The sequence below is a fragment of the Euleptes europaea genome, chromosome 10 (assembly GCF_029931775.1).
Source record: "Euleptes europaea isolate rEulEur1 chromosome 10, rEulEur1.hap1, whole genome shotgun sequence".
Taxonomy (NCBI): Eukaryota; Metazoa; Chordata; class Lepidosauria; order Squamata; family Sphaerodactylidae; genus Euleptes; species Euleptes europaea.
The window spans coordinates 63,245,525-63,303,671 of NC_079321.1; the positions used below are offsets into that span (position 1 = coordinate 63,245,525).

The following is a 58,147-nucleotide window of genomic DNA, read 5'->3' on the forward strand; positions in this document are numbered from 1 at the left end:
AGATTGGATAGTCTAAGTAGAATTCATATCAGCTAGGACCAACATTCATGGCTAGATAGAATGTCTCTTTATTCAGGTAACTAACTTACTGCCTGCTTTCCTAGAAGTATTCTATTAGGGTAAAGGTTTTTTTGGAATACAGTTAAGTGGAGATTTTTGGCTGCATAGGTTGTTGACCACAGTTGGTCTTTGTATAGGGATTTTTGCATGTTGGGACTTATTATATTTTCAGTGTTTTGTTACTGCTTCTATTGCTCCTTATTTCATCAATGTACTTTGTGTTTTGAATTGACATAAGCTGTTTCAAGCAGATTTCTGGGTCTGGGCAGAAGGCCACAAAATGGTTTAAAAAAGAGAGAGATAACTTTTATATAACTATCTCAAAATCAGCTTTCTGTTAGTAACGTTTAGAATTTGGGCAAAATTTCTTCACTGGGATTTTTTTTCATATGCAAAACATCCATCCGTAGAATCCTGCACCATAATTGTTAGCATCATGGTCACTGTTGTGCTCCAAATGTTTATGACTGTAAAGATGCCTTCACGGAGGAAGAGGAAAATGAAAGGATCATTGGTGCCATTGATGTGGTCAGTCCATCTCTGGCCTTGTTTGTGTTAGGAGGGGGAAATGGCTGTACTTTAATCTGTCGTGCACTTTAACGCCCCCTCAAAAGAAAGCTAGCCTCTCCTTTCCTCTGTCCTCCTCCCCTTTGTAAATGACACACATGCACAGAAGGCAGCTGCTGCTGGGGTAGAATTAACTTTCTGTTGAGCTCAAGTGGCGATAGCATCAAAGGAAGTGGAACGTGTGTGCGGGGAGGGGGGGGAGAGTTTCTGACATCAGGGCTGTTAAGAGCCATTCATGATTTGCTGCTGAGGGCTATGGTATGCTGCTGCACTGAGACGTGTTTGAGAAATGCTGACTAATAAGGTAATTGAGGTTTTCTGTGAGCAGAGGAAAAATAAAAACATGATTAAAAAGGACTTTTTCTGAAATGAATAACACTGAGACTGCAAATTCCAGAATCCTATGCAAAAACAATAAACTGCCACTCGAGATAGGTAAGCTAGAGAGATATTGGCATAGGGCAGAGGACATGCACATGTTTAAGTAATAAAACTTCTAAAACATTTAGAAAGTCAATTACTATGTCAGTATTTCCATGGCAGAATTCATTCGTGCATGCTGCTTTAGTGCAACATGCTTTTAATGAGTCTATATCCATCTTTACTCTATTTAGTTCTGTTTATACCAGTTGTAAAACTACTTTTGGTGTAGTGGTTAAGAACGGTGGTTTGGAGCAGTGGAGTCTGATCTGGAGAACCAGGTTTGATTCCCCCACTCCTCCACATGAGCAGTGGAGGCTAATCTGGTGAACTGGATTTGTTTCCCGCTCTTACACGCGAAGCCAGCTGGGTGACTTTGGGCAAGTCACAGCTCTCTCAGCCTCACCTACCTCACAGGGTGTCTGTTGTGGGGAGATGAGGGGAAGGGAAGGTGACTGTAAGCCGGTTTGATTCTCCCTTAAGTGGCAGAGAAAGTCAGCATATAAAAACCAACTCTTCTTCTACTTTTGGGATACAGAACAGCAAAACAGCATGTCTTAACGAAATGCCATTAGGAGAACTGGGTGCCTTACAGATAGCCACAGTATTTCATGCAGTTCTTGCAGCTGCTGTGGCCCACTGAAGGCTCCGAATTCGAACGCAGAATACAAGACCAGGGTGGGAGAAGGGTGATTCAGACATCCTGACAGATCTGTTTGTTCATGATGGGCACAAATACAACTTTTTATTGTATTTGTGTGCATTCTCCCTCTCCCCTCACCAATTTTTGCACGTGGAACATTACTGAAGCCTCCTAGTTTGGGAACATAGGGTTGCTAGCCCCAGCTGGCGAAACTCCTGGAGATTTGTGGGTAGAACCTGGGAGGGTGGGGTTTGGGGAGGGGAGGGAGCTCAGCAGGGTCCAGTTACATAGCGTGCTCCCTACAAAGTTGCCATTTTCCCGAGGGGAACTCATCTCTCTAGTCTGGACGTCTATTGTAATTTGGGAACATCTCCAGGTCCTACCTGGAGGTTGGCAGCCTTATTGCAAGTCCTTCAGTCAAACTCCATTTCACTGTGACTCCAAATGCAGGGATGCAGTTGGGACTTAAGAGTCCTGGTTCGTGAGGATGAAACAGGATCTAATTTTCCTAGGTGTTTGCATTCAGTCATCATAGAAAAAATAGGGTTTTGATTGAGGCTTCCCGAACAAGAACACTTTCAGTTGTGTGTACATAAAGGGGAGAGAAAAGTGGGTAGGAGTACATGAGAACAAGCTGGGGTTTTCCTTGTCACAGACAGGCAGGAATTTGTAGTGATGTCTAAATGTGGCTTAAGACCTGCATGTCCCATTGACATTATTATCACAACTTTATATATAAGGTTGTGTTTTTTTAATGGCAATACCACTAGCAGTCTTTTTTATTCTTGTCACGTATATATATGACCAAGAACTGCAACTGTACTAAGAAATTGAAATTCATACAGTCCTACCAACAGGTTTATACCACCCATTAGGACTTGGTTTCCATGAGTGGAGAACCAACAGTACTTACACTTTTAACAGTGTTCATGCCTGTAGTTAATTCCATCTCCGGAAACAAAATCACTACGTGTATGATGGACAAAAAATACTATTAATGCTATTCCCCTACACTTGTGATATTTGGTTGAGTAAACATTGAGAAATTGTTTATAATACTTCGAATTACATTGTTATCATTATGATATGTATTTCTAAATGAACAAGGAACTAGAAAGCTCTGATGGCTCAACTAGGCATTATAGCATCCATGGGCCCCACCCTTGGGCACAGCTGCCATTTTACAGCTGAACCTTGCAGCATTTTTACATGGCCCGAATTCAGCTGCAAAACAGCAGCAGTCTGCATAGGTCAGAACCGTGGACACAGCAACATCTAGTGATGCCATGCATCATCTTTATGTCAAAGGGAAACTTACATTTTGGGTTGTGAGTATGTCTATGATTCTGTCTGTAGGGCAAAAGAGCCAGCTTCAGCATGACTGCATTGTTTTTCACCTCACATGAGATGACTCAGGGCCAGTTCATGTTTACTGCTTCCATATGGCAGCTTCCCATGGCACAACAGCAACATTACTAGGAAGTAATCACATAGGTTGAGCAACTGATATGGTTACTTGCCATACCAAGTTCACCCCTTCCCTGCATATCCAGTGTTGTCTTGCCACTGGGGAACAAGTAACTATGTCAGTCACATGTCCAACATGTTGAAACTATATGCAAAATGGTGGTGGAGGAAAGACCCGTCAAGTCACAGCTGACTTATGGCGACCCTGTGGGGTTTTCCAGGCAAGAGACATTCAGAGGTGGTCTGCCATTGCCTGCCCCTGTATAGCAACAGTGGACTTCCTTGGTGGTCTCCCATCCAAGTACTAATCAGGGCCAACCCTGCTTAACTTCCAAGAGCTTACGAGATCGGGCTAGCCTGGGCCATCCAGGGCAGGGCATATGGAAAACAGCCACTCAGAAGAGGTTCCCAAGCTTGCTGGGTAATATATTACCTGGACTTTCAGAAGGAATCAGACAATCTCTGTCCACATTGTGCCTCTTAAGCTTATGCCAATGACACAGAAAGGTGGTCATCTGTAGTTTCCAGCTATGTGATTATACTTTAATTATGATTTATGATTTGATCTCCAGGCAGAGCTATCGAAGCAGTGTAAACATAAAAATACCTAATAACCCTCATAAAAGCAATCAAAGTCACTAATAAGAAAAATGAATGAAACCAACACGAAGAAAAATGAATGAAACCAACACGAACAACTTTACTAAAGTTTCCCGCTTCTGCGTGATTGCAAGAACATGACAGTGCTTGGATTACCACATATCCAAGTGACTATGCCAACACAGAGTACATTTTTAAGCAACCCCTGTGCTGTTAGAAGTCATCGGTTTCTACTCTCAGCATCACTTAATTGCCCTAGTCAAGGTGGCCGGATTTCTTTCCTTTAAATGAATATTTCTTCCAACTGCATATCCAATTACCTTTATACCCATCAGCATGATGCCCTTGTCACCTTTCTTGTGGAATTACGTACAAGTAACAGTTAAGCCAGGACATTTGTTTGGCGCTGTTGTCCTACTTATGTCCAGCGGCATGAGTACTTCTTCATTAGAAGATGCCAAAGGTCTTTACACAGATATGTGCTATTCTCAGTACTGTGTCACCTAGAATGACAAATAATCCCTTTCACCTTCTTCCATAAGAACTTCAAGAGGATGACAGTATAACGTGTATGTCAAAGAGAATGATTTTTAACTTTTAATGTGGGGGGGGGAAAGTGATCATTTATCTAAATAATATAACCCCTCCCCCCACAGGAGGAAGTTCTAGCGTTCGTGTTTTCATACAACGTCAAAACAAGTTTCTGCCTGCGTAAGAGGAAAGGCATGATAAAAACATGTCTGCAGATGTGATGTAAAAAGGAAAAGTAGGAGACTTGTCCTTCGGTGAACTGACTCGACTGGCGTTTGTAACATTGTGGGTGACTATAAATGGAGCTATGCATCATCTTAGCTGTTGCTGGCAGAAGGATTCCTCAATGAAGGGCCAGGACCACTGAAGGAAGTTAGGCATCTGATTTGTTTGGTAATAAGAAGTAGGAATGTGAGGTCTGTGTGCTTAATAATAAACAAACAGGACATGGTATGCCATCATCACAGGATGTCCTTCCTTCAAGGCAGCACACGAACTTGGAAGGAGGAAAAATAAATGGCAAGAGTGCATGTCCCACTAATTACTACTTGCTCTAATACTTCTTTCATTAGCAATATGCTCTTTAAGTGATCGTGTCTAATAAAAGCTTTAATTATGTCGCTTTTCTCTCCGTACTAAGTAGCATGCGAGCCATTCTTTGAAAAAGCACAAGCAGGGGAAAGCGTCACTTATGTAATTTTTTTAAATTATATTTTTTTAAAGTACCCCAAACAAAATAAGAAGTCAGTCCTTGCGATTATTGTGAGAAATAGTGCATACAAACTAACACATGGATAAAATTACAACAGTGTTGATGTTCGTTTTGGGAAATAATAAACAGACTTGTGGGCTTTTAAAAATACCTAATTAAAGATAGACCTTAGGATCAGATAGAAGCATTATATTATTGTATCTTAAGTCTTATAGTTGGGTGATAGATTTTTAGAAGGCAAAGATCGTGTCATGTTTTAAACCAAACATGTTTCTCTTCCATGGAATTTAAGTTGTGTTCTAACAGAATCCTTACAGCTGTATGTGCTGGCAGGAAAGTCTGCATTGGTGTGACTTAGGTAGAAAGGAGAAATTCCTTCTGACTAGGTCAGAGTTTCATTGGATAATCTGTGAGACAGGTAAAACTCCACCCCCTGCTGTTGAGTGAATCAGATGAGTGGCTATAGGAAACCTGTTTGGTTAACACAGACTGTAACATTCAGCCCTCAAGTGTTTCACAGAGGTTAAAGGAGTAAGTGCAGCAGCAGCACCTGTCTGACAGAAAGAGAGAGCGAGAGAAGCAAATACGCACGGATCTGTATTAACCCTGCAAGTGGAAGGTAGAAGAAATGTTTGCTCAGTAGCTATGTGTGAGACTTACCTGAAACGCCGAGCTGCCAGCTGGAAATATTTGTGGACGGTACCTTGGTAAGCAGCTTCCTTCCTTCTTTTGAATCCAGAAGAGAAAAACATTCTAGCAATTTTCTGAATGAATATGGCATTCTGAGCACGTTGACAACGGCAGAAGTTCTTGTTGGAGGCTCTCTCTTCAGTTCAAGGAACCTTTTGTGTGTTTTTTTTAATGATGATTAATTCTTTTGCTGATAGTGGCAACTGCCAGTTCACTGAGTTTCAGTATTAGTCCTCTCTTCTCGAGGATTAGTGTGCTTGTTCAGATTGTAGTCGAGTGGGAAATTTAATTTTAACAAGCTCATAAGGATTGTAAGAGGAACTAACTTTTAAAGAAGGGGGGGGGATCAAAAGATCTGAGGAACCCTGGAGTTAAAGTAACACTTTTTTGTAGTCCTTTGCTGTGTACAAAATATTTATTTGAATTGGTTGTTCCAGTCCAGATAAAAATCGCTAGTGGGATTAGCAGTACAATGCTAGAGCCACAGACCTTTGTTTTGGGGAAGCTGATGTTTATCCAGTAATTCTACACCAGGGAAAACAGCCCGATGTTTGGGCTTTTTAATGGGCTGGTTTCTGACACTGGAATAAGAGGGTAGTTGCAGTGACTGAAGGCTGTCAAGTCTGTGTTCTTTAGACTTGTATTTTTCACAAAAATATGAACACTCCTCTCCATTTTAAACTTTAATACCAATGTTTCAAATGGAAACAGAATACTAATAATGCTGATAATAACAAGCATTTACATCAAACCTGTAGGGTAGGTCAGTATTATGGCTCCCTAGTACAGATGGAGCACTGAGATGACACAGTGACTTGCCTGAGGATGCCTGGTGAGTGCATAAAACTAAGGTTTGAATAAGGAACTTCCTGGCTCATACTAGTTAGCTGCTGCCCTACAGCCGTTCCAGTGTAGTCGTAGTCCAGCTTCCTCTGATGGATGGTCAGTTTTGCTTGAGTGGTTTGTCGTTCATCTGTAAGGAGCCGTAGAAAACTTCAGCTTTTTGTACTGTCATTATTTCTAGTAATCTGAGGCAGGCTGTTTGTGAAGCAGTGCTGGCAGGATACAGCCTCCCTGGGCTTTCCATGCCAAAGGATGTCAATTCAGGGAGGGGGGGTTGTTTTTGAAAGTTGTTTGTGTGTTAGAAGCTGGTGGGAAAGTTCAGCCTTCCCCATTTGGAAAAGACAAGGCTGGATTCCGGTCTCCCAACATGCACTTTCCATTTTTAGCTCATTCAGACGGAGACTGCAGTTCCTTCCTTTTCCTTTTGTTGTTTATGACACTTTTGTGAAAGCAGCTTTTCCACAGGCAATAAGTGGTCTTGTAGCCATGACCCTAGGCTTTCTTATATATACACCCTGAGCTTGTTGTTTGTATCTCTTACCCCACCAGGTATTGAGAAAAGGTCTAAGGACTCCTTCCTATAGAACATGTAGTTTCCCATTTTTCTGGTGACTTTTCTCCCCAAAGTCCAGCCTTCGAAACAGTGCTTTGGTAAAAACAGCGCAGTTCATTCTGCAACTCTGACAGTTCCCAGCTAGCCCAACACTTCTATCAACAGTGCCACTAGACTGCCATTTCAATCGTATTGCCTTAATGTTAGAATAAGAATTAAATGAGATTTTCTTTTCCAGGCTGTCCCATTGTGTACCTCATATTTTGTAAACCACGGAGCCCTGGGGAAAGGGACTACGTTGATAATGAAAATGGACATGGAGGATGCTGACATGACTCTATGGACAGAGGCTGAATTTGAAGAGAAGTGTACATATATTGTAAATGATCATCCTGCGGACTCCAGCGCTGAAAGTGGCACCATAACCCAAGCTGAGTCATCCTTGCCAAGGAACTTGATTTTCAAATATGCTGGAAATAGCAAAGAGGTAAGACGATGTGTGCCAAGGATCGTTACAAGCGTGGCTGTCAAATCTCATTGCTGTTAAAAGTGTGGGTGTCCTTTTTAGTTCAATTTAATATACTTAAGCATTATTATTATTTTTTGTTGAAGCCAGTATTGTGGAAATATTCCAGGTATTAATATGCTCATTACTCGTATCTTGCATGGGAAAACACAGACTGTTTCTAAGTAATTTTCACTGCGATCCAAAGCAGAGTTATACCCTTTCAAGCTCATTAAATTCAGTGGGATTAGCTGAGTGTGACTTTGCTTCAGATCCACAGGGAGTGCAGATAAATTACATTTCCCATATATAAAGCATTCAGGTACACCTGAAGTACTTCAGGTGTTTACAATAGCAAAGTGTTGGGCCCAAAGGTCATTTTTCACTGGCAGAGAGGGGACCAATTTCACTGATTCATTCCTCCCACTGCAGACCTCCATTTTGCCTCCATGCGGTTCCTGAGGCTTTTCTGCCCCACTCCATCATTTTGGGGAGCTTAGAAGGAGGACTGCAGCTAGTGGGGGCAGTTGAGAAAGCCTTGTACCATAAGCTTCCATTGTAGTCAACCCGGAACAATAGTTTTTGCATAAAATGTAAGACCTGTATCTAAAGGACAGGGTGATCCTATCTCTTAATTTCTTAGTAGCGTCTGGGTCAGAAGAATCATGGTTTAAACCAGTGGTTCCCAAAGTGGGCAGTAGCACCCCCTGGGGGCGGTGGGATCACCTAGGGGGGCACTAAGAGGCAAGGGGTCAGCAGGGGGTGCTAGAGATGGGCCCCTTCAACTGTGTTGTTGGATGGGATAGGGAGTGCTGGGTTGAGTTTGTGGAACCAAGGGGGCGATGGCCCCAAAGGTTTGGGAACCACTGGTTTAAACCCTATTGGAAATAGGTGTGTTTGTTTTTTCCATACACTATTAAGCTGGGGGGAGGTAAATGTTCTGAGAAGAAAGGATAACATTATGACAAGTTAACTGAATTAGTACTCTGTGTTTGTGACTTGTTTATTTAGGGTAATATACCTTTATTTGTAGTTGGACACCCAGGCATATTTCAGTCCTTGTCTCTGGAGCGGGTACATTCTTTGTTGTTGTTTCAGAAGGGCTGGGAAAAAATTAGGCTGGGTGAGCAATTGGCTGCCTGTTTATTCCTTCATATAGAGTAGCTATTATAACTAGGCGTGATGTTCAGCTGGCTAATAATGGTAGGGACAGCCCTTCATTTTTGTCCCTGTCCTGCAGCTTGTGGTGGAACAGCCATAACCTGTGCTTCTAGTGTAGCTAATGAACTGACCACAGAGCTAAAGAAGGGTGTAAATCCATTCCTTTCTAGTTATTAAAAGTATCCTCCTAAAAACAAACAGCACGGAAAGGCTTGTGTACAGGAGGGGCGTCAGCATAAACTAGCACCGAATAGCACTGTTGTTAGAATGCCCAGAAAACTGGTAGGAAACATCTTAACTGGGTCCCTTTGCCCCCTCCCCTGTGTGCTATCGTGAAATGATTAGCTGAAAGAAATATAAGCTTAATTTTTTTTCCTGGTTCGTACTGTGCTCCTGACTTGGATGGTAAGCTTGTAATGCCATGTGTGTTAAGTGCCGTCAAGTCGCTTCCGACTCATGGCGACCCTATGAATGAAAGTCCTCCAAAATGTCCTATCTTTTTTCAGCCTTGCTCAGATCTTGCAAATTGAAGGCTGTGGCTTCCTTTATTGAGTCAATCCATCTCTTGTTGGGTCTTCCTCTTTTCCTGCTGCCCTCAACTTTTCCTATCATGCCATACGCTTTACCAATTGGCCGCTGGATTGAGATAAAGCAACCCCTCCAACATCAGTTTACATGAGCTCCACTTTTAATCTCCATTACCATATCACAAACAGACTGGGGGGAAAACACAATATTTTAAAATGTGCTTGCTCTGTGTGTTTATTTAAAATATTGGAATTCCACATCCCATTAACAGCACCCAAGGCAATTCACAACAAATATCCTTAAAATAATATATTAATAAATATAAGATTTTAAAAACACCCTAAAATGAGACTTAACGGCAACAAACAATTTACACAATCCCATGTTAAATGCAGCAGTGGATAGTGAAACACAAGTTAGAATGATAAAGTAGGGCTAAAAGTGTTAAAACATGAACTGTAGGATCACAAGCCAAGGAATAAAAAGTGTTGGTGGAAAGTGCTTTCAAGCCGCAGCCAATTTATGGCAACCCCGTAGGGTTTTCGAGGCAAGAGATGAACAGAATCTGCTTGCCATGGCCTGCCTCTGCATAGAGACCTTGGACTTCCTTGGTGGTCACCCATCCAGGTACTAACCAGGGCTGATGCTTCATAGATTCTGAGATCTGACGAGATCAGGCTAGCCTGGGCCATCCAGGTCAGGGCAGAATAAAAGGCAGCAGCAATCAAACATAAGGGAAAGAAAAATACATAAAAATAAGTTTGTTACATTTTAGCAGGGCTGTAGCAACATGGCTGGGATTATTTTGGTTTAAATTTGAGACAAGGTTTCTCATAAATTGTCTACTTCCTGGACCCTTTACTAGTAATTAATTTGTGTCGATGGTATCCTCCATTTATTTTCCGTTCTGGTCACTGTTGCTGAGTGGAACAAATCAACAAGAGGAAATCTTTTATTCTTCATTCCATATTCCTTGCTTACCCAGTTCTAATCCTACAGTGCTCACTTGGGTTGCATTGCAGACTACCTAGTCACCCTCACTGTGATGAAATAGGTGCAGGTTGAAAGCTCCTCACTATGTGAGACAGCAATATCTATAGTTCATTAGCTCTTTCTACCATCTGATCAAACGTTTTTATTTGCTCCTCTTAGAAGTAAGTTATAGGGAATTCATTGGATATGTACAGTTTGTGTCAGTGTTTCTGTACCTTTGTTCAAGCTACACTGCCTCAGCTATTAACTGTGCTTTTCATTATCATCAGAGCCTTAGGAAGAGGCCAGGCCACGGTGAATTCCCATTTGGTAGGAGTAGGGCTGAAACTGTGATTTGCCAAATGATAGTTCATAACTGAGGCAGTATTTGGATCCAAGGCGTCGGCCCTGTCCAGCACTCAGTTCACTGGTCTAGATTTGAAACTGGTTCTTCCCTGTCATGTGGGGGGGGATCTCCAAAGTTGTGTCTTGAGAACTGAAACTTTAGAGTCTGTGTGGGTCTGAAACTTCTACTGACAGTGACGAGTGAGCCCTGTTTCCTAATACATTTTGGGAAATGACTGAAAGGTCATCACATATAAGCTGTAGGTTGTTTTCATTGCCGAAAAGCATACATGAAATATTAATGTTGTGATTAGCAGTGTAGTTATATTCCAGCTGCCTAGAGAGATTCCTGAATCTTGTTATGTACATTTTTTGTGATGGTGGGTTTTGTTTTTATTTAGCACTCATTGCTTTATTAACCCCTTAGTCCCATCCTTTTTTTTAAAAAAAAAAGGGAAGAGCAAGAGTCCAGTAGCACCTTAAAGACTAACAAAAATATTTTCTGGCAGGGTATGAGCTTTCGTGAGCCACAGCTCACTTCTTCAGAAAAAGGGAGAGAGTCTATGGGATATTCCTTAACAGGCTTGGATAGAGATTATTTTAAGGGCATTTTTGTTATGTATTGGCTTCCTTTTTTAATTACTGACCTTCATTCTTAATATTTTGGGTTTTTTTCCTATATGACAACCATTATATTTTATGTTCAGCTCTTTTATTCAGTTTCAATTAAAAGAAGTGCCAGCTAAGAGTAGACGTCTATATTGTAAATAGGGCTACATGCTTGAGATAGACTGGGATAATTTTCCACGGTAGTGATATATGTTCATTTTGGACAGTATAAACCACCGTTCCAACCAACAGAAAGATGAAGGCATCTTACAGAAAATCAGTACAAACATTTAAACATGGTGTTTTGTATCCAACAGGAACCACAGACTGAGTACACAGAGTAGGGGGTTCTTTTAACACTCTCCTGATATGCCCTTGAGGTTCGAGAGGGGGGACTCAGAAACAGCACTGGGCACAATTTGGGAGTCTGCAGTAGAAAGATGGGAATCTCCCCCTTCCACTGGTAGAAGGGTCCAGCAGCAAATAGCCTTTGGGTATAAAACAGTATTATGCTGACCTATAAGCTATAAACCTCTTTCACTTACATGCCTGTCTTAAATATAAAAGACCGACACTAATTTTGCAGTTGTGTACATGTAAGACGGAAACAATACAAAACATTTCCTCTAACTCCACCTTTTAAAAAAAAAATTATAGGATGCAGGCCTTTCTGCTCAGCTGCGTCATTCTTTCAATTTAGTGTAGAGGGGGAGGAAAAGTTTGCATTGTTCAAAACAGAATGCTAAGCAAACTAGTCATCATGTATTGCTGGGGAAGTGAAGGTTAAATTAGCAAGGAACTAAAATTAAATCATCCCTGCTTGAAGACACCTGGTCATTGATCCAGTTGCTACTTACTTGGTTTGGTTTGGGATTATGATAGTTACACACACACAAAATGGCATGTACATTTAAATAGACCCATTCTGTGTCTAATGAAAGTTATATGTAAAACTAATAATTATACCCCCTGGTATGCATATTCCCATTTTTAAAAAAAGACTCAGTAGAGAACGGAAGAGTGCTGTTTCTTGTCCAGAGGTCCCAACTTGTCAGGATGTGCTCTGTGACAGTCTGCTGACAGAGACAGATGTGGTGAAATGGCAGAAAGGTCGGTGATGTCCATAAAGCATCCAGCGAAACGGCTTCTGTAGGGGCAGATGAAGCATGAGTGTGCTGAATCTTTTCAGCTGCTTGCTGAAGTGTTTATAGAAGGCCTACAGTAGCGTTACTCCAGCAGTAATTCATTAGGACCCTGGTCAGTTCCAGCAGTTACTTTTTTCCTGGGTTTGGTAGGTGTGCTAACTTTTATGTGGCCTTTTAAGCACCACTTGAATTCAAACACAGTAGTAGAAAAAACAACCCTGAAACTTCTGCACCTTAAGTACCAGTCAAAACATGGCAATAGTCTCTTTATGAACAAAAGTGAATGGGGAAGGATACTCCAGATTTTCTTGCTTCTACTTTAGATCCTGTTTGCAAAGGAAAACACTCTCCTTGTTCTCTGCGTCGTAACTGGCTTTCAACAGTTTGTGACAGGATGAAGTCACAGTATTATTGCTGTTATATGCTACGTGTCAATGTAACTTGCTTGACAAGGAATAACAGAATGCAACCTTCTAGTGATATGAAACATACGTATTTGGTGTATGTATTACACCAAAGTATTAAGTATTAAGGAAAGAATTGATAGAAACAACTGTAGGAATATTATTGCCATGGAAAAACAGGTGGAATAGGTATGCTGCTATTATAAGACTTTTCATTACAAACTTGGTGCTCTGCGAAACATCTCCTTGTGCTCCGTGAAGAGATGGGAAAGAAAAATAATACTGTCATTCAGTTTAGTATATAGGTGCTTGGTGAAAATTAGTGCTCCGTGATGAATTTCTCTCCTGAAAAGTGTTCCATGACTCAAAAAGTTTGGGAACCGATGCCTTAGAGAAAATAAAGACTATGTGATGAAGCATTAACGTTTTATAGTTTTTTTTAAAAAAAAAATTCTCTCAACATTTCATTTCTAGCAACCTACTTTTCTTAAAGGATATAATTTCTCCAGGGATTATAATGTTAAAGAGAAAAATGCTCAAGAGAAAATCTTAATTTTCCACTTGCGTTTACAGAGCTGGTGGTGTGTTAGCAATGATGTGTATTTCGGTAGAGCATCTTTACAAAGCAGAAGTGTGTTTAATGACACCTTGTGGACAAGTTTGTAATGTCTCATTCCTGTATTTCATTAGCAAATAAGGCCTAACTAGCTTCCCTTAGCTCTGACCTGGGTAGCCTAGGCTAGCCTGATCGTGTCAGATCATAAAAGTTAAGCGGGGTCAGCCCTGGCTAGTATTTGGATGGGAGACCTCCAAGGAATACCAGGGTCATGAGGCAGAGGCGGGCAATGGCAAACCACCTCTGAATGTCTCTTGCCTTGAAAACCCTACAGGGTCGCCAAAAGTCAGCTGTGACTTGATGGAAAAAATACAACAACAAAACCCTTTCCTTATTGGGCTTTTTTGTTGTAGTAGTATTTATGTAAAACCTAATGCCTGGTTATTGGAAAAACTCAGTATTAAAATGCCACTAATTCACCTTTGAGCTTGTTTGTGAACTCCTACCAATCTCTTTACCTTAGTTTGAGGTGAAAACTTTTGTTTCTGTAATATTCTGAATCTGTATAACACTACTATGTTTACTCAAGTGCAAGACTAGGTTTTTTTACAGGTATGCACTCAAAAAGGAAGGGTCTTGCATTCCCATACAAGTTACAGTTATGTCCAATAATGTATTTTTTTCTATATTTCGTTTTTAAAGCAGTAATCTCTTACATTCAGGAGCATCTTCCTACTTGTTTTTGCCCTGCAGTTCAGTCCCTGGAAACATAATTCAGAGATTAACATTTTAGAATTTTTAAGCATATGCTTAATTACTGATTGCTAAACTACAGTAATTCCTTGCTCATTATGAAATAGTTAAGTGCTGTTTACAGTATCAGAGTAGTATTGTATCATAGAAGCCATTTTCCTAAGGACCTTCCCAGACAAGCAATTTCAGTGCAATAAATGTGCAGTTCTACGGCACATTTCCCCAGTATTGGAGGCATAATACAGAAGGTGGATTACAGTATCATAAACATCCATCCAGTATTGAATATTGAATACGAAATGATTAAAGTAGTACCAATGGACAGTGCCGTATTGGTTATAGTCTCTGTCTCCCTCTTCTTCAGAGAAACTAGATGATGAGGAAGAGCAGGTAGTAGTTACGCCTTGCTTCCTTTCTCCTGCTAAGCTGGATCATGGTTAGCCACCTCTGGAGTCTGAGAGGGGGAAAACCGGATGACAATTAGGCCTGGCAGGCTGATGGAAATAGCCTTGCAAATGCTTGTTCTCGCTCTCCTTTGCTAAGCTGCCTGAGTGGCTGTCCGCCAATGGAGTCCCCATTGCTATTGTGATTTCCTTGCCAAATGTTGTGCAACTGCTGTTGGTTGTTGGCTATGAGGAGAATGCCAACAAATCTTTTTCTCTACTCCCCTACGTCTGTGCTCTTTGGAGACTTCATTTTAGAAATTGCCATTATTTTCATTATTTTTTTTAAGTCTCTGCTCTCCCACTATGCAAGACCAGTCAGTGTAGGAACATTAATCTGACTCATCGGTTCTTGTAGGTTATCCGGGCTTTGTGACCGTGGTCTTGGTATTTTCTTTCCTGACGTTTCGCCAGCAGCTGTGGCAGGCATCTTCAGAGGAGTAACACTGAAGGACAGTGTCTCTCAGTGTCAAGTGTGTAGGAAGAGTAATATATAGTCAGAAGGGGGTTGGGTTTGAGCTGAGTCATTGTCCTGCAAAGCATTAAATGTCTCAGGACAATGACTCAGCTCAAACCCAACCCCCTTCTGACTATATATTACTCTTCCTACACACTTGACACTGAGAGACACTGTCCTTCAGTGTTACTCCTCTGAAGATGCCTGCCACAGCTGCTGGCGAAACGTCAGGAAAGAAAATACCAAGACCACGGTCACACAGCCCGGATAACCTACAAGAAACGATGAACTCTGACCGTGAAAGCCTTCGACAATATTAATCTGACTGTCTTTTAAAAACATGTAGACTGCCAGTAATGTCATCCCCGTCTCCATCTCCTTTCAACCCTCCCTCAAACCTATAATCCTTCCTCCAATAACATTTTTATGTAGAAGTATTTTTAAAAAAAATCTTGGAGGGCTATGCATTTTACTTTCAACCAAGCAAAAATATGGTTGAAACTGGTAAGCATACTGAGACTCATGGTAGAATATTGCAAATATTATTTTCTATCCTATCTCCCCAGGTAAGCATATCCCCCCAGTTTTCATATCTCCATAGTACATCACAGGACAGGATATCACACTATAGTATCTGCAAAGGGCCTTGAGAGATACTTAGGGCCTTGATAAAATACTGTTGGGGCATGCTTTGAATGATTGTGCTAAAAAAAAAAACCCTAAGTGTTTCTGTTTGACATATTCCGAGTAATACTGATTCCTAGATGTTCTGAGAACTTCACCATAAGTTTGAATTAAAACTAAAATACCTCTCTGAGTGTGTTTTAAGTACATAAAAGCCTAACCTACCTTATGGTCAAACTGGAAGCACATTTCACGTACGAACTGTGAACTTTTCCTAAAAGTTTAGAAGAATGTAAATTAAGGTGGACGGGGAAAGCTAGAAGAACATCTGCCTCTTTCACCTCTCTATGAAAAATGTGCAAGAGTTACAAAAATAAACACAGTCAATGGGCATGTTTGTACTGGTTTAGGTTTTTGAAAGTCCCTGTTCATTTTGCTATCATTGCAGATGCACAGTTCATTTGATTTTTGTTAAGCTTTCAGACACATATGAAACAGTTCCCTTGAGGCAGAGCTACATGTTACTTTTCATTCTGTGATTTTAAGACTTTTCCAAAAGCAGCTACTTTTTGTAGGGAGAAGGGAGGGCATTTACATTATTTTGGGTGCTGTTTTCTGATTTTAAAATGTTCCTATCTGCTTTTAAACAAGGGGGAAATGGCTCAGAGTTGTTGTTTCTTAAATCAGGAAATTGGCAGGGGAGGAAAAAGACAAAGAACCCCCTTTTCCTAGCACCATTCTTTATCCTCCAAAGAACCCCAGAGGCTGAAATTGGGAAAAATGTTTAGATTGTTAACAGAACAAAAGACAGGACCTTAGATTTCAATTCTTGGTCCTTTAAAAATATTTGCTCTCTAAGGCCTAAAAAGGTCTGTATGGCTAAGCAGTGTGCTGCAGAATTTGTTAATGTTATGATATATACTAACTATATTACACTCACTCATAATCAAGCTGCTGTACTATAAAACTGTGAACTGGGAGAAGTGTGATGTCCTCTTGTTAGTATTTTAGTTAATATGCTTATGATCAGAGTTGAGAATAACGAATCTATAATTCATTTATAGTCATTATTTTGGCAGGCATAATGAAACTAGTCAGTAGTGTGAGAAGGAACATGACTCATTAGCTTTGCCTTGAATGCTTAGTAATTCTGAGGAACAAATGTCTTGTCATTACCCCCTACTTTCCATTTGAGCTGCAGACACCAGTCTTTTTAAAGTGTTTATTCATGTTTCCTGGTTAGCCGAGTTGCTCTGTTTATCATATATTATTTAGAGCAACTTAAAATGTAGCAGACTTAGTGGAAGTGGGGGTGAGGAGAGAGGGCAAACCCACAATATGTTGTAAGGAGACTTTCACAGGCATGCTCTTCTGACAAACAGTGACTTGATTCCTGATTTGTGGTCAATGATATAATTACTGGAAAAGAGGAAGCTTGGTAACCAATATAGTTTACATTTGGACATACCAGTGTATCTTACACAATCCCTAATTTCCATGATCAGATCCACAAATAAGCAAATTAGAGGTCTAGATTCAATATAAGAAGTGAGCATGTTTTTATGAATTGTCTCTGGGCTCCTATGGTGAAAGAATTGTAGGTACTGGATGATGTTCATCTGTTCATATTTGGTAGTACAAGGACCACATGTGGACTCTGAATATATGTGTATGTTGCTAGTAAAGCAGACTCTATACTTCTTTACAGTATAGAGTTCATGACTCTATACTGGCCATATCCCTGCTCCCACTGGCTTTTATTTCCATAGGTCAAGTTGTGCTTGCTTTTTCAATTATCTTCTCATAATCACATTCCCAGCCCCGTTCTTTCTGAGAGGTTTTCTCCCATGGAGACTTCTATTTACAATTGAACACAATTGGGCTATGATGCTGTTGGTGATCCATACTTCTCTATTTCCCACCATTTGTCTGTACGTCCACTTGTATTACATGTCCACCTATAAGGTCATGTTGACCTTATAGTTGTTCAGGTATGTTTGAACTTATTGTTGTTTGATCATGTTATATGATTTTGTAACTACTGCTGATCCTAGTTATTATCACAAGATCAGAGCAAGTAAAGATGAACACACCTAATTCAACTTTGCACCAGGTTCCAGTTCTGCAATGTTAAATCTTCATGCCAAATTATGTGCCTCTCTGAAGAAAAGGTGTGGGGGAGGGGGTAATCTCCTGCTTTTAATTCTACTTTTTTCCAATAGTACATAGTGTTGTTGTTGTTTTTTGTTTGTTTTTTTGGAACACTAAATATGGTTGCTATTTATATCAAGTTTTTTTCGATATGCTTTAATTATCAACATGTATTTTAGAATATACAATACTGAAATTGGCTGGTCTTGTGCTCTTCTTTCAGGTTATTGGAGTTATTAGCAAAGAATATATCCCCAAAGGAACACGTTTTGGACCTCTGGTTGGAGAGATCTATACCAATGACACTGTTCCTAAAAACGCAAACAGAAAATATTTTTGGCGGGTAAGCAAAAAAATGACAATTTTATGCAAGTAGATCGCTAAATAAGTAGTTAAGAAACACCACCACACTTCCATTTTGAAACTTGCTGGAGTGCTGGGCATGAGTGATAGGCAAATTCTTTACACAGCACTATGGTAACTGAATAAGTCAACCTTAATCAATGGACTAAGAATGACAACTGTACATGAGCTTGATTTTTTTCCACAGAGATGGGTCAGATTTGTTTTTTGGGTGTTTTTTAACTTGTTGATTTATATTTCTGTATAGTGCCAGTCATTCTATGCTCTGTTTTTTATTTTGTTGATGTGACCCTTATTCTACAAAGTTTCCAAAACTAATTAGTTCTATTGCTTAACCTCTCCCTCTGCATTTAATTAAACTACTAATTACATTTGGAAACCCTGAACTATTACAATAGACTATTTAGTTCATGTCCAATGTCAGTTACAGAAATTACTAGAGCAACATTTTAAAAAATGCTGCTAAGCCCCAATGTACAGTAATAGTGGTGGCGAAAGGAATAACATTTGGTGGCTAGAGTGTTGGGTTGGACATTCACTCAGTGGATGGCTTCGTGCAAGTCTCTCAGCCTAACCTACCTTACAGGAAGTGTTGTAAGGCAAAAAATGTTTCTCTGTTTTCTTTGGAGAAATATTACCGAAAAAATAAACTGCATGTGTGCCACTGAATGTTAAGGTCTCATGCAACTTGCCACTGGTTCCTTTCTACAAGTAAAAGCCAACCCATACATTATGAGCTATGAAAGGCTTTGCTGACCTGTCTGTCAAACTGCAAGGTGAACACATGAGGCTGCCTTATACTAAATTAGACCCTCGATCCATCAAAGTCAATATTGTCTACTCAGACCGGCAGTGGCTCTCCAGGGTCTCAGGCAGGGGTCTTTCACATCACCTACTTGCCTAGTCCCTTTAACTAGAGATGCCGGGGATTGAACCTGGGACCTTCTGCATGCCAAGCAGATGCTCTACCACTGAGCCATGGCCCCTCCCTAAATATGAGTATTTGTTAGAATGCTTACCCATACTAAATGAAATTTCATGGCATGGAAAGATATCATGTCAGAAGGAGGGGTTCTAGCATCACTTTCTCAGTTTTTATGTGGAGGATGAATACGTACTTTGGTTGTTATCACTACTAATGCTACAGTTCCCATAACATTTCCACACGGGGTAAGGAACAAGAAGTGAGCCCAAAGCCCACTCCTGTGCTCCACCATGTGCAGAGTTAACATACTGGAGCTATGTGCAAATGAGGCAGAATGACTGGAGTAGCCATTCCAATGTTGTGCAGTTAAAATTAGCATGGGTACTCTGAGCTTATTACCTATTTCATTCACTAAAAGCCATAACTGTCTCAAACAACCATAGATAATACTTGTTTATATTTGCCACAAAAATATAGCTGCTGTTTCCCCACATTAATTTGACTTTAAGACTGATCCTAACATTTCTGACAGCCAGTCTAGTCCCTGGTCTAGAATCTCAGGTGTAGATTCAAGTACTGTATCAGTCATGGAAACTTTAATGTCTTAGGAAATATGGCATCTCTCCCCTTCTGTTCTCCCTCTGGAATAATGGTGTATTTCATTGCGTAAGGGAAAACACAATAAAGATTGTAAAGGATTTTGCAAATTTAAAAAATGCTGCATTAATGAAAAATAGCAGTAGGACACTTCCCTATTCATGTTTTTAAGATACATTTGGAACTACAAGGAGATGGCCAGAGACACCAAGTGTCTACTTAAAAGCAGTCAGAAGCAACCTCACACATGTAACTAGCAAGACTTCTCAAAGCTAGCCTATTAAACATCAGACTTGCATCTGATCATACTGGTATCACATTTCGTTACAAAACCCAGCATCCTCAGTGCTTTTGTCCTTGTTTTTCTTTATTATAATTCATTTTAGGGCATCTCCTTAACCATGTTTTGTTACAGTTAATTACTTACCATGAACCTTTCTACAAAACCTAAATTCTCTTTTCACACTGCTGCTAACATTGAGTCAAGAAAAAGCTTACTTGTTATCCGGTATGAATTAGAGCACTGAAGTACCTTGGAAGATGGTTCTGATTGCCACAGGATTTTATTCCAAACTAATTCAAAGCTAACATCATATATGCATTACTTGTCTTCTGAAAAGTCTTTCTGTCTACTGGTAGTGATTTTTTTCACTCACACAGCATCAAGCAGAATAGATTATTTTCTGAGGGTCTGAAAACAGTCTTGAACATGCAAAGGAAATTGTGGAAGATCATTTCCCACATGTCTTATAAAAGATATCCTGATTTGGCTGGCAGGAACAGGACCATCTGTTGTATGCAGTCATAAATGTTCCATTCAAATTATACCTTCCAAAAGGCAAAGGCATGAACATGCTTTGCAAACTAGGGTGATGTCATTTCTTGTAATTGCTGCAGTGTGACTTGGCATTTTTTTTTTAATCTTTGTGTTACATGGAAATCTGGTGTGCTAAAATAAGACTGTTTGAGGGTTTGTGATCTCACTGTAGTAGAGTGCATGCCTGTTTTGAAGAAAGCCTATAGTAAATTGTGTTAAGAGAAGGAAAGGTAACTGGAAGTCACTCAATCAAGCTTCTGTCAATAACAGAAGTGCAGAGTAATGGAACTCCAAGTTCCTGGATGTTCGCAAATCGGAGTTAACAAACTTAAAAACTCATGTTGAGAGCATAATTTTTTAGAGTTTGTTCCATCGTTCTCATAACAAAAACACCGCAAAATCTCTTAAGCTTCTTTGATGAAGCCACATGTATTTCCTCCTCCTCAAATGGCAGGAAGTAAGAAAGTGATGCCTGTGTTAAAAGGCAAGTTTGCTATTGCTACTTTTTTTTCTCTATTAAAAAAGGCTCTTCAGTTAATTCTTATTTCAATCATTATTGTGAAAATGAAGATACATGTGAAGAAGCACACCGCAAAATTCTCCAGTGCGGTATGGAGAAAGGGGAAAGCGAAGTTCAAATCCCTTCTTAGCTTTGAAGTTTAGGAGGTGACCTTATGGAAATCTCTCACCCAGCTTATTTCACATGGCAATGAGCTTTAACACTAAGCTGAAACAAGGATCTATATTGCCACTTGCCTAGAACATTTGGATAAAGCCTTATTTCACCATAATGTTTTCAGAAAATATTTTTTAAAGTGTCTAACAGTTAAACTATGAAATTTTGTGGTTATCTGAAAGCTGTTCTGTCAGAGAAAAAGAAATGTCCATTTTACATTTCACTCTATATATAATCTTTCAGGTTAATTGAGTTTTTTCATATTCTTACTAACATTTTGGAAACCAAAGATATCTTGAATCATTATACTGTTTGCCTTTGTGTAATCAGCTGCTGGAAAGTCCTATTTGCTTGAATGTATCAGCTTAGAAAGAAGTATGCATCTTTCACACTGTCAAGACCCAGCCCCTTTTCAAATCTCCAATTAGCTATAATTTATATTTGTTCACATTACCTCACCCAGTATTTCAACAAAAGGGCTGGATTCCAAGTATAAACAAGTGTTACTTTAGGATTTGGGAAGGGGGATGTTTGCATAACCTTAACATTTAGATAGGTGTGGAGGGATTTGGAAACTACAAGTATAGAGTCTATAGAAGAAAAGACAAGAAAGAGACTTGGTTGTGACATAACAGAACTAATCAGTCTTGCAAAAGTGACTCATGGCATTCTTGTGAGCACAATTAGATATTAAATTGAAAATTGCACCCCTTGTTGGCCAGCAGCCCTGAATTAGATTCTGAGAAGCACTGTTTAACTTCAAACCCCACAATTTTATTAATATGCAATGGTAAAGCTTAGCATTAAATAAAAAAAATCAAAAGGTTATGGAGCAGATTTTATTGCGCTTCTCATCCTTGCAATTGTAAGAGTCTCCTACTTCAAAAGGAAATGGTGATGATCTTTTTATTCATTGGTGTATTTCATTTTATTTCCTTAAAAGGCTCTTGCCTTTGTTTTACATTGTACCATTAATGATGTCCTCCCTTTCCACAGATCTATTCTGAAGGTGAGCTTCACCACTTCATTGATGGATTTAATGAAGAAAAGAGTAATTGGATGCGCTACGTAAACCCAGCTCATTCTGTTCAGGAGCAGAATCTGGCTGCTTGTCAGAATGGAATGAACATTTACTTCTACACCATCAAACCCATCCCCGCCAACCAGGAATTACTGGTGTGGTATTGCCGGGACTTTGCAGATAGGTTGCACTATCCTTCTACTGGAGACCTGGTGATGATGAATATCAGTAAGTGGATTACAACAAACACACACACACAAAAAAAGCATCCACAGAATGTGGGGGTCTAATAATATGGTATATAATTATGAGTGACTCATCCTTAATAGTAAAGCAATTTTGCCGTGGAAGGAAAGTTTTTAAAAGAGTCCTATTCCTGATTAAAAACAACACAATTTGGCACCATAAGCTTTGGTACGTGTACCAACACATCTGCTTCTAATGCCAGCCAAACACTGGAACAGAGCCAGCTAAACATCCTGTTTGTGACTTGGCATTGTTGTGGCTGTTTTGGAGCTCATCCTGAGCATCCTGATTGGTGAGACATCAGGCTATAAGAATTCAAATGGTTATTAGCCTGTAAGCTTTAAAATGTTTGGTAAAAATCAGATACAAATATTTTTAGTGCAGTAGAACACAGCCCATGCCAACATATTTGCCACAGGGATTTGCTTAGGAATCATGAATATATCATTTCAAGACTGATGGTTTATGGACCTCTCTGGGATCTTGAATATTATTTTATAATAGCCTATGATTTGGAAATCTGCATAATGATTAGTGATATGTGAACTCGTCTCTGCTTGAAATGCAATTGGATTGCCAGTGGCATCTGAATGCAGAAAAATTTGCTTGTTGAAAGTTACTTTCAATTCAGCTTGTATAGTTTGCATACGCTTCCACATTGCCCCTTGGGAATTCTAATATAAGGGGAAACACCATATTGACTAGGAAACCATGATCCTATCCCTTTTCCTTCATTGAATGTTTTGCATAATGATTCCTTATCCTCTAATTGGCTGATATTACTATTATTTACCTAAGTTGATCCCTTTATGAAGGATGATGAGGCAGCACCTTTAGTGGCAGCAAAGTTGCCACTTGGTACCTGGCAACTAAGATACACTTTTTACACCTAGAGGCGCCTAGGTAGTTTTAGGATAATTGTTTTTTTTTATAACTTTAGGGCTATTTTAAATACTGTTTTAATGGTTGTATTGATTAGATGGGTTATTACTCTTCTGTAAGCTGCTCTGATCCCGGTCTCGGCTAGGGAGAGCAGGATATTAAATTGAAAGAATAAATAAATAAATTACCATGGCTTGGATGCCGCAGTTTCCACAAGTTGTTCTGCTTGGTAGAAGAGTAGCCCATTTCTAGTGACTATATGAGCTACATTCACAAAGCATCTCATTTTTAATTGTGATCCAAGGAGAAAAGGGGACTGGCTCATAATAAAAAAAGAGTATGAACCAAGGACATTTGTATTGCGAGCATGCTGTTTTTTAAAATTTCATTATTTCACTAAGAAGGATGCCTCCGAATGTTCTGAATATAATTATTTTATGCAAAGGAGACATTTTCAGGATAGGCATGATGATTTTTTGTTCACATCCATTATGCTCTTTGATTAAGATGGCCCAGTTAGTCACAAAATATGAAAGGTAATTTATATGTTTTACGATGCTAGTCTGTCACTAGCAGTAAAAAAGAGCAAGAGTCCAGTAGCACCTTAAAGACTAACAAAATTTCTGGCAGGGTATGATCTTTCATGAGCCACAGCTCACTTCTTCAGATATAGCTCCTACCCTGCCAGATGTTTTTTAGTCGTTAAGGTGCTATTAGACTCTTGCTCTTTTCTACTGTTATGTGTGTTGTATGCTGTAACCTTCATCACTGAAAGTTAGTTTTCTTACTACTTTATTTTTAATAGCACAGAGCCAGAATATTATTCCAAAACAGGCATGATCTAAGGAAGGAAGCCACATTTATATCAGTGATTTTTTGCCCATCTAAGATATTATTTCCAGATACTGTTTGTTGTATAGAGTAGATTATTCTTGTCATGACTTCTAATACCTACGGTAGACTTTCCAATGCAAAGTATTGAAAAATAAATAGTGTTAATTAGTTTTGTGTACAAACAGGACAGAAGTAAACCAGTTAGTGCAGAAGCTATTTTGGATGGGATATAGCAAATACCCTTAGAGATAAATGCAAGCACCCTTAGGTTGAACACTAAGAAAAACATCCTAATTATAAGATTAGCTGAGCATTGGAACAAGTTGCATAGGGAGATGGAAGAATATCCTTTCTTGGAAGCTTTAGAGAAAAGGCTGGACAGGTATTTATCATGCCTGCTTTAGGTACAGAGTATCTTCACTTGAGGCAAAGGTGTAGGCTGTATGTCCTGACAACTACTACGTTTGGAGTAGATGAGTTGTTGTGTCATTGTGAAGTTATTTCACTCATTTATTGGTATCCAAGTAAATGCTCAACCTTTGGAATCTATTGTTCCTTCTAATGGCGAACCTGATGGTTCCATTCTATCAGTGGGGCAGCATATCAGAACCATCCACAGAGGGCTGGGGTTTCTGCATTCTCAGAGGCTCTCCAGGAATGCAGGCAAATATTAAGGGGAGGGAACTCTACAAAAATGGCTTTACAAATATAGTCATTTCTGTCCAAGATCCATGGAGTGCTGAAAACCATTGAAGACTGATGAAAGGGTGGAAAGAAAAAAAAGGAGAGATGGGAAAATAAAATGGGGAAGGAAGACTCATGTACCACCCAGTCCTTTGAATAAGGGCAAGATAAAAATTTCCTAATTGCTTGTTTCCTCCCTCCACCCCAACACACACAATTCTGTATGGACCCCGTAACCAGATGAGAATGTTAAAATTGTTAGTCTGAATGGATTCGGGATGCATTCCTAAGCAAAGTTACATGCTTCTAAGCCCCATAAAATCAATGGGTTTAGGGGAGATGTAACTCTGTTTAGGATTGCACTGTTAATAGGGGACTCCAAGTGTTTTATTTGGTCATTTCTGTTTTGTTAATTTTAATTAAAAGGCTGAGCTAGTTCTATCTGTTTTCTATCACTTTTATTATTCCTTTTTCATCTTTCTTTTATACAGTTTTTTCCTGTTTTTATTTTTTATCCTTGAGATAATATTATGCTCATAAAATATATTAACATACAAAGTGCATTTTGATGATTGTGTACATAATCTTAGAAAACATGTAGATTCTCATTTTATAGAGAGTATGTTTTATGGAGAGTATGTTTGCTACAAAAGGGCATCCATATGGAGAACAAATGAAGTCACTCTATATTAAAGAGCTATTCACAGTGACAATTTGTTATATGGAATTTGTCCAGTCAGTGAAATGGAAAATTGATGTTAAAAAAAACAACAAAGAAAAATACATAGGAATGGTTAAAAGCTAGTACTGATCAGTCCTGCATTGTATCTTACTATAGTAATACTGCAATGTGGCAAAACACGCCCCATTGCCAGTTTCATTATAGCGCAGTAGCTGAAGAATGCGTTGCTTATGTAGGAAATCCAGGCACAGATCACTGCTTGGCTATGAAGCACTCTACCAGTGCCATCCTAAGCTCAGGACTTAGTTGGGTATATGCTTAGGATGAGGGGGAATTTCTCTCTCAGACTACCTTCGCATGTTGTTGAGACTCAAATGTCAGTGTAAGCTTCTTAGAGGAATGGCAGGTTACTAGTTCATCAACCATTGCAATCAGTAGAAGCTGACCAGTGGCAGTGCTATACAACCAGATATGGAAGCCAATTAAAATTTGAAATATTGTAATTCAAACTTACTTTAGTCATATTAACTTAAGTGGAACTAAACCTTTAGAAGAAGAGTTGGTTTTCTCGACCACTTCTTTACCACTTAAGGAGGAATCAAACTGGCTTACAATCACCTTTCCTTCCCCTCCCCACAACAGACACCCTGTGAGGTAGGTGGGGCTGAGAGAGCTCTAAGAGAGCTGTGACTAGCCCAAGGTCACCCAGCTGGCTTCATGTGTAGGAGTGGGGAAACCAACCCAGTTCACCAGATTAGAGTCTGCCGCTCATGTGGAGGATTGGGGAATCAAACCTGGTTCTCCAAATTAAAGCCCACTGCTCCAAACCACCACTCTTAACCACTACACCACGCTAGCTCCCTCCAAGGTCCACATGCCAGCAAACTTTGGCCACACATAGCAAGCTAGAATTTTTCTTGTGATTAATGTAGTGGCGATTTTGTTGTCCCATATCTAGTAGCATGGTTCAAAATGTATTTGTGGTTCTTCTGGGTCAGGGCCAATGACATCAGCATAATTAGGTTACAAGCTGGACAGGCCACCCATGACCCATTTAGAAAAGAAATTATGAAGTAATGGTAAATCTTAGTCCCCGTTTCTAGTTTATGTGGAAATTTTTTTTGCCTACCTCAGAACTTCTAGGTTCTCTTTCTACTAGCAAAATACATGCCTTATTTAGACCAAATATATGAATCAGCATTATTAATATTCACCACTCAAAATGTTCAGCAGCATTTACTTCTGAAATGACTTTCCACACCCACAGCTATTTTTCAACATCTCAGGGGAAAGAACTAGAATAAAATCTCTCAGGCTTCTAGTAGACAATCAACAAAGGAGACAGTTCTTCAAAATACAGCTAGGAAAATAAGATTGTCTCTACTGGAACAGACCAGTGTGGTCCATCAAGTCTAGCATCCTTTTTCAAATATCAGCTAACCAGTTGCCCTGAAGGGACAGCAAACAGGGCATAGAGCCTGTTTCCTATCACTGCTATTCAGTAGTTCCTTAACATGGCTAGTAGCCATTCCTGGACTTATAGTCCATGAATCTGTTTAACCCTCTTTTAAAGCCATGCTTGTGGCCATCACTACATCTGTGTGTGTGTACGCGACTTACGGCGACCCCTTTTGGGGTTTTCATGGCAAGAGACTAACAGAGGTGGTTTGCCAGTGCCTTCCTCTGCACAGTAACCCTGGTATTCCTTGGTGGTCTTCCATCCAAAAACTAACCAGGGCTGACCCTGCTTAGCTTCTGAGATCTGACGAGATCAGGCTAGCCCGGGCCATCCAGGTCAGGGCATCACTACATCTACTGGCAGTTAATTCCACAATTGAATTACTTGTTGAAAAAAGCAGGAATTCCTTTTGTCTGCCCTGAACCTATTGCCCATCAACTTCATTGGGTGCCCCTGAGTTCTAATATTATGGGAGAAAAAGCTTACTTTGTCCTCATGTATAATTAGTATAAACCTCTATAAAGTTCCACCTTAGTAATTTTTTTCTGAACTGAAAAGTCCCAGACTGTTTAGCTTTTCCTCATAGGAAGTGTTCCAATCCCATAACCATCTTGGCAGCCTTCTTCTGTACTCTTTCCAGCCCTGCAATATCATTTTTTGAGACACGGCAAACTGGACAAGTATTCCATAACAATTTGCCATATTTAGATGTTTCTATATCCCGTTTCTCCATATGGGACCCCATCGCGGCTTAAAACATAATTTCCCCTCCTCCATTTTATCCTCACACAGCCACAACCCGGTGAGGTAGGTTAGACTGAGGGTCTGTGACTAACCCATAGTCACCCAAGGGAATTTGAACCTGGGTTTCCCAAATCCTACTCTGACACTATAACCAGTATACCATGGTGGCTTTTTTGTAGAAGAAACAGAAATTGTAAAAGATAAACAAAATTGTACAAGAGATTGTAATCTCTTGGCAGAAAGATCCAATAAACTAAAGTACAATTCTAAACTAAAGTACAATTCTAAGCAAAGTTTCATCCATCCAAACCCATTGACTTAAATAGACTTAGAGGGTATAACTGTTTAGGATTGCACTATAAGGTATGTTTCCAAAAACATTGTTTCTTCCCTTAATTTATATAAATAAACGAACAGGAACTATAAATATATGTAAGTTCTAAATTTAGCATGTTTACATTGTCCTTTTCTTCTCTCTCCCATTACATCTAATCTGATGAATACTTATACCATATAGTCCCATGGAAATCAGTGAAGCAACAGACATATGGCCTGATATAGAAACATCTAAATAAACAAACATTAATGAAAAGGATTCCACATATCACACTTAAACTTGCTTTAGATTTCTTGGATTTATACACACATTTCTACTTTCCACCCCTCACATAGCACACCAAGAGTGAAGTCTTTAACTCCAATTAGTTATGATAACCAAGTGCAGGTGCCTCTGCTGCTTGAAGTTTGCTTTCTCTCAGTAACTGGGATTCTTAATCAGGATTTAACCATGGTTAAGAATACCAGTTAATCAGAAAGGAAACAAGCCTCAATTAGTAAAGGCATTCAGACATCGAAACTGTGTTAGTTGAAGACTCAAGTCTTCAAGCTCAGTGTAAAGTACAAGGGTATAAGGGAGAGGCTCTTGCGAACAAAACTAATATCCATTGTGAACAAACTGGAAATTTACGATTCTGAACGGAGTCTAGGAAATCAGTTGTCTCCTAGAAAACGATGTTTTGAGAATTTGTTTATCAAAGGCAGTTTGGGGAGCTGAAACTTCCAAACCTACTCTTTGGAAATGCTTGCTATAAATAATCAAATGGGAAATGTACATTACGCTCAAAAAACAAGATATGCTGTAGTCTGTTTCAGATGTTACAGTATTGTACTGGTCATCTTCAGGGTGTTTGCATTCTGTAAAATTATAGAAAAGCAGATTATGTTTCTGAGTGTTTACCGAAAGGACTTACTAATGTATTATACAGTTTTTTAAGCATTCAGGTGTCTCAAAGTCTTCCAATAAGTTTTAAATTATACAGCACCCTCAATGTACTTGAAAGAGATGGGTCCCAAAAGTCTAGAATAACCATCCCTATATTTAATAAGTAGCAGTATATCTTGTTCCCATTCAGTTTAACCTGGTTCCGTTCATCCTCCCAATTCAAATATATAAATTAATAGGATAAAAATAGATTTAATGTTGGTAATGACATGAAAAATTCACGGTCTTATTATTTTATTTCAGCACACAGCCATGTGAATCCAAAGCCGCAAAGCAATGATGAATTTTCTCAGAAAAATGTCCCCAAAAGAGAGCACAGCGTGAAGGAAATCCTGAAAAATGATTCCAGTCATCCCAAAGGAAAGGACTTACTCCACACCCACATTTCACCACATATTCAAGAAAAAGACTTTGAAGGCTTAAGAAAAAACTGTAGCCCTGAAAGGCCTTTCTACCCACGCATTGTCTACCCAATCCGGCCTCATATTCCAGAAGATTACCTGAAGGCTTCTCTGTCTTATGGGATGGAGAGGCCTAGTTACATTGCCCACTCACCCATCCAGGCCTCTACTACACCAAGCCCCTCAGCAAGAAGTAGCCCAGACCAAAGTTTAAAAAGCTCAAGCCCTCACAGCAGCCCAAGGATTACAGTTTCACCCTTGGCTCCTATGTCTCAAGAGCACAGAGAACCTTATCCTTACTTGAATGGACCCTATAGCTCAGAAGGATTAGGGTCATATTCTGGATATGCAACCTCAAACCATCTCTCACAAGCCTTTTTACCCTACAATTCCCCCTATCATAAATTCCTCTTACCACCATACAACATGAGCTGTGGCAGCCTGGGTACTTTGAACAGCATCAACAATTTCAACCTCCTCCCAAGGATGTATCCCTTCTACAGCAACCTATTCAATGGAGGAAGCCTTTCCAATCATATGCTGAATCCGTCTTCCCTTCCAAGTTCATTGCCATCTGATGGAAGTCGACAGTTGTTGCCACCTGACCATCGAAGGGACTTCCTTATCCCTGCACATAACAGTGCCTTCTCCATCACAGGGGCTGCTGCCAGCATGAAAGACAAGCCATGCAGCCCAACCAGTGGATCACCAACAGCTGGCACAGCAGCCACTTCAGAACATATAATGCAACCTAAACCTACCTCAGCAGGGTTAGCTGCCACCAACAGTGAAGAAGCCATCAATCTTATCAAGAGCAAGCGAAATATGACGGGTTACAAAACCCTTCCATACCCACTGAAGAAACAGAATGGGAAGATAAAGTATGAATGCAATGTCTGCTCCAAAACCTTTGGCCAGCTCTCTAATCTAAAGGTAGGCTTTTAAAGGAAAAACATCTTATTTCTAGACAGAACTAACTCTAGACAGAGCTAACTCATTCTTGCTTAACTATCTGAAAACTGGGTCAACAAATAATAGCTTTTTCGCCAAAACTGGTTTCCTATGCTATTTCCTACTGCCATTGAACAAGGTATTTAAAATGAGGAAGGACCCATAAACTTGCCCACTTTCATTTTAGATAGCAGGTTCTAAGCAGTGACCAAAGCAAACATGGAACCCTGTACCCTCATTTGAGTGGTCACTGGGAGGTAGTAGCAGAAGCAGGAAGTAGATGGAGTTCTGTATGCCTACTGGCCAGAATCATCCACCACAGGCCATTCATTTCATTACTGGTGCTGGCTGTAGGCACTGCTGAGCCGCACAGGCACTTTGCTCCTGCACTGTGCTGACTCAGTTAATGCTGCCACTTTGTGATGCCCACCAGCATGGTGTATGGGCATCCGTCTCCCTTAGTTGTTGTTGGTGGCCTTGTTATCTAATTCATCTATGAGAGCAATATATTAAGAGAAGCAATATTATAGCCTCAGAAATAGGCAAGATTAGCTGGCCCTAACCTGGTTAATTTATAGGCCCAGGCTAGCCTGATCTCATCAGATCTTAGAAGCTAAGCAGGGTCAGCCCTGGTGAGTATTTGGATGAGCAACCTCCAAGGAATACACCAGGGTTGTGATGTGGCGGCAGCGAATGGCGAACCACCTCTGAACATTTCCTGCCTTGAAAACCCTACAGGTGACTTGACAGCACACACACATAAACAGTTTATCTTTGAACGTTAGTAAAATAAAAATACAAAACATATGTAGAATCTTTGGAAAATGTTGGTGCATTTTTTTAAAAAGTGTAACTTTTTAAAAGCCTGTTTAGTTTATAGCTTAGTCTATGGTCAGATTGTAGTATATTAAAATATTGCCGCTTTAGTCGTTATTGTACAGTGTTTGTCATTTTGAACACTCAGCTAGCAGATAATGTTGTTGTTTAACATACTATCTTATAAATTGTTCTAAGACTTCAGTGAATATTTGTGTTTTTCCCCCAAAGGTCCACCTTCGAGTACATAGTGGAGAAAGACCATTCAAATGTACTACATGTAATAAAGGATTTACTCAGTTGGCTCACCTCCAAAAGCACTATCTGGTACACACAGGAGAAAAACCCCATGAGTGTCAGGTATGTAGCAATTTCTATGGTGAAATTATGCCTTGACCCAGTGGTGCATCAGTGCACATGAAACAGAAGTGAGCATGCAGCTGGAGTATTATTTGATGTTGACCGTTTCCATAGCTGGAGAGAGAGAGAGAGACTGCATTTCAATTGAACAAAAGTTTATTTTGTGTTTGGCGGCAGCCACTGTAGCAGCATGAACATCAAAGAAAGTTCTGGTTGCGTGCATGGGTCTGTCTTATGTACACAGATTGCTTTTTTGGGTCATGAATCCTGCTTTAACCTCTGGCTATTCAGAAGTCTGGCAGATGTGACGTTGCAAACAACCATAGCACCATATATTATTTATCAGGGATTAAAAAGCAAGTAGGAAATGGGTGTGACTTTAAATGAGGGCAAAGGCTAAATGGGGTTAAAAAATTCAAAGTCACTTATGCTTTCCTGTTTAAATTGCCTTTTTAAAACATGCACACATTCCATTCCTGTTTCTCATGTCCTTGATTGCTTCTCTCTAATTAGGTGTGCCATAAACGATTCAGCAGCACAAGCAACCTGAAGACGCATCTGCGGCTCCATTCTGGAGAGAAGCCTTATCAGTGCAAACTCTGCCCTGCTAAATTCACCCAGTTTGTGCATCTGAAGCTGCACAAGCGTCTCCACACCAGAGAGCGCCCACATAAGTGCATCCACTGCCATAAGAGCTACATCCACCGCTGTAGCCTCAAAGTCCACCTTAAGGGCAACTGCCCAGTTGTCCCCTCATCTAACCTTTCCACAGAGGACCTGAATCGGATCAATGAAGAAATAGAGAAATTTGACATCAGTGACAGTGCGGACAGGTTGGACGATGTCGAGGACAACGTTGACATGGCATCTGTAGTCGAAAAAGAAATATTGGCTGTGCTCAGAAGAGAGATGGAAGGAGCCAGTCTTAAAGCATCGTTGCAGAGGAACCTGGGAAATGGACTGATCACCTCAGGATGCAATCTTTATGAATCATCAGATATTGTGAAGTTGCCTCATGGTCATCCACTACCTCGGGTACCTATAAAGGTCAAGCAAGAAACAGTTGAACCAATGGACCCTTAAACTCTGTGTGTGGGCTTGTGTGTGTGTGTGTGTGTGCACATGTGTCCACGTGTGCTTGTATGTGTGGCAAATAAATGATTTTTTTTTTAATTTATGACTTGGCAAGTCAGGGTGCCTGTAGCAGTTGCTTGTATATAGTGTCAATGCTGCAAAGCAATCTTGGCTTACAATAGTTTCTCTAAGGTCATTTTAAAGAAGGAACTCCAAAGTTGTTATTCTCAGGGCATAAAAATCGGCAAGGTCTGTATATTGCCTTCCCCACTTCTTAAAAAAAGACAATCTCTCTTCCATAATAATTTTTCAGTAATAGTACTTCCTAATTTATTATGCAATTTACCATTCCAAAGCAATAGCAAGAAAGTAATTACAATGATAGGAAAGATCGTTGTAATTTTGAATATAAGTGTTTGTATTTTTTTTCTTGTGGCCATTCTTTGTAGTTTTTTTTCTGCACATCTGTTTTTAAAAAAACTCAAGATTGGCAGGGGGATAGGGGAACATTATGTACCTGTTTCAAGAATGAGGTTTTTGTTTTGCCAAAGGTAAATCCTAGGAATCCCGTTAGTTGGAACACTGCTAGGTAACCAGACCAAATGAGCTGGAGCATAAAAATTTTCCCCAGACGGGAATGTCATGCTGGTGTAGGCAGAGACAGAAAGTTGAGAGGTGTTTCCATCTGCAGCAGTGCCTATCAAGGATGGCTGGGGAAATGAAGTGCTCTTCTAGAAATAATGCTTCTAAAAGAAGTAATTGTACATCATGAAGTTTTGAGCAATAGTATTACAAGAGGGAAAAACCCTTATCCCCCCCCCCAAAAAAACTGTTAATACAAAGACCCCAAAGATGCTTCCTGCAAAGGAGGTTGTTGCTAAGGCTTTTACCAATGAAGTCTTTTGAGGGAATCTGATGTGGGGATTCTCTGGGGGGGGAAATGTGATGGATTCCCCCCCTCCCCAATCTGTCAGCCACTTTCCTTGGAAAGAAGTTCGGTAACAAAGTCTTTTCTTGGCATACCAGTTTTTTTGTTTGTTTGTTTGTTTTCCTGTATGACTCAAAATTTCTCTCAGTATTTGTATTAGTACATTTTGTGGTTAATTTAATTAAAGATTAAAAGGGCATTGCAAAGTTGCTGAACAACAGTTACCTCATTGAGTGTGTCCAGTGGTGCAGAAAATGCTGTTTTATCTAATCTTTGCTACTTTAGAGAACAAACCAAAATGTGCAGTGGAGAAGACAGAATGCACATTCTTTTCTTTTTTAAATCTTTTTGTGTTGCTAAGCCCAAAGATATCATGTTGGCATACAAGGTGTAGCAAAGAATACATGTGTATTTATAGATATTTATACCAATATACCATATATGTGTGAGTGTCCATGTGTGTATGTGTATTTTTATACTACTTAAGTTTGTGAGCCAAACTCTGTAATAAAACCTATTTTACATAACCAGCTTCACCCTCCAAAGGGCTGTATTATCAGTCTCTAAATCATAATAAATGCTAAGGAATTCATTGTTTGTCAGTATACATGCACGGTATTTTACCTGAGGCTTGATCCTGCAAGCTGTTATTGATATGAATACATTTATCCATATAGTACAAAGAATTCATTGAAGATTGTATGGCTGAGTCTTCTATCCCCCCCCCCCTTAGATCTTGCTGAGGGCTTTGAAACAATGCAACAACCGGAAATCTAGGCTGGGGCAACCCCCCACCTCAAATCTCACCCACCTATATATGGTATAAATATTATACAGACTGGTAAAGAGTAGAACTATTTAAAGTGTTTGGGGAAGTGTGCCATCATTCTCTCTGCTTCTTTAAAGGCTGCATGATCATCACATGTACATAGCAGGGGGGAAAGAACCCCCACTGTTATGCTCTTTACCATCATGTGTATATATTCCTATCTCATTATAGTCTTAAGGGATTAGACTGTTTCAGAATTGATATCAGTCTAATGCCTTCTTATTTAAAACACCAAACATATCCATGGCCTAAAAATAACCCGGTGATAACTTTAAATATAACTTTTGAAGGAAGGACTACAGTTCATTACATTTCTGCTCCCGTAAATTGTGAGGCAAGCATTTTTAAATGTAGCGACGTTTCATAAATGTAGTACTTAACTGTAGGATGAACCAAAGTACCACTACTCTTAACACTGGACACACACTTGCTTTTATTAATTGCCTGTAGTGCTTTCTTGTATTTGATACAAATGTTACAAAAATTTATATGCAGCTTTAAGAGTTTTGCTCCTTCTCTGTCCAATCTTCTCCTCCCCATTTAGGACCTTTAACATGTGAATGTAGCAACAATCAGTGTTTTTTGAAGAAGAGGCTCTGACCAAAGTTAACAGGCTTTTTACTTTGCTAGAACAAACTATCTTATGTTTACGTACTGGTTTACATTGTTATTTATGTGCAAAATGTCAAAATGTAAATTAAATATAAAATGTTCATTGCTTTACCAGTGTCTTTCATGACTTTGTTATACAAACAGTTGGTGGCACTTGGAATTTCCAGTTACCTTTCCCTGGGTCATATGCATGGGTTTGGAAACAATGCCTTATTTCGGTATCCACTTCTCTTCTGTGAACTGTGAAGGCCTTCCTCTGCTGTGGAGTGTCTTCCTCTTGCCCTGGGCACTCTCCAGCTGCTTGAAAGACACTACTCTTGTCTGAGCAGACATGCCTAGCACCAAAGGGATGCAAGCTCCACAGCAGAGGACCACTTCTACAATGGACAGAGGACCAAAAGAAGAAACAAGGTAGAAGATCCAAACCATTAAATTCAAAAAGTTCTGAATAAGGTACACATTTGCAAGAGGAGCGATTATACATTGTTCTTGGAAAACAAATAGACTCTAAAAATGATGGAACAACATTTCTATACCAAAAAAACCCAGTTTCTTTAGCTGTATTCCTATACTCGGGTATGCATGGTTAGTGACTTTGACTTCAGATGGTCCTACCATGGGATACAGGGCTTCCTATTCATACGGTAGTTTCATTTCTGTCTGGAAAATACACAGCACCGTTTTGGAATGTCCACTGTTACAGTAAGAAAGCATTTCAGAATATTCTTACCATTCAAAGTTGTTGAGAGAGCTTGTTTAGTTTGGCTGTTCGATTTTGCCTTATTCCACATTCCTTTGTCGCAGTGTAACTACTGGAAACTCTAAGGACACAAATCCAGTGTTGGCTATCTGACTTTCACTTGTGGGTGACATGGCTCGCTTCTTCAGCCACATGGATTTCCTCCCTTCTCCCTCAGGCTCCTGTGGCACCACACTTTTCGATTCCTGCCATTGTTTCCTTGTGGCATGCTGTAATCATGATGGTCATTGACAGGGTCGCTCAAAACATCTGGCAAAGGTTCATATTCTAAGTACTTTACCTGTGTACTGATCTAGGTACCTTGACCTAGATTCTCAGCTTTTCTTCTCTAACATACAAACAGAGAAAGGTGCTTCAGAGTGAATGAAATTTGTATACAGAAGACACTCCCATGTGGGAATGAATGAGCAAAATGCATTTAATCATAATGGGTGACAATCCTACACACACCTAAAACTCACTTTGCAGAAATAAAATGATTACCCATTCTAGTAATTGCTGGACAATCCAGATAAGAGACGCTTACTTGTCTTTAACACCAGCAAAACCTGCATGTCTCCCTGTGTATTAAAAAGTGGGACTTATTCCCACATTTGCTATTTCTATCATCTAGAAACAGACCAAAAGCAGGATAGGCCATGTGGCATCCCTTCCTATCAGAACTGTTAAAGAAATAATGTTCCTTTTCATATTGAGATACTCAGCTCTGTATGATGTTTTAAAAGAATTTCTCTGTCCTCTTAAATTCATTTAAACATCTGTCTCAAGAATTTGAAAAACTGCCAGCACAGAACTGTGGAGTTAAGAAAACCAGAGCACCGTCATCATAAATGTGCCAAATGCTACACGTTAGAGGCCGATATTCTACAGAGCAATTGCAGATTTTTAAAAAACATGCACATACATACACACCTTAGATTAACCGCTGCCATCATAAATCATACTTCATTACTTGGCAAGGAAATTCTCTTGTGCTGGAGAGTTATGTCCCAGGGTCACTGTAAGCTTTAGAAGATGTTTCATAAAACACATTATAGTCAAAAGGCAATGCAGATTATAGCCAGCAATCTCATCAGTCTTCAGTGGACCAACAGCTGCTGTTTTTGTTGCTTTGGAAAAGCCAAAGCATGTCTCAGATCCCTGACAAAACCTGCTGGACCTCATGACGGAGGACGAAACAGTGCAAAAATTAATAGCATTATTAGACAAGAAAAGTAGTAACCAATAGATAGGATCCAACCAACTTTTTTTACTCACCTAAAAACCCCATTCCACATAGCTTTTGTCCATGCTAGACCCATGATCTCCAGTGTAGTCTTCTTTTGATGGTAAAAGAGATCCCTCTCCTCCCCTTTTCACCAATAAAAAGGATGGCTGAATACAAACCTCTGTATGTAATGAGCACCTCCAATAAAATATCGCACAGGAATTATAAGCTACATCTTAATATGATTGTTCCCACAGGTCTCACAAAAGCTTGTATTATAGTGCAAGCAACATACAGGCTTAGTAAGTCTTTGTTTATACAAAATTTACATTTCTTATGCTTTGCTTTTTAGGAAAGATTTACTTATATATAGCCTCATTGCACAGGCTGAACCATGCCATTTCTAACTTGGATGTGACAGATGAGACTTTCTAAGTTTTATTTGTGTAAAGAGGCATATGGTAAGGATTCAAGAATTCAGTGGGATTAAAACATCCAACTGCATGACCCATGCACCCTCATAGTAAGTTAAGATCCAAGAATTAGCTGTAAATTTACATAAAGGAAGAACTATCCATCTTTGGCACCCACTAGCCTCTTATGGAGTATCCTTTAAAGCAGCGTCTGAGAAAATTGACAAGGGAACTCATATGCTCCTCCCTTTGGAAAAGCCAAAGCTTTTCCTTATTCTTACCACTCTTTTATCATGAACACGTGAAGCTGAATCATACCATTGATTCATCAATGTCAGTATTGTCTACTCAGGCTGGCAGCAGCCCTTCAGGGTCTCAGGCAGAGGTCTTTCATATTGCCTACTACCTGATCCTTTTAACTGGAGAGGCCAGAGATTGAACCTGGGACCTTCTGCATACAAAGCAGATGCTCTACCCCCTGAGTCATGCTCCTTCCCCATCTTCAATTTGTCCCTTTGCTTTATGTACTCCATAAGCAAAACATTATTTTGGAGTGCACACATAGTGACCATTTCAAAAAGGAAGCCAAGCAGTTAGTTCCAGGAACCTTGGGGTGTAAATGACTTAACAGGGCTTGTCCCTTATTAGTAGTTTTGCTAATTATACATTTTACACGTTTGAAAGTCATCTAAAAACTGCATTTATATTTTGGCCAATTAGAAATAATTTGTTTTCTAAGCTGTCAGCAAATTTGAAAAGGTGGAAGGGTACACTAAAAAAGTGAAAACTGGCCTTATTAATAAGCAGTTAAAACGCTGTGTGGTCATGAGGTTTAAAAACACCCTTTGCGTATAGTCATATGGAGATTGCTTTTGCAGGACCTTAGAGGTAGAGTGTGATCCTCCTGTTCTAACCTTTCTTACAAAAATGAGTGCGTGCCGTCTCTGTGGGTGTGAAGTATCTCTACACTCCTCGACTGGTAAGTTTCATTTTGATTTGCGTTTAGAAACAGGGGGACAATTTGCATTCCACTTTTCACGACAGAATATTGACAGCACAGCTTCATCGTGGACCTGCCCAGCCAGCAAAATCTAAGTTGCCTTTTCAAAATGAAATAAAGTAAGTGAGTTTACCAGGAGTAAAGTAAGTGGGTTTACCAGCAGTTTACTCGGAGCCCAACTGCAGCAAAAAATAACCCAAAAAATATATACATTTTTCCAAGTTACTGATAATACTCTACTTCCCCTGACCAAATTAAAATAGTTACCAATGAAGAAAGGAACCTTTTCATAAGCAATTGCTCCCATGTAACCAGGTTAATTTCAGGCTAGGGTTGCTAGCTCCAGTTTAGGAAATTCCTGGAGATTTGCAGGCAGTGCCTGGACAGGGTGGAATTTGGGGAAGGGAGGGAGTTCAGTGAAAATGTCATGCTATAGACCAGGAATTCCCAGCACCTTTCTTGGTGCTGGCCACGTGTTTTCGGAAAGTAGTCAGAGCCAGATGGGGCTTTTCCCTTGCAAGTATCTTGATTGGATATTTGATAGTCTGTGCAGCCATTGGCCACATGGGAAGCTGCAGTGAGCCTTCCTATTGACCACTCCAACATGCCTACTCCCTCCCTCCTGCTGCCCTGGAAACCAGCCAGGGGGCAGGAAGACGAAGAAAGGAGATGGCTCTCCTTTAAACACAACAAGGGCCACAAAATGGAGATTCTGCAGAAGGCAAATAGTCGAAACTAGGGATGGCCAAAAAAAATTGTAAACCCGGAATAAGCCGAATACCCATACTGGTAAATATCGATATTCAGCTTATTTCTGGGTTTACCGAAAAATTCGGGCCCATTATAGTATGTGGGTTTTTTCCCCAAAGCTCCTGTGGGGGCATTTTTGGAGATAGAGTCCCCAAATTTGCAGTGTGGCTGCAAGGGACTGGCGTTAGGCAGTCACCAAAGTTTAGTGAACTTTGGGACAGGGGGTCCAATTTTATGGGCCCACAAAGGGCTTGCCCCCATCCTCCAGGCGTTTGCAACCCGGGCTGTCCATCAGTTTTCAGTTTCAAAAGTTCAGCATTGTCAAGGACTGGCAGAAAGAGCTGATTGGCAGGCTGGTGCCTCGAAGTCTGGGGGCTCCGTTTGTATCTGGGGTGCACAGCATGATGTCCGTGCAAATTAGCTTCCAAACTGAGGGAAAAGGCTTAAATGTAAGAAAAATAAGGCACAGAAAACTTTCCTTTTGATGGCAAATAACATCCTGTGAACAGTCCTTTATTATGGTCATCAAAAATCGAATTTCAAGAGATGGTCACAGTGAGGGAAAATGAAGCCTCTACTCAGGGCAATCTTCAGTTTGACCCCAGGTTTTCAGGGGGGGGGTGATATCAGAGCCAGCCAAAGTCTTGACCACGGGGGCTGTCTGAAGGAGACTGCTCATCTGTGCGGAAGCCTGGTGGCGTCAGCAGCTGTTGAAGCTAGTTCTTTTTAGTTGGAGGGAATATAACTCTGGACAGGACAGGTGAGCCCCGTCTTTTAAATAGCCCTTATGCTTTATCCAAATTAACCCATTGAATGGTGATGGACTGATGGTTGGTCAGACCAAGGTGGCTCCGATTACACGATCCCTACCTCAAAAGGGCCCCAACTATGGAGTCCTAACAAAACCAGCCCTAACAAAATTGCATATTCAGCTTCTGGCAGATTCCCATGTTTTGGTATTCAGTCGACCCAAAACTCAAACATTGTCAAAACAGCTAATTTCCACCTATCCTTAAGTAGAAGAGTGAATTAGACACACAATTGCAATGTAAATGTCAAAAGCAAGTAAATGACATTAGCAGGCATGATGGGATTAGGTGTGATATGCATGGGGTAGTAGGCATGGAGAAATTAGCATTGGTAATGAGATAGGAATCCCTGCTCTCTATTCAATCCAGGAGAATGCATTGTCTTGGGCTTCATCTATCTTGATCAATCTTTTGTTAAGTTTCTAATGGGCCAAATTGCCTCCATTACTAAAGAGGCCAGATGGCACACAGGCTATAGCTGATGCCTGATCCTAACAGCTGGTTCATAAGGTGAGCTGTCTCTTCCTGCCCCATTGTTTTGGCTAACCCTAGACAGCAGGAAAACAATTTCCATGTGTAATAGTTGCCATGATTTGCCTGAACTTGCCTGATCTTATTTTACCATCTTGTATTGCATTTTGCTGTGTGGATGGGTCACAGCCAGGTTGTTTTATAAGTGTGCAGCCATAGCTTCAGCTGTGGGTGCTGGTAACACTTAAATTCCACTATGCACTCTCTGCTCAAGAGGTAAAACCACATTTTTTTCTTGCATTCCTGGGAGTTCATCTTTGCGGCTGATCCTATTATGCTGCTTTCACGATTGGTACAGGGGTCACTTTATTATTAGAAAGTACAAGCTGGAGGACTGCAAAGAATTGTGGTATGGAAACAAAAACGATTTGAAAAAGCTACTCAGTCCATAAAACCACTCCCTCCAAGATTCTGCATGCTACCAGGGGCTTGAACAAGCTAATTGTCCTCCTCTTAGTTTGTTTTATCCCCCTCCCCGCCCTCCGCATTCTGTACCTCCTGGAGCCAATTCAGTCCTCATCCAGGCCTTTTCTTGTGATTTTTTTCTTTTTTCCCAGTCATATTTGTATGACTTCCTGGGGAATCACCTGAGTGTGTAGAAACCCCACCTTGTTTATAGGTAGCGTGGTTCTGCTGCATTCTCGACCACATTGGGGCCAAACACTTTACTATTAGGAATGATGACACAGGCAACTCTTAAACTAGAAACAATGTTTAGCATTTTATTTCTCCAACTTCAGCTTTATGTTCTGAGGATTTAATAAGCTCTTCCTCGGCTAAGTAAACATGCATACTCTAATTTGGGGCAAATTCTGACTAGGCTGATCTCACCCTATATCAATGTTTCTATCCTTGTCGCCAAATAAAGAGTATGATAATCCTTTGTGAGAGTTGGGTGGTTAGATACTAAAAGGTGGCAGACTTGTTAACTTGATGCCCCAGAAAATGTTCCTCTTGTTCAAACAATAGATGTTGGAACCTATTGATTTCTTCTGTTTTAGTGGGAGTTTAGTCCCAATAGTAAAGTTGATGTAACTAAATCTCCATTTAATTTACTCAAATGGGCTGCAAGGTAAGGAGCAGCATGAAGACACTTCTTAAGTATACAGCAGTGCCATCCTGAGAAGAGGTACATCCTTCTAAGCTCATCAAAATCAGTGAGTTTAGAAGGGTATAAATCTCTTTAAGATTGCCATGCAAGAACGTCACCCCTTAAGAGCAAGTGTAGAATAAATTAAGATCAATTTTGGATCCTAGTAAAGATGGTGTTTTCTGCTTGTGCAGAAAATTCTATGGAAAACATCTGCAATTTCTGTTTCTGAAATGAAAACAGTCCTTAATGCTTATCTTTAAGGAAATAGCAACCTAATTCACCCAACTCTCAACTAACGAGGGTGGGCATGTTCGGTAATGAATAACTGCTACGAAAACAATCGGAACCTCTTAAACAGTATTTTAGACAGTGATTGAAATGGATATTACAGAAGATTTTGACTTTCGCAGGAGTGAACTGGTAATTTCCACCCTTTTTTGTTCGACATGTGGGCTCCAGGCTGAAGCAGATACTGTCCCACCCCTTCCCTGCCCCCATACCTCTCCAAAATGCATTATCTTCACATCAAAACTACAGCTGGTCCTCCAACTCATCCCACATAAACATATTACCTCTCATCTGTTGCCAGAAATACTCCACACCATTAGAAGGCTGGGATCTTCAAAAAATGTGCTGAAACCAAGTGGCCCATCGCTTCGCATAATTTAGGAACAAATGAGTATTGGACTGGACACTCATCTTTGTTCCTGCTTCAGATCTTGAACCACTCAAAGGAATAAAAGTTACATTTTCTTCCAGGACTAGAGATCATAGAGCAGTCCTTAGAAAGCATGATGAAAGCAAAGCTTCTTCACATATTAATTGATATTGTCTGAGCTGATATAACCAAAATGGAGAGCCATCTTCATACCATTTTTCATTTGTGCCACCCTTAATCATTTCCAAACACAGATGCACATGCTAACTTTTGTGCATGTACTTTTCAGCCTCTGTCCACAGCACATACTCAATTTATTTTTAGTTCTGTATATTGTATTACAGTTGCCATCTTTCCCCTGCCTTCACATGCATTCCCCTCCCCCAGAAAAAAACCCTGAAGCCCCACACTCATGGAATATTAGGTAAAACCCTTAAATGAGCCCTTGCTGACAATTCCAGCACCCAGGTATTCTCACAATTAAAGTTTCTCTCATAGATCCCCAATGGCAGGAACACATAAGAAGTGGAGGCGTTTGAGTCTTCAAGGATAGTGTTGTGAGGATAAAATTAGGAAGAGAAAACCATGGGCAAAAATGCATGGTCGCTTTAGCCTCCTTTATTCCCTGTTTCAGCCGGGATTCAGCCAGGATCGGATGCACATTTGGCGAAACGCAGTCTTTGGAGAGTGTGTGGAATTAAAATGTACAAGTTAGACATCAGTGCTTAACTTTGTCTAGATTGCACTCCTAACATAGCAGTTAGCTGGTTACATTTGCTTTTGTCCATCTTTTCTAGTTATCACAGATCCCCACCACCACCACATCCAAATTATGTCATTGATGGTGGTGCAGCTGGTGGTGCTATTTTTAATTTTTGTAGACTCTAGGTTTGAAGACCCTAATACCATCCATACTTGGATTAACCAAATCGAAATTAGTGAAAACTACTTCCAGGTAATGATGGGCATAACTGAGACAAAATTAAGCGCTGGTTTCAATGGGAAGGTTAAACACATCATTTAACCCTCCTGTTAAAACCAGTAGGTTTATTTACCTCATTTATCAACCGTATCTCTCATTGAAACTGAAGGCAAATTACAAAGTTATCTGATGAACCAGGGCTTCCCTTTCCTGTAGTTGCCCTCTGTGAAAAGGCCTTGCAGGGGGACCTCCATGGACAAGAACCATGGCCTAGAAGGACACAGGAAGGAGGAGAAAATGGGCAAAATTGCACCTCCCCTTTCTGTCAATGAGTACCCAGCTTGCTGGGGATAAAGGGAAGATGACTGGGGAAGGCACTGGCAAACCACCCCACAAACAAAGTCTGCCTTGGAAACATCTGGATGTGACGTCACCCCATGGGTCAGGAATGATCCGGTGCTTGCACAGGGGACCTTTACTTACTTTTTTTTCTGCCACACATGGCAGCACAAGAGGCTGGGCTATTGGAAGGGGTGTGTGTGATTCTATATGATTACCCTTCTTCACTGAAGCCACCTTGCCACGTGGAGTTTTGGTGCTCTGAGCAATGGGTAGGGTGTCACAGAGGACCGCTGAGGGAAAGGGAAGACATGGAAATACACTTTCTGCAAGTGTAGGAATGATGCCGATGAGACTTGGTGCCATGAATGGGGTCGCACTTAGGGTCGCCAGGTCCCTCTTTGCCACTGGCGGGAGGTTTTGGGGTGGAGCCTCAGGAGGGCGGGGTTTGGGGAGGGGAGGGACTTCAATGTCATAGAGTCCAATGGCCAAAGCGGCCGTTTTCTCCAGGTGAACTGATCTCTATCAACTGGAGATCAGTTGTAGCTGAAGAAATATTGAAACAGGCAAAGTTACCGGAAACCTGTTCTACCCAACTGGAATTATGGACAATTATGGACATTATATTCATAATTCATGAAAGAAAAACACTACAAGTTAAATTACTGATTTCTGTTGATCTTTATTGGTCAAAATATTTTTGCCTTGTTTTGTGTGTGTGTGTGTGTGTGTATATATATATATATATATTTGTACATTTGATCCTTTTGGCAGAAAAAGTACTATGAAGTAATAGTGCAATCTTATAAGATTTCATAAAAATATTATAATTTTGATATATGTGAATTATTAGCCTACAGCTGTGTTTTTGAATACTACTAGTTCTACAGTTCAATTTACAATTTATTTGAATACCACCTGGAGGTTGGCAACCCTAGTCACACTGCAGGCAACTGAATTTGAAGTATGTGGCCTCCTCAGTCTTAGGTGCACTGACTTCCATAAGCCAATCCAGAAAAAGGGCAGTTTCTTCTTCTAGAACTAGTGGTTCCCTCCCTCGGCCCCCACCACACTCAAAAACTCATTCTGACAGCAAAACACGGGTCTTTTTGTCCTGTGATTTTAAAACCGTGCCGAGCCAAACGGCAGCCTAGTTTTGCTGCCCACCTTCTTCTCTGGGACGGTTCATTAATTAGCCAGTACAGTAACAAAACTGGTTGTTGCCGTGAGCCGTCTCCTCACGTGAATGAACTATGCATGACAGCTGCTCAAAAGGGAAGGGTGAGCATCCTCACCTAACTGCTGTCATAAGCTGGTCATCCCCCTAAAATAGAGCTGCCCTTCCAGCTCTACCTGTTTGTTAACACACCTCATTGACAGTTTTCACAGGATAAGCAATATTTGAGCCATTGAGCATGCTAGAGGAAGGTTACTATGTGTGATTAACCTGGCACTTAAGGTGTGTTTTGCCTCCTGTCTTCAGCTATCTTTGGCATGTGGGCAGTGCATTACAATCACGCCATTATGTCATCACCCGGCCTTTTGCTTCCCTTTCGGCGGGATAAACTGTCACTCTGCTTTCCGTGAAAGAATGTCCCATTCGCCGCTTGCCTTTCCCCCCCCTGATTGATCAGGAATCGTGATAGGAATTGAATGCAATACAATGCCATACAAGTATCCCATGCAACGAGTCAACCAAATCCCATGGGAAACTGTCGCAAGCCTCCACTGAAGGCTTGTCTTGTGACTCTCTGAGATCTCCCCGCACCCAAACCAAATGCCCGGCCAGTGCTTGTGGGACAACAACCTCCCATTCCAACCCACTCAAGCGCTCGATCATCAAGTACGCAGCCAGAAAAGACAAAACTCAGCTTCTGGCACTATTCACGTTTCCCTTGGGAAGTTCAAGGGAGCACAACCTTGTTCCCAACTTTGGCAGGAATGCCACTTGAAGTTCAGCTTTGACCCAGGACTGTCCTCCACCCCTGTGAATGTTGACAGGGCTTACTCTTCAAGATCAGGCAATGTGTGAACCTCTCTTATACTTTCTCTTTCTCTCCTTGCCTCTGTCACCCTAAGCCAGTGATGGCGAACCTTTTAGAGACCGAGTGCCCAAACTGCAACCAAAAACCCACTTATTTATCGCCGAGTGCCAATGCGGCAATTTAACCTGAATACCACCCCCAGAGGGGGCCCAGAGGGAGAGGCTAGGGTTGCCAAGTTCCTCTTTGCCATGAGTGGGAGGTTTTTGCGCCTGAGGAGGGCGGGGTTTGGGGAAGGACTTCAGTGCCATAGAGTCCAATTGCCAAAGTGGCAATTTTTTCCAGGGGAACTGATCTCTATTGGTTGGAGATCACTTGTAATAGGAGGAGATCTCCAGCTAGTACCTGGAGATTGGCAACTAGTTCCTTAGTGTTTTCTCTCTACATATCAAGACAAATGGAAAGGTGTTTGGAGGATGGCTTGTGGGCACTTCAAAGGTGGAATAGGACTGCACGCCCCTCCGCCCGCACAGACCCAGAGGGCGCCGGAGAAGCCGCTGGAGGGAAAGAAGGAAGGAAGGAAAGAAGGGAAGGGAGAAGGAAAGGGAAGGGAGGGAGGGAGAGAAAGAAAGAAAAAGAGAGAAAGGGAGAAGGAAATGGAGCAAGGGAGAGAAAGAAAAGTAGGGAAAGAAAAGGACAGAGGGAGACAGAAAAAGAAAGAGGCCATTTATGCATGGGAGGTTTTGCCTTGGATTTGCCACTCGGTGGGGCGTGGCGGCGGCGGCAGGCTAGTGAGAGGCGAGCAGGGTAGGGCAGAGGATGCCTCCTTCGCACCCACCGGCCAGCCACGCTCCTCCACCCGCACAGGCCCAGAGGGCGCCGGAGAAGCCGCCGGCCATGCCGAGTGTGGGTGCTCTGCTTCTGTTCCCCGCTCTCCCACCCACCTGGCCGGCCACGCACGCTCCAGTGGCGGCAATGGCGGCAGCTTCTGTGGGAGAGTCCGGGGGCCACCGCCAATGATGTCGGAGGTTCCCCACCCCTGGGCTACAGCCTCCCCCATCCGAGGCAGGGCAGAGCCGGAAAGGCCAGCGGCTTGGAGGAACCACGCGTGCCGGCAGAGAGGGCTACGAGTGCCGGAAGTGGCACCCATGCCATAGGTTCGCCAACACGGCCCTAAGCCCTCCTCCAGAACTCTCCTGCAACAAGCCTGCAGCAGTTCCCTTTCTTTTTGCCTTGGCTCTGTGCCACCTTTCTCCCCTCCTTTCCAGTTCAGCCCCACCAGTCCACTTGCTGATACCCTGTTGACTGTTGTACCCTCACTCCACTGGGCTCATTCCCCCCTCTGCCCACTTTTGGCCAGCCTCTAGTCCTCGTCTGCATCCTGCAACAGCTTTCTCCCTTCTCCACTCTTCATTTCTCTCATTTTCCCTCGGAGACACTGTACACACCGTCACTGGTGGGCTCCGTCTGGACTAACCAGGGGTGGATTAAATTTATACCCTGCTCTAAGGCCGTTCTCAGAGCAGATATATCTAGACCACATAACTGCTTCCACTAGGAACTGTTTAATTGCCCTCCATTGCATTGTTAGACTTGCCGAAGGTGCCTTTTGCTTTCTCGTATTACATTTTGAAATCTCCCCCCTTCCTTGCCTTTTTTGGTCTACGGTTTAATACAAATTGATTTAGTTTGGTTAACTAGAAGCCATTTCCTTTCTCTCTCCCACACTTCGTAAACATTGTTTCACTCTGCACTGGCATGGCATAGTGCTGGTGTAGCATAGTGGACAGAGTGGCGGGGTAAGATCCTGGGATACCCGGGTTCGAGTTTGCACTTCTACCATGGAAGCTTGCAGGGTGACCTTGGGACCCATCATAAACTCTCAGCCTGGCCTACCTCACAGGGTTGTTGTTGTGGACAAATGGCGGAGGGAGGAATGATGTTCTAATCCACTTTGAGTACCAACTGGGAGAAAAGTGGGATATTAACAGAAGAGTTGGTTTTTACACGCCGACTTTCTCTACCACTTTAAGGCAGAATCAAACTGGCTTACAATCACCTTCCCTTCCCCTCCCCACAATAAACACCCTGTGCGGTAGGTGGGGCTGAGAGAGCTCTAACAGAGCTGTGACTAGCCCAAGGCCACCCAGCTGGCTTCGTGTGTAGGAGTGGGGAAACAAATCCCATTCACCAGATTAGCCTTCGCCGCTCATGTGGAGGAGTGGGGAATCAAACCCAGCTCTCCAGATCAGAGTCCACCGCTCCAAACCATCACTCTTAACTACTATACCATGCTGGCTCTCCATGAATAAATGCACATAAAAACTCACGTATGAATAACTTTAGGCTCCGAAGCTTAGATCAGAGAGGTGCACATGGAGAGCTGTACGCATGCCTTCTCAGGTAATATATTTGTTTGAAACTTGCTAAAACTAGATAAGAGTTCGCCCACTCACAATTCTTAAGAAGAGAGGATATAATCAGAGTGAATGTACTGGATGACCTTGGTTTTCCTTCCGGATGAACAAGGCTACAATCAAGATTCAGGAACCCTATGAATGGTCTGGGAGGCTGCTATAAGTCAAACAGACCTGATCAGCGCCTGGTTGGGAACCCATGTAAGGTCTCCAAGGAATGGAAGGATATTGGTATAAAAACAAATGACTACATTCTGTTCATTGAATCCTCACTGTCTATTGTCAGTTGTCCAAGATGTAATTTTTAAAGTACTGGAATTAACACTAAAAATTTCACTATGTGCCTCAGCATTAAACTATGCAGCGTGAAGCATGCTAAGTATTGTTTTCCCCACCCCCATTCTACTATGCATCTTTATAAGAAAAATGCTGCAGCAATCTAATAATGGTTTTTATTATGCATGTGTGTCATGGAGCTCTAAGGTAATAATATGCTAAACTGAACAGGATGTGCAATTTGAACTCAATGGATTTTGTCTTGTAATAAAGCTTTCATAATACATTAACATGATTTACATTGTCCTGTTATACCCATGACAAAACTGTATCAATTTACATGTCTCAAATGCAGTGATTTAGCTATTTAAAAACCTATTTTAGGTGAACCCAAGGCCACGTGCTAGCTAATGAAGGATTAAGACTATACTAGGAACCGAAAAGGTAAACCTAAAACAGTCTAAATGTGTGTGTTCTTTATATTGCAACAATATAAATATTCAGCTCTGGATCTTTCCAGAGAGTTTTAGAATTAGCAGCTTTCCACAGGAGAATATTTGGCTTTGCCCTGATCTGAATGGCCCAGGCTAGCTCGATCTTGTCAGATCTCATGAAGCTAAGCAGGGTTTGCCCTGGTTAGTTTTTGAATGGGAGACCACCAAAGAAGTCCAAGGGTACTATGCAGAGGCAGGCAATGGCAAACCACCTCTGCATGTTTCTTGCCTTGAAGGCCCTATGGAGTCACCATAAGCCAGCTGCGATTTGACGGCACTTTCCACCACCCCATCTCTAAGGTTGCTAGCCGTAGCCATTAAACTGGTGGGAGAAACTGAGGGACAGGGATAGGCGCACCAGCATTGCACCAAAGTGCAACATGACTTCCTGTGAAAAACTGGAAGTGATACCATTATGTGAGGGCAGCACTCTAGGATTCTCCCTGAATTCTATGTTTAAAGCATAGGGTTTGGGCCAAATCCTAGAGCATTACCCCAATGATGTACCATCATTGACTTCATGCACCCATGTTACACCCCCCCCCCCCGGGTTGCCAGGTCTCTCTTCGCCACTGGAAGGAGATTTTTTTTGGGTGGAGCCTGATGAAGGCGGGATCTGGTGGGGAGAGGGGCTTCAATGCCATCGCGTCCAATTGCCAAAGCAGCCATTTTCTCCAGGTGAACTGATCACTATCAGCTGGAAATCAGTTGTAATAGCAGGAGATTTCCAGCTGCTACCTGGAAGTTGGCAACCCTACCCCCCTCAATTTCCCCTCTGCTGACTTGTGAAGTACCGGCAGGGAATGGAGGTAACAGTTGGACGGTCTCCTGCTATACCTGGCCCCATTAAGTATCAGATTGTTCTGCTGTTCTCTCAACACAATAATTTTGGGCTTCTTGTCTTCAGTTCACACTCTGGCTAGTAGATTCCACTGGCTGCATTCCAGATAGTTTAATCACCTATTAACCGAGAACCAAAATAAAGAGCTTGGAATGAAACATGTCAGATTGAGTGACTGTTCCAAATCTTTTAACCTACGGGGTGGCTTAGCTACAGTCAGGCTCCAAAGAAACTGGGTGTTTTTTTTTTTTGCTAATCTTATATTCAAATTCAAGGATTTGCAATGAAAGTCAGTACTCAACAGGCACCCCAAAATTCTGACGACCAAAATGCAAGAGATGCATGAAAGCATAACCAACATATATCATGTCACTCCTTAATTATGCCCTTAAAAAACCACAACCATGCCAACTCCAGCATGGGGGTATTCCTGGAAATTTGGGGGCAGATCCTAGGGAGGGTGAAGTTCGGGGAGGAGAGGAAGCTCAGTGGGGACATGGTTCCATAAAGATTGCCCTCCAAAGCGGGCATTTTCTCCAGCAACTGATTTCTGTATTCTGGAGATCAGTTGTTACTCAGGGAGAACTCTAGGCCCCCACCTAGAGGATGGCAACCCTAAGACCTTACCTTAAACATTAAAAAAACCCTCCAATTATTTGTCAATTATAGGGTTACCAACCTCCAGGTGGTGGCTGGAGATCTCCCGCTATTACAGCTGATTTCCAGGCGATTGAGATCAGTTCACCTGGAGAAAATGGCAGCATTGGAAGGTGGACTCTACGGCATTATAACCCATTGAAGTCCCTCCCCTCCCAAACCCCGCCCTCCTCAGTCTCCACCTCCAAAATATCCTGCTATTTCCCAATCCAGAGCTGGCAATCCTAATTCTCCATCTCCTGGGACTAGGGTTGCCAGCTCTGGGTTGGGAAATACCTGGAGATTTGGGGAGTGGAGGAGGGGAGGGTTTGGGGAGGGGAGGGGAGGGACATTAATGAGGTATAATGCCATAGAGTGCACCTTCCAAAGCAGCCATTTTTGCCAAGCAAACTGATCTCTGTCACCTGGAGATATTGTAATAGCAGGCCACCTCCAGCCACCATCTGAAGACTGACAACCCTACCTGTGACATATATTTGACCCACCTGTTTCCACTCATGTCTAAGGTTGCCATCCTCCAGGTGGTGGCTGGAGTTCTCCTGGGATTACAACTGATCTTCAGGCAACAGAGATCAGGTCACCTGGAGAAAATGGCCTCTTTGGCATTTACCTCACTGAAATCCTTCCCCATCCCAAAATCTTCCCTCCACAGGCTCCACCCCTAAAATCTTCAGAAATTTCCCAATCTGCAGCTGGCAACCTTCCCCATGGCCAAGACTAACAACAACTGCAGTATACGGTAGTATAATTGAAACAGCCACAGGACCTCATAGCCACCCCACCACACCCTAAATACTTATCTGCTGGGAATTTTTTTAATGATTGGGCTGTTAACTCCCTTAGCTTGGAATCTAGTTAAACTTCAATGGCTGGTTTTTTTTTCCAGCATGACTAATTTCTAATATTACTATCATTAGGGTTGCCAACCTCCAGGTAATAGCAGAAGATCTCCTGCTATTACAACTGATCTCCAGCCGATAGAGATCTGTTCACCTGGAGAAAATGACCGCTTTGGCCATTGGACTCTATGGCATTGAAGTCCCTCCCCTCCCCAAACCCCATCCTCCTCAGGCTCCCCCCCCAAAAAAAAACTCCCGCCAATGGCAAAGAGGGACCTGACCACCCTAACTATCACTGCACTCAATCAAGCTTCTAGGCCTACCTTTTAAGTTTTCTAATTTAATAATATACTTTAAAACAGCGGGACCAACCAATACTATAGCTCTCATTATTCATGGCTCTGAAACAGGGTGCTGTAGGTATTCCTGCCCTATTTGGCTACATGTGATGTCTACTGCAAGCACCCTTTCCCCAAAGGCCTCTCTACCTTTATTCAGCTTATTTTTTTCATTTCCAATAATTGCATTGGGAAACAGTTCCAAGTGTAATCTCCTCTCCCCCCGATCCAACTGAGATTAAATTGTCTGGGATGGAACCCCTAAACCAAAGATCCCCTCCGTCAGATTTCAGATAGGGGAAAGCATCCCTGTTAATAGCAATTACAATTTTTGCTTGTAGAGCAGGCCCAGAGAGGCATTTGGCAACCCAGGAAAGGAGAAATAGGGCAGAAATAACATACAATAGTAACATGGTGACATCGCAGGACTGAATGGATGAGAGCAATGCATAGTCTGCAGAGCCAGTATCCAGCCCTTCAACTTGCTGTGTGACATTGGTGTTTCCCCCCGCACAGTGGGGATCCTTGTTCCCATATCCCAAAGCAGGGGCTTGGGTCTAGTTTCAAACAGTATCGGAGCATGTGAGTAAAGACATTAACCTCTGCCAGCGTGATGTAGTGGTTAAGAGCAGTGGACTCTAATCTGGAGTAACCAGGTTTGGTTCCCTGCTCCTCCACATGAAGCCTGCTTGGTGACCTTGGGCTAGTCGCAGCTCTCTCAGAACTCTCTCACAGTGCATCCCTGAGTGGAATGCCTGTGCCGGGCTTAGGAGGCAACGTGGCTGTGCTGCCTCAAAAGGAGATTTCGGCCCCGCCAAAACCTCCTCCCAGCGCAAAAAATCCATGCAACCGTGGGGGGTTACAGCATTATGTATTCCCAGGGATGTATTAAGAGTTTGAAAACATTATAAAAAATACTGTTCGCACTTTCTATGTATTCCCAGCGATGTATTAAGACTTTGAAAATGTTATAAAAAATACTGTTCGCACTTCGTTTGGCCCCTTTAGCTGTGAAGACATCTTCCAACCATTTTTTAGCCGTGGTATTCAAAAACCCTTTTAAAGCGATGTTTTTAATAACATTTTCAAACTCTTAATACATCGCTGGGAATACATAATGCGGTAACCCCATAGGGCTGCATGGGAGATACGGTACCTAAAAGGCGGTGTATGTCGCCAAAAATAAAAAGGGGCATTCCTGGGCTGAAAGGGCTTTGGAAAGTGGCCACGCCCCCAGCCCAGCACCATTACGCCCCGGCAGGTAGGCTTGGTCTCCAGGCCCCTGATCATCCTCGTCGCTCTCCTCTGTATCCGCTCTGTCCACATCCTTTTTGAAGTGAGGCCTCCAGAACTGCACACAATGCTCCAGGTGCGGCCTGACCAATGTAGTGTACAGCAGAACTATGACATCTTGCAATTTGGATGAGATGCCTCTGTTGATGCACCCCCAAAATCACATTAGCCTTTTTTGTCGCTGCATCACACTAGCTGCTCATATTTGACTTACGGTCCACCCGTACCCCAAGATCTTGTTCACACACACTTTTGCCCAGAAGTGTATCCCCCATCCAGTATGCATGTCCCTCATTTCTGTTACCCAGATGTGGAACTTGGCACTTATCCTTGTTGAACTGTATCCTGTTCACATCCGCCCATTTCCCCAGTGTGTTCAGATCTTGTTGAATTCTATCTCTATCTTCTGGTGTGTTCACTGCTCCTCCCAATTTGGTTTCATCTGCAAATGTAATGAGTTGTCTTTCCAGATGCTCGCAGATTGACTCCTTTAAAATCTGCTCCAATATCTTCCATGGGACAGAGGTCAGACTGACTGGCCTGTAGTTTCCTGGGTCATCCCTCCTCCCTTTTTTGAAGGATAGCATTTGCCCTCCATTCTGATTATTTGCTGACTTACATCTATACTTTGTCCCTTTGGGTGACTCACCTTGCAAGGTTGTGAGGATAAAATGGGGAAGGGGAGGATGATGTACTCTTTCGAGTTCTTTGAAAGCAGGGTGAGATAAAACTTGCTGTATAAACAAACAAGAATGGGGCAACCGTCATCACAACACCAAAAAGTGCTGATGTTGTGTTTTATGTGTTTTCATTGTAAGCCACCTTGGGCAGCCTACGAATCTATAGACAGCCTAGAAGTGTGCAAAATAATATAATACAATATACAATTAATATGAGCTTTTCCTTTTTGCCTCTGCTGTTATTCTCTCCTTTCCCATTCTCAGCACTAACTTCTTAAGTACTCCCCATTCTTTCTCTGTTTAAAATAGTCTCTCAGCAAGAACTCTGACACTTTTGTTTTCTCAACAGCACCTAGCCCTAGTAAATAAGCAATAAATATGAAATAGTTCAAAGCCAAGTATTGCACTAGTTTTCAGGAAGCAGTTATGCATGTGCCATAAGGTGTAACTTCCTACTTGTTAAAAGTGAAGTTCCTTCTGAATAGCCAGCTGAGGGATCATTGCTCATTTAAAGGTTATAACTAAGTAATTTACCATGCAATCCTAAACAGAATTACACCCTTATAAATCCATTGAAGTCTAGGCACGTAGAAGGGTGTAACTCTGCTTAGGATTCTTAGTCATGATTATGATTAATTAGGATTTCTCTTCGTCGTGATTCTGATTAAATTTCCTGATATCCCACTTTAACAAAACCCACCACACTGGTTCCAGAGTTAATTCCAGTTCAGCCTGCCTCTTGTTTCAGAGTAGGTTCTTTGCACCTACACAAATCTGCAGACCAAGAAATAACTGGAAGTGTGTTTCCTAATTCTGTATGAATAAGTATGCTGTGGATGCCAACTGTCGTTCTTTTTTTAAAAATGAGGGCACAGCCTTACATAATGGTTAGACCGTCAGACTAGGACCTTAGAGCCCCAGGTTCAAATACCCACAGTACCATGGAAGCTTGCTGGGTTACCTTAGGCCACTGTTGTGAAGATAAAATGAAGGTGGAAAGAACATAAGGTGCTTTGGGTTCCCATTGGGGAGAAAAAGATATAAATAGTGAAATCTATGAGCTAAATTAACCAGCTAACTTCATGTGAGAAAGAGCAACACACATTTTCTTTCTAGAAGTGTGGTCGTGGCTGCCTTCCTGAAATGGCATGTCAGATGAAACGAGAGAGAGAGAAGTATTTCGACATTTCAAAATTTAAATAGAAAAACCGTCATGTTCCATTGCAAAAGAAATTCATATTTTATACTTTAATCAGGTTTGCCAAAGCCGGAAAAGAAGAGTCATATGACCTCTATTTCCTTGTCTTATAGTTAAGGTATTGTCTAACATTTAAAGTTAAGTGTTTCAGGAGGTTTATATAGATTACATCTTCAAGTACTTTTTACAGATGAAGGCTTTTTTATTTTTACACTTTTAAAAAACGGACTTGCACTCCCACCGCAGAAATAATATAGTTTAATTTCACCTACAAAACCCACAGGCAGAAAAATAGAGTTGCCAACTCCAGACTGGGTAATTCCTGGATTTTGGGGAGTGGAGCTTGGGGAAGCAGGGGCTTGGAGAGGGGAGGGACCTCAGTGAGGTATGATTCCACAGAGTCCACCCTCCAAAGCTGCTGTTTTCCCCAAGGTAACTGATATCTGTCATTTGGAGATCAGTTATAATTCCAGGAGATCTCCAGGCCCTACCTGGAGGTTGGTAACCCTAAAGAAAAGCAAGCAAACACTCTGGAATGAGAAGGATCCATTCACACATCTATGTATTACGCTTGATTATAGTACACTTAATTGGTATACAGACCATGGGTTGTTGACTGGGTCCTGACCACTGATTTCATTCAATTCAAATCGTCGTTTTGAAGGGATGTGAAGAGTTAAGGAGTATGCCATTTACAAATGCAAAGTGTAACGCGTGAACCAGTCCCACAAGTCCGGAAAAAGAAAAATTTTAAATATTCAGATTAGTAACCTTACCTAAATTAACAAACAGGGTATGCTTGGCTTGCATTTTGATTAGACACAAATTACTCTAGATTTACTCTTCCTGGAGCATGCGTCAGTCCTGGCTCTAAGCAACTGGTAAAAAGGCACGTCAAGTGGAAAATACCACGAAAGCATAATACCTTACTTGGGGGCCACCTCAAAGCTACAACAAAAGCGGCTGATATGATAGTCTTTTTTGGAGTTGTAGATGAAAATCAAGAGTGGCTTTATAGCCTGTGGTATCAGAATTACTTCCCCTGCCTTAAATGGCATGTGCCGCATGAGCCTTTCCTGAAACAGTATGAATTAAAAATCCCAGACTCTCTCAACCCCATGAGTAACAGCGCTGAATGTTAGCTGTGACCTCATTACACGCAGACAGGCAACTTTCTATTGTGCTAAATAAATGAATCATGTATTCTTCTGTTATATTCCATTTCCTCCACACCTATCTCTTTTCCTCCTATCAGTTCTTCTGAAGTGTGACTAAATAATCTGATGAATTTGAACAAATACCCTCCCCTTCCATTAATGCTTCTATTTCCTTCCTGAAGTAGCACTGGGATGTATAAAACTTGAGAAGAAGACATGTCTGGGCATTAGTTTCCCAGCCAAAAGCTTTAAACTGTCTCAAGGTTCTTGATTATCATAAAAACAATTAACTCTGCGGGCTAGTGGTGGTATTTAAAGTCATTCTGCAGAAGAGGTCATTGATTTCCTCCAGATTAAATGACAAACTGCACTGTAAGAAGTTGTCTCTATGATGAGTCTTCCTGGAATCATCATGCTTGTGAGAACGTCTCCGTGCCTTGATATTTTGTATTCTAGCTGTGCATTATTCACCTTCCCCATTTATTTAAGGAAAACCACACGCTAGCCACAGCAGTTTGCCAGCTCAGCATGTGGTAGCACCAATCCCCAGTCAAAAAAAAATACCTCTACTCTTAACCTCAGCTTTATCGGAATTTGGTCCAATAATCTGGAACTGTGGCGTTGCATAGCTTTGAATTAAAAAACCTTCTTTAAAGGGTTTTTGAAATCTGCTTGTATTTATGAGTTGTGAAAAGTTGCCTCATACTGTCTAGTCATAACATTCAGTGCCAGAGACAAAATGCAAAAAGGGAATCCTTTTATGCATGAAAATATGCTTTGCGTGCTTTTGACAGACCAATTGCAATCTACTTTTTAGTTAACACATGAGCTGGCATAGCACTTTCTTTTCGTTTCAAAAGGAGCCAGAAAATGAAAGGGACTGCAAACTGAACCCGAGCACATTTATATTCCTAAGCATTCGTACAGAATCTGTGTACGTTTAAAACATGGTAGAGCGCCATCTCCTTCTGCAGCACAGTGAACATTATGCTAGAGAGAGAAGATCCCATAAATCCAGATGCAAACTGTCAGAGAAATCGTTGGGAGGGCATGGGAAGTTAAAAGTCAGTGTTTCCTATTTATTAGTAATTATTTTCACATGCTCTGGCTAATGATGAAAACAAATTGTCAGCCTTTAATGTCGCAAAGCAATTTTGCCCTTCATTTAAAAAAAAAGAATCAAATAGGAATGATTTCATTGCATTAAAGGTGTTATATCTGATGGGTAGAGAACAGTGAAAGAAAGGTGTTGTATAATGTCACATCTCAGCATTAGGCCATTAAGTTCTCAGGGAAAAAATAACTAGTTGATGCAGAAATGACTTACTGGTTGATTATATTATTTATTGCCTTTTGAAATCACAACTTGAGATGATTTGTGCAGGCACCGAGTTTTCTAAACAAGGCCACCTCTGCCTGGTTAATAGTCCCTGGTCCTGATCCAGGAGCTCATTCCCACTTGCATCACCAGCACATTCTCATTCTCTCCAATCCATCCTGCCAAAGTCTGAGGAGCGAAGAGGGTCTTCGCCAGAATTGCCTACCATGGGCAGCCTCTTCAGGCCACTCTAGGCAGACCCCCTTGGAACAGCTCTTTCCATTTTGTTCGCTTTCTACTTTCTTCTTCTGTGACTCACTGCCGACTTTTTTTCACGTGGCCTGTAAAACAATGGTTTCTCACTAAATAAAACTACATTTCTTCAGGATCTCTTTTTGGCTCAGAAATCAGTCAAGCCAGCGTGAGTTCACTCCCTTGCTAGCCAGTCAATGGGCAGGGAGTGTCCCAAAGAACCTTTTCTGCTCCTTTAAAGACCCTTTGGATTTTATCCTCAGCACTCAAGAGGGTACTAGAAAACACATCAGCGGGTACTCTGATGTTTTTGGATACCGTACTAGGGATCACTGTATCAGTTTAATATAGTCATAATATGGACAACTCAGTTTTCTCTGAAAGTAAATCTCATTCCATCAAGTTGTTCATCCAAAAAGCTATTCCGTTCTTGTAGCACTGCCCACAAAGATTCTCTCTCTTTAGCTTTTCTTCAGCTAAGAAGGCCTCCTGCTTAAATGCATGCCTGGAATAAGAAGGGCAGAGGTGACCAATGGAGGGGGGGGGGGCTTTCCAGCTACCCAGTTGTTCCTTATTCCCAGATCAATAGAGGAACTAGCATCTTAATAGCAAGTAGCCAAAAAGCAGTCTTCTCAGGAGAAAGGCCTCCTGCTTACTGTAAATGCGTAAAGAAAGGTAAAGGTCCCCTGTGCAAGCACCGGGTCATTCCTGACCCATGGGGAGACGTCACATCCCGACGTTTTCTAGGCAGACTTTGTTTGCGGGGTGGTTTGCCAGTGCCTTCCCCAGTCATCTTCCCTTTACCCCCACCAAGCTGGGTACTCATTTGACTGACCTCGGAAGGGTGGAAGGCTGAGTCAACCTTGAGCCGGCTACCTGAAACCGACTTCCGTCGGGATCGAACTCAGGTCGTGAGCAGAGTTTTTGACTGCAGGCGTACCTGGAATAAATACATGGTCACACTTTCAACTCTAATCACTTCTTAAGGGACTGAGGGGACC

General features: G+C 41.4%; 1 protein-coding gene across 1 annotated transcript; it reads left to right on the top strand.

Annotated features, from left to right (window-relative positions):
- The first annotated feature begins 7,384 nt into the window (after positions 1 to 7,384).
- Positions 7,385 to 32,568, top strand: PRDM1 (PR/SET domain 1). The gene is made up of 6 exons (XM_056856452.1): positions 7,385 to 7,573; positions 17,963 to 18,082; positions 22,114 to 22,366; positions 29,195 to 30,285; positions 31,351 to 31,479; positions 31,993 to 32,568. Exons 1-6 carry the CDS (start codon positions 7,391 to 7,393, stop codon positions 32,560 to 32,562), a joined length of 2,346 nt encoding a protein of 781 aa, XP_056712430.1. The 5' UTR covers positions 7,385 to 7,390; the 3' UTR covers positions 32,563 to 32,568.
- Positions 32,569 to 58,147: the final 25,579 nt, after the last annotated feature.

What these genes read in the sequence shown, in the direction of transcription:
- PRDM1 (XM_056856452.1), top strand. Translation starts at nt 7,391, where the DNA reads ATGAAAATGGACATGGAGGATGCTGACATGACTCTATGGACAGAGGCT. An exon ending in CCTGGTGATGATGAATATCA is followed by an intron (nt 22,367 to 29,194) that starts GTAAGTGGATTA and finishes ATTTTATTTCAG; the next exon opens with CACACAGCCATGTGAATCCA. An exon ending in GCCAGCTCTCTAATCTAAAG is followed by an intron (nt 30,286 to 31,350) that starts GTAGGCTTTTAA and finishes TTTCCCCCAAAG; the next exon opens with GTCCACCTTCGAGTACATAG.